At 27.9% G+C, this 72,089-nt stretch overlaps 2 protein-coding genes across 2 annotated transcripts; both read left to right on the forward strand.

The window, feature by feature from the left end:
• The first annotated feature begins 20,879 nt into the window (after positions 1 to 20,879).
• Positions 20,880 to 25,321, forward strand: LOC137829971 (protein CUP-SHAPED COTYLEDON 3-like). The gene is made up of 3 exons (XM_068637026.1): positions 20,880 to 21,318; positions 24,000 to 24,265; positions 24,601 to 25,321. The coding sequence occupies exons 1-3, from the start codon at positions 21,150 to 21,152 to the stop codon at positions 24,991 to 24,993; spliced, it is 828 nt and encodes a 275-aa protein (XP_068493127.1). The 5' UTR covers positions 20,880 to 21,149; the 3' UTR covers positions 24,994 to 25,321.
• A 23,834-nt stretch (positions 25,322 to 49,155) lies between these two features.
• LOC137829972 (protein LIGHT-DEPENDENT SHORT HYPOCOTYLS 4-like) lies at positions 49,156 to 51,127 on the forward strand. Its single transcript, XM_068637027.1, has 2 exons — positions 49,156 to 49,897; positions 50,188 to 51,127. The coding sequence occupies exons 1-2, from the start codon at positions 49,650 to 49,652 to the stop codon at positions 50,567 to 50,569; spliced, it is 630 nt and encodes a 209-aa protein (XP_068493128.1). The 5' UTR covers positions 49,156 to 49,649; the 3' UTR covers positions 50,570 to 51,127.
• The last annotated feature ends 20,962 nt before the right edge of the window (positions 51,128 to 72,089 follow it).

A 72,089-nucleotide genomic window follows, 5' to 3' on the forward strand; every position in this document is an offset into this window, starting at 1 on the left:
CTCAAACCAACTGTCCTCCCAGAAAGAATCTCCTTACCATCTCCCACTTTCCACTGAAACCCATCTTCAAAACTTCTACCCCAACCCTCTGAATCCCACACCTCCTTCAAATCTTTCCACCAGAGAGAGCCCCTTCTAGACTTACCGCCTTCTCTCAAACTTCTCCAACCACCATACTTAGAATCAAGAATCTCTTTCCACAAACCTCCTTTATTCGTACCCAGTTTCCAAATCCACTTTCCTAATAAAGCCAAGTTAAATTTCCTAAGATCAATGATTCCAAGACCTCCAAAATCCCAAGGCTCACACACCTTATCCCAAGAAGCCCAAGCGATCTTCCTTCCATCAGAGCCTCACCCCCAAAGGAAATTCCTTTGGATTTGAAGTAACTTGTCTGCCACCACAGAAGGCAGTTTAAATAAAGACATAAAAAATAACGGGATTGAAGAGAGAACAAACTTGATCAAACAAATCCTCTCTGCCATTGACAGACACCTGCCTTTCCACCTAGACAGTTTATTCTGAACTTTCTCTAACACCTCGTTCCAACAAGCACTGCGCTTATGATACCTTCCTACCGATAGCCCCAAGTAAACAAATGGAGTTACCATCGCATTACAATTGAGAATAACCGCAAAACGTTGAAGCGAACTCGAATCCATCCCCAACCCGCCCAATTTGCTTTTTAAGAAATTCAACTTAAGCCCAGAAGCAAGCTCAAAACAAAGCAAAATCGCCTTAGTATTGAAGATACTTTTGGTATTAGCTTCACAGAAGAATAAAGTATCATCAGCATATTGCAACATATTCACCTTTACTTTAGCTCTTCCAACCTCCAAACTATCAAATTCTTCTCTTCTGCCATCCTAGAAACACCAGCCAACCCTTCTGCAACTAAGAGGAAGAGAAATGGAGCTAGTGGATCACCTTGGTGAAGACCCTTCCTAGGAGTAAATTCCCTAGTAGGACTACCATTCACCAACACAGAAACTGAAGCAGATTCTAAGCAACATTTTATCCACTGAATCCATTTAGCACAGAAACCCAACCGATCAAGCATATAATAAATGAATTCCCAACTAACCGAGTCATACGCTTTCTCATAGTCGACTTTGAAAAACACACAACTCTTCCTCTTTCTTTTATATTCCTCCAGCACCTCATTAGCTACTAACACACTATCCAGCAAACCCCTACCTTCAAGAAAAACTGACTGTCTCAAATCAATAACTTCACTAATTACCTTTTTCAAGCGTAGAGACAACACTTTTGAAATAATTTTATACAAGCATCCAACTAACAAAATAGGTCTGAACTCGTCGAGTTGCTGGGGGTTTTCTACTTTCGGGACGAGATAGAGGAATGAAGCATTTGAACCTCTAGGCCAATGACTTTTAGATGCAAAATCCTTCACTGCTGACACCACATCCAACTTTACAATATCCCAGCAGAACTTTAAGAAACCAAAGTTAAATCCGTCAGGACCTGGACTCTTTGAACTTTCACAATTCCAAACTGCATCCCTTATTTCTTCTTCAGAGAAGTCACCGAACTTCTGAAACCATGACCTGGGAGTTTGCTTAAGGCCATAAATGGCTTTGTGTAGCTTACAAACAAGATTGGAATTTTCATATTCAAAACCAGGGGGTGAAGAATGAAAACATTTTATTGCAAATCACCATAAAGAAAAGTATTAATGTCAATTTGATTAATATGTCAATTATATGATAAAGTCAGGGTGAGGATAAGGCGTATCCTTATGGATTTGATGACAAAACTAAAGGTTTCAAAGTAATCCAAACCTTCAAGTTGATGAAAACCTTTGGCAATCAGCCTCGCTTTGTGTCTTTGTAACGAGCCTTCAAGATTGTATTTATTTTTAAAGACCCATTTGCAACCAATAGGTTGAAGGCCAGGAGGTAAAGGAGTCAAAGACCATGTTTGGTTTGTATAGAGAGCTTTGTATTCGTCGTGCATGGCAGCATACCAGTGAGGTTGCTGAAGAGCATCGTTAACAGTTGCGGGAACAAAAAACAATTAGGCAGAAGTTGTGTAGGTTTGAGGTTTGTATATACTAGATTTCCCACGAGTAATCATTGGATGGATGTTTTGAATGATAAAGGAAGATGGTGTATTTGCACAAGAAGATGAATATAGAGACACAGACATGGTAGGTGTAAGATTAGTAGGAACATCAGAAGAAGAAAAGGGAGTAGAAGGTGGTATTAAAGCAAGAGTTGATGGAGTATTAGAAAGCATATAAGTTTTAGCCAAAGGATATATAGTAGTGAAATGTGAGGGAAAAGGAAAAACAGTTTCATAAAAAAAACATGACGACTAATGTAAGTTTTACCAGTTGGTGATAAGCATAGGTAACCTTTATGTCCAAGGCTATAACCAATAAACATGGATAGTGAAGAAAGAAAATCAAGCTTATGTGTGTTGTATGGTCTAAGCAAAGGATAACATGCACAACAAAAAAATTTAAAGAAATTATAATTAGGTTGTTTGTTAAAAAGCATATGATATGGGTTGTCATAGTTGAGGGTAAAAGAACGTAAAACATTTATTATGGAGGCAGTTGTGGTGAATGCTTCACCCCAAAACGTCATTGAAAGAGAAGTTGTAGCAAGACCCATATCAGTGAGATGACAGTGTTTTTGTTCAATAGAGTTGTTTCACTCATGTGTGTGAGGACATGCAAGAAGATGATTAATGTCATGAGTAGTAAGATAAGGTTTAAAGCACAAAAACTCTTTTCCATTATCAGTTTGTATACATTTTAGAGGAAAACCAGTTTGTTTTTCAACAAATTTGTGAAAATATTGAAAAACGGTATATGCTTGAGATTTATGATGAAGAAGATAGAACCATACATAAAAGAGAATATGCATCTAAAAAGGCAAGATAATAAAAAGAACCATTAGAAATAGGCACAGGCGGGACCCAAATATCAAGAAAAACAAGTTGAAGAGGGGCAGTGAAAACAGTAGTAGAAGTAGAAAAAGGAAGTTGATGCATTTTGCCAACCACGCAGGAGGCACAAAAATTGTGATTAATGCTATGAGGAACATTACAATAGTTCAATATTTTATGAATGATATTAGCATGAGCATGACCAAAACGATGGTGCTCGAGTTTAAAAGTGTTTGGCAAAGAAATAACAGAGAAAGAATTAGCAGAACATTTTGAGAGAGGAACAAAATCATCAAACACATAAAGCCCATCTTTAAGTCTTCTTTAAAGTAATATTTCCTTCGTTTCCTGCTTTTTGACATAGCACATGTTTGAGTGAAATTCAATAAAAACATTATTATCACGACCAAATTGAAAAACGCTTAAAAGATTTTATGTAATGTGAGAAACATGTAAAAGTTGATTTGGAGAAAACAGATTTGTCGAAGAAGAATCGGTGTAAGTAGCGAAGCCAATATGTTTAATAGACACGCCAAAACCATTACCTATGGTTACAAAGTCATAACTTGTGTCACTACAACAAAAATTTGAATTACATACATCCAAAATTCGCATGTAAAACAGTTTTACATATGGATTACATACATATTATGTACGGACAAAAATTTGTATACATACAAATATTATTAATATTATATTCATATTAATAATATTATTCATATTATTAATATTATTATTAATATTATTATTCATATTATTAATATTATTATTAATATTATTATTAATATTAATATTATTAATATTATTACTAATATTATTATTAATATTACTAATATTATTAATATTACTAATATTATTATTAATATTACTAATATTATTATTAATATTATTAATATTACTAATATTATTAATATTACTAATATTATTATTAATATTACTAATATTATTATTAATATTATTAATATTACTAATATTATTATTAATATTATTAATATTATTAATATTACTAATATTATTATTAATATTATTCATATTATTAATAATAATAAGTATAATAAAAATCATAATAATACTAAAGAATTTGTCTGGGTAGGAGTTAAAGTTTCTTTGGTCACTGAAGGAACCTGGTTTCGAATCTCATCCACTGCAAATTCGTATGTAATAATCTGTATATAATTCGCTTTTGTGAAAGAATTAGAAGAAGACGAGAATACATTATGGGAATGATATTGCAGAGGATAATAGTGTTGGGACGATTTGGAAAATGAAGAACGAGACTGGTCACAACAAAGTGTAGCAAGAGTATCCACAATCTTTTTGAAATCAAGAAGATACGCCGACACCGATTTATCACGCTTGAGTGTTTGTTGATGACCGACGAGAGAAGAGGATGGTGCGTTCGTTGATGCATAACTAATGGGTGATTCCAAGAAAAATGCAAGATTTAGATTATGAATGGTAGCTAACACCTGCTCTTTCCAGATAAGGTAATTATCATGATCAAGTTTGAAATGAATAATGTGACAAAGATATGGGGAGTGACAACATGTGATGAAGTGGTTGTGGTGGAAGAGGTAAGGCAAAGATAAAATGTAAAGTGTATTTAGAAAAAAAAAATTACAAAGTTTTATAGAATACAAAATAACAGAATGTATGATGATATTGTACATAATGGAGGGGGTGTTGTTATTAACTAATATGGATGTACATGAAAAATGCTTCTAGAATGTCTTGAGTTTTTTTTATTAAAAAAAAATATAAAATATTTTAAAAATGCTTCAATCTTGTTACACTAGATAAGTTATGAAATTTGTCTAACCTTCTAATAAATCAAACATTTAACAAAAGAAAGTGTTTAGCACCCAAACACCTAACAAGTCAACTCAGCTAAAACAACCTGCTATAGCCCAAAAAAAACATGTAAAAAAGGCTACAAAGTAAAAAGCCAAGCATTCAAAAAATTCGAAAGCATATCTTAAGCAGCCGTGGGTACAACAATGGTTAAAAGCCACAAAACAAATTGGAAACGCTAAAAGCCACACAACAATGGCTTTTTTTTAATCGGCAACAAATTAAAAAAACACAACAATGGCTATAACAGTGGCTGGCGCTTGTGAGAGAAAAAACGCAAAAGATGAGCTGAAGAAGTTGGAAAAAAAGAAAATTATCCTTGTTTTGTTACACTATACATAATAGAGATTCCTCTGTGCATGCAGAAATTCCCAGATGTAGACAAAGATGCTTTTATAGAAATGCTTTCATGATACTGTATTAGGAAACATGTCTGCTGGAATTCTTTTACAATTAAATATGTAAATTCCGATCACTAAAACATGTAAAAAGAAAATAATTTACGAAATTTAGACAAAGAATCATGCAATCAATTATATAAAAAAATAATCAAATATCAATTACGTTAGGCATATAATATAATTCATTATCGATTATATTATATATATATATATATATATATATAATATAATATAATATAATATAATTAATATCGATTATGTTAACGGTAATGTTAATAAATAATAATCAAAAGCAATAATAATAAAATAAATATAAAAAATAATGAATAATAATCCAATTACAATAATACTAATAAGTTAAATATTAATAAAAGCATTAAAAATAATTATAATAATAAATAAATAAAAATTATCATATTATTATTGATATTAATAATAAATTTATAAAGTTAATCATATTTAAAAATAATGATAATAAAATAATAAAATATTCATAATATTAATGTTAAAAATCATAATTATAAAGTAGTAATAATAATAATAAAATTAAGAATAATATTAATAATAATAATAATAATAATAATAAATTTTTAAAATAATATTAATAATAAAAATATGTTTATAAAATAATAATAAATTTATAATTTAATATTTAATATTTAAATAAAATTAATTTATAATATTAAATATAATTTAGTCAGGAAATGTATGTTATTTTGGTTGTTTTTAGTTTTTCTAAAATCATAATTTAATTATATTTTTCTGTTTATTTTGTTTTACCGTTGAGGTGCTTAAGTTTTATACTAATTTTGATATATTATTTGAAATTATGTAGTTTAAAATCTTGTTTAAATGTTGCATAATTATTTTTATTTTATTTTATAAAAATATTTTTTTTTCTATATTTTTACATGTATATATAAACAATCTCAGATAATTCGCATTTCTTTTCTAACCGAGTTGATGAATGGTAGTAAGGAGAATGTTTTAACCAGACTAATGTTTTAACCAAATGCACTTACTAGATATAATAACTTATCATTGTTCATCCTAAATTCATTTTAAATAGAAGAGCAAAATAATAATTTTAAAAATTCATGAATTAAAAATTTATTTTTTATTATTACAAAAAATCATTAAATAACAATTAAATTTAAAGATAAAAATAATTAATTATTATAATGACTAAATTAGTTACTAGAAACTAACAAATTATGTGTATATGTGGTGTTATGGGCTACCATGGACAAATCCAATGTGATATAGTGTTTAATAATGATTTAGTCGATGTGGGATCTCCAACGCCTCTCTCACGTTAAGAGTGATAACTCGTGCGTGAAACTATATATTTATGGATAGTCCGATAGTGGGTTAGATAAGCTCAACAAACTATCACTAGGATAGACTTTAAATGACTTCAATACCATATTAATAATTGAATTTTCAGCCTAACTTAACTCCGATAAGAGCCCAATAGCGGGTGATTTGATAAGTCCAACAAACAATCACTAGGATAGTCTCGAAATGACTTTGATATCATATTAAGAGGTAGACTTTAAGCATAATTCAACCTCATAAAATTATATTATAAGGTGAGATTTGCACCTACTTATATATTTTAAAATGTCATAATCTCGGGTCGATATGTGATCTCCAACATACATGGTGAAAAAAGGAGAGGATTTTAGCATATAATAAGAAATGTATGAGAAGGATAGACACATAACACAATAGCTAAGAATCCTTACATTTCCAGCCACTTTGAATGCTTCAAGTTGAAATCGCTTCTATTATTGATTGAACCATTATCTAAAGTGATTTATATTATTAATAAAAATTTATAAATTAGTTTCTAAATAGAAATCTTGGTAGTTAATAATTAGATATTAATTTAGAAACTATCTTATAAATTTTTATTAATAATAAAATTTATTTTAAATATCAATAATTTTTTTAATTTATAAAATTATCTCTAATTTAATCAAATAATAATTAATTATTTGAAAAATTAATTTTATTTTATATTTATTTTAGTATATTTATAACATTAATCAAATCACTCATAATTTTTCTCTTCATTTTCTTTTCTTAATCCACATCTTTATATTTTCACTATTTTTTTTTTTTACTTTCATTTTCGTATTTTTTTCTCCTCTCTCAAATTCAGTGCTGGAAACAAATGAAGGCTCAAATTACTGAATAAAAAATAAATATTTTAATGACACGAATGTAATGTAATGATTATTAAGTAAAAGAAACATTAAGAAGATGGCTAATCAAATAATATAAAATAATTTGTTTGTATTATGTAGTGGTGTTGCATTATTAGGTAGGTGAGGCCAAGCTCAAATCTCCACACCCTAGAAGCTCTATATTTTTGTTTGTACCTACAGTAGGGACAACGATTTGAAAGCTAAACCTCAGCTATATATTTCTCCATCCATACTTGTTATTTTCACAACGTGTGTACAATTTCCCCCACATCTTCATTGCTATTTCAAGATATAACTTCGCAGTGTACTCCAACTTACTTTTACAACTTTGGAAAGTTTTTATAAACATTTAACAAAAATATTTTATAAAAAATTTATATAATAAAATTTCTACAAAATTAGTATATATATATAAGTTAATTTTATCTTATAAAGAAGTTTATTTATTTATTTACTCTTCTTCTAAAATGCTAGAATTTTATCCAAGATCTTTGATAGTATTTTGAATGTTTTTTTTAATTTTTAAACACTCGTAATTAATATGATATTCTTTTTTTTTATCTTTAATTAAATAATTACATTAAATTAAATAGAACAATTAAGGATATCACAACCCGTATATACAAAAGAGACTAGATGCTTTCAAGTTAAAATTCATTACAACCCAACAACATAACATCTCAAAAAACCTATATACATCTTATGCAATCTCTGAATGAAATGACTTGAACATAGAAACCTAACTAGAAAATAATAATGCAACAAACAACAAAAGAGATCAAAACTACATGCTACCTAAAGTACTTTATTTCTTTGGTATCTTGCATTTGTGACAACCAAAACTCAGGAAGCCTACGCTTCAATCTGTTATGTGTTATTGATGCACCTCAGCTTGTACATCCTTTGTTGTTGTAGTTCTTAGTTGCAATAGTGCAACAACTCAAGACCCAGTGTGCATACAACATCAATCCCATGATCTCACCAACAAAATCCAAAAGCATATTTGTGTTGAAAACCAGTATGCACTATTGTTCTCTAGAAAACAAATTCCATATCAAATACAAATTTTCATGTGTGAATTGCTCTATAAAATCTTTGTAACTAATCAGATATCAATTTAAAAACTAATTTATAAATTTTATTAATAATAAAAATTAATTTAGATATCAATTTTTTTAATCCTTAAAATAATATCTAATTTAGTCAATATAATGATTAATTATTTCTTATTTTTAAAATTGATTTTTATTTAATATTTTTTTAGTGTTTTATCAAATAAAAGAACTATATTGTTATATTTTAAAGAATTGAGAGATTTAATGGAAGTTTAAAGAGTGATATGCAAGGTTGTATGTTAAAAAATAAAGTAATTGAGTAAATATCTTTTATTAATAGAAGAAACAAATAAAACAAAATAAATAAGTAATATGATAAAAAAGACAAATTGAGCTTGAATATTAACTTTGCTATTTTAAATTTAGAAATATTTTATCCAAAAAATATGAAAATAAAATAAAAGTGAAAAGTAGTACTGTAGAACAGTAAAAGGTTTTCCATTTTAGACTAGTCAATTCAATATGCAGGAATTGACCTGGTGACCTATTCCTTAATTCTATAAAATCATACCTTTTTACACCTACTGACAAACCAACCAGAAACCAGATGTTGAAAACTACTTTGGCATTCTTTGAAAAAATAAATTTTAAAATTTAATCCAACATATTTTTTTAAGACAGAGGAATTTAATAAGGATTATAAACATGTATAAATTTATTTTATTAGTTAGTATTAATTTTCTTTTAAACATATAATTTAGCCATTTATAAATTTTTATACATTGATTTTATAATTTCGTATTATATTAATTTGTTTAAATATAAGTTTGTTACTGTTAACTGACACTATTATATTTTTTTAATATTTAAATCTAAGTACGGTGATATATTTAATTTAGCCTTTATACATATTAAAGGTTAACAGTCTATAAAAGGATGTTTTATTTTATTTTTTGTATTATAAATTACGGTACTACGTCTATTTAATATTATTATATTTGTTGTTTAATTATTAGTATTATTATGCGTTTGACCACCATCTAATTAAATATTTTCTTGACTTGTTGAATAGTAGGTCTGATTTTTTAAAAGATTGAAGTTTCACGTCAATAATCTATACCTTAAATACAAAAGTTTATAATGTGAACTACTTAGATGTAACTCTTGTTCTAATTAGAAAATAAAACTAAAAATACTTTTAAAATTTGCATCTAATTATTTTTTTTTCTAATGACTCTCAGTGTCGTGATAATGCTATGCCATAAAGAAATACAAAAGTCTGAATTTTTGTTAATTTTTTATAATTATTTACAACCAAAAGAGAGTTAAGAAGGAAATGAGAAAAAAATAGGAAACATATTTGATAAATATAGTTTTTTTTTTTATTAACAAAGATACTCCAACACTTTTACAATTATTATATACAAATATTTGGACTTCCAAAATATGAAACCAAGCCTTGCGTAACAGGTCTATTCACAGCCTACATACACAAAACTTCAACAATATATGCTTTAATATTTGCATCTGCATCATACCATTCAAGTTTCACTAATTACAACATCTTCGGTACATTTCCACTTTACTATACTATTCCAACAGATGGTTATAGTTTATATTCACAAATTAATAAACAATTTTCCGTAACACCAAATTTATATATAAAAAAATCAAATTTATTCACAGATTCATAGATAAAGTCAATAATACACATGGATATTAACTAGGGTGGCAAAGAGGGTCAGCCCGCCTCGCATAGGCCCGCCCCGCATAGGCCCGTAAAATGCGGGTCGGGTTGGCCTGCCCCGCATACAAAATGCAGGTTGGTTTTCATGACCCGCGGGCCGGCCCGCTTTTTTTTTTTAACATAGAAGAACAAACAATTGAGTGTTGCAGAAACATCTAAAAGAAAAAAAAAGATTGCAAAATTAATAATTTATTATATTCTTTTTAGAAGTTTATTGTTTAATCCTACTGAGAGGTTGGAAACCAATGTTCATGAAACCAAGCTTAGAACAAACGCAACAAAGGATTCAGGATATAAAATTTATGTATATGTTTATACCAGTTACTTAATAGAGAATTTTTTTTTTAACGAGATTGATTCCCGTGTTTAGGATTAATATTGATATTAAAATTATTAATATTTCTTAGAATATAGATCCAAGTATTATCAAGGGATCCATAAGATAATATTAATAATAATAACAATAAAAATAATTTTTTTAATTATAATAATAATAATAATATTAATATTATTTATATTATTGTTAATATCATTAAAATTATTACTAATATTATTAATATTACTTATAGATAAAGATATGTAGCTAAATATATTTATAAATATAAAATTTGTAGGCAAGACTTGAATTGAAAGATAATATTAATAATAATATTATTATTAATATTATGATTGTTAATATTATTATTATTATTATTAATATTAATCATATTATTAATATTCCTATTTATATTAATAATATTGTTAAAATAATAATTCTTCTTATTATTAAAATTAGTAATAATATTAATATTATATTTTTATAATAATAATATTATGAAATTTTGTAATATTTGTGTTATTATTATTGTTAATGTTATTTATATTATTATTATTATTATTATTAATATTATTATTATTAACATTATTACTAACTAGCGGAAAACAGACACTGACGTGCCTGTGTATCCGCATTTTTTATTTTTGCGTATCCGCATTTTTTATTTAGAGTATACAGTTAAAGAGTAGTGTGTATCCACATTTTTTATTTCTCTTTTTTTAGTATTTTTTTATTCTTCAAAAACAATTTCTCTTAATAACATTAAAATGAGAAGTTAAAGAGTAGGTTAATAAAATAGTGGAAAATGGTAATTAAAAGTTACATATGGTAAAGAGAATGAATGAATTTTCAAAATTTAAAATTTAAAATTACTATTTGAATTTCTCTCAAGATAGAAAATAATTTAATAGAATTTGAGTTTCATATTTTTTTATAATTTTTAATATTTTATTAATTATGGGTAAAAATATATGTATTTGGTAGTAGTTAAAATTTATTTAAAACTACAAACTCAACCAAAAAAAATAATTAAATAGAATTTGAGTTTCATATTTTTGTTAATAATTTTTAATATTTTATCAATTATAGGAATTAAACCAATATTTTTCATTAGGTCTATAAACAACCAATAATATATGACAATCATTACAATACACATGACACCATTAAACAATAAACCAAAATATCATCCTCAATTGTTTGAAAAATATTATATACAAAAGAAGAAAATGCAATGAAATATGCTCCTCTTTTCTTCACATTGGACCTTTGGACCTGTATAGAGACTCGTTTAAATTGTTCCCATCGTTTGCACCAAAATCTAATATTCCTTTGTGTTAGAACCTTACGATTGGGGAGTGAGCACGACAATTAACAAATGAAAAACAAACAAAATATTAACTATCTGATCCCTCTATTTTGCTATGAATATTAACTCTCTACAATTAACAAATAAAAAACAAACAAAATATTAGTATAACATGTAAAACACAGATTTAAGAACACGATGACATACCTTCTCTACATAATGCTCTCTGGTGAGAGAACCTATTTTGAAGGTGGTTTCTAAAATCATAACTTTATGAAAAGTTAAGATGATTTCAAAAATCAAAACCTAAAAGAAGAAAATATAGAGGAAGAGCAAAGATAAACAAATGGTGATGACAGAAAGCTTAAAAATCAAATTGGAAGTAATTTTTCCGTAAGATATGAGGAAATGAGAATATAGTTTAGTTAATGTTCTGTATGATTTCATTTAAATCCATAAAATTGTTACCAAAAAGGGTCTTATGATGACTTTCATCATCTACCTCTGTCTCCTCTTGTTGAGTCTTTCTTATCCCTCTAATCACATGTTTCAATCACAATTTCAGAAGACAAATTAGTGTTTTACAAATTGAAATGCATATAAAGAGAATTACCTATTGTTGTGATGAAGTGCGCAACTTTTTTTGAGTCTTTTCGTTCCCTCTAGTCACAAACTTCAATTACAATTTCATGAAACAAATGTCAAATTAGGGTTTTAGAAAGATTAATCAAAGAAATGAAAGTATGATTTTACATGAAAGTGAGAAGGAAAAATAAAAGAAAGTAAGAAGTATGGTAAAAAAAGAATGTGTTATGTGTAGTGGAGAGAGAAAGTGGGAAGTAGGTACCTATATAGGAGAGAGAAAGTAGAAAGTAAGATACGTTGGTTATGTGTAGTGGAGAATCATAAAATTTGTTTCTTAAATCAATTTTAAAATTCTACAATTTTAATAAAAAAGAATATCAGTTTAAATCAGAAAAGTAACGTGCCAAATCCTCACTCTGGTCCACAAAATATTACAAATATCTTTAATTTTTTATTTAATAGAAAAGAAGATCTTTAAAACATAAAAGTAACTAATCAATCTCTCCACTCTCCAGTTAAATAATAACAAATAAAATAAATTAAAAAATTATTTTATTAATTTTTGAAATTATAAAATGTCGAAATAACCAAAATAAATTAATACAATAAATTATTAAATAAAGATAAAATGGAAAAAGAAAATTAAAGAGGAGAATAAGAAATGACACAATGACCATAATAAAATAATAAAATTAAATATTAATATAAGGATAAAATAGGAAAAAAAATCAAGAGCAGTTAAGAGGGAATTCCCTTTATATATAGGTATAGATATTATAATTAACTTTGTTAGTATATTAAAATTACTAGTAATATTATTGATATGATTAATATTATTAATATTTAAGTATTGTTAATATTATTATTATTAACATTAATAAAATCATTAAAATTATAAAATAAATAAATAAAAAGTTAGAATGTATTTACAAATATATAAGGCACACATTTACCATTTATTTTTTATTTACAAATATTAAATTTTAATCTATTATTTCTTTTAAAAAGAGACTCAAACATGTTTCATTCTTTTTTATTATCCGATACATCAACTACATTTGTTATTTTACATTAATTATAATATTATTTTATATTATATAAAAATAAGTAAACAAAATAACGAGATAAGGTAACATTCACGTTACACACGTTTTATTTTGTTGAGTACTAAAAAAATAATAAAAACTCAATTTTATATATAATTTAATTTTTTATGTTATATTATGATAGCTTTTAAGTAAAGTTTAAATTTAAATTTATACATTTATGTGTATAATTTTTTTTTCAATGTTAAATCTATATTTTTACCGGTTCGTTTATGACAACAGTGATTTAGATATAAATGATTTATTTAAAATAAAATAAAAGGTTAGAACTATAATTAAGCATATTTTTAGATTTTATAAGTAAGTTAAATTGATTTTTAGAAATACTTATATTAATTATTTGTAGGGTTAGTTAGTTGAGTATAGTACGAGAGTTTGGTCACTTGACGAGTCGTAAGTTCAAGTTTCTATTTTTTAAAAGTAATTAATATAAGTATTTCTATTAGTAGTTTTTATATTGTTGTAACTTACACCTTTTATTATACTATTATTAATTTATATAAAATATAAATTTTATTGATTCAATTCGATAAATTATTAATTTCATATTACATTAAGTAATATGTGTTGATTATTATGAATTTGAACAAAAAATATTATGTTATTTATTTTTTTGTATGTATTTTAACACGGTATATTAATTACATCGAAACTAGTTTATGAAAATAAGATTTTAAATTAATATATTTTTTTGTGAGATTTTTTTTTAATTGAGTTTTTCAATGGTAAATTTTGAGAAAAATAATCTTCTTAGAAGATATTAAATTGTATAATAAATATTATAAATTAAATGTAATTTAAAATTTTTGTCTGTATAAAGAAATCCAGTCACACTTTGTTCTCATCAATCAACAATCATGTTTTTAAAATATAGTTATTAATACTAATTACTCAATAAAATCATTAGCTTTCAAAGAAAATCACAGAATTATAAATCTAACTTAACTCTTTTTTTTTATCAGCAACGAACTTAACTCTTATAATAGAGAAAATGTTGACATGACATAAAATTTACAATATAATTCATAAAAATTAAATTAAAATATCATAATACAGTTCTTACAATGGAGAAAGAGAAAAGTTTTAAAAAAATCATTACTCCCTCAACTATTTTTAATAATTATTTTTTAGATTTTTCATTAAAAGAATTAATTTTTTAATATAATTTTAAGTGAGTTATATATAATGTTTTTTTTATTTTATTTCAATATACATTGTTGCTTTCTCTCTTTATATTTGATTCCTTTCTTTTCATATTAATTAAATTAAGAATATTATTGAAAAAAATGACGCTATGCCTTAAAATTTTTAAAATAATAAATAAAATGAAACTTACTCTTATTAAGACAATTAAAAAAAAGGGAGGAAGTAGAAAATAGAGAATCATTATACAATGTTAAACCGATTTAAGATTATTGATCTCAAACAAAGAAAAGTATCTAAATTCGGGAATGTACTACAATAAACACAATGATCAAGTTTGTGTATTAGTTTTGTGGAATCAATAATTATAAATCTTTCTACACTATTATTATATCTATAATTTTTTTTAATGATATAAATGAATGATTGGGTGGTAGAATTTTCCAAATTGACTATTCAAAGTTTAAAAATGAAATGCTCACTCTATGCACTAATAATGATTTGCTAGGCCATGAGTGTGTGTGTGTGTGTGTGTGTTGGTAGTGATAAGACGCACGTCTTAAATAATTGGCACTATAATTTCCTCGTGTGATAGATAGATATGCGTGGAGTGAGTTGATGTTAAGCATGCTTAGTTTATTGCTTAATTGTAGGCATCACTCTATATTTTGAGGAGCACACCGAATAGAAATGAAAAAAATTAAATAATATACAAAATATTTATAAATTTATTATTTTAAACTTTTAAAATTAAAATTACTGTCATAATATTTTATACAAATTATCTCATAAGTAATTGATATTAAATTTTATTAATATATTTCCGTGGCAAAATTTAAGAAGCTGCCACGAAACGTAACTGCAAGTACTCCTAATTAGTGCAGAATCACTCAACCCTACTACACCACCACCTTCACCATTCAATTTTGAATACACAAATTGCATCCACTTGTCACCTTAATATGCATGCAACGTCACCTACCTCTCTTTTTCATTTTCTGCATTTCTGCTATTCAATCATCCAAACAACCCATCACATGTATAAAATGAAAACTCATTCACACATTTTCTTTTACGTATCTCTACTTTCCTATATGTCTACTGTTTTCTTCATCATAATAATGATTACTTTATTTTACCTACAGGAAACTATTCTGAAAAATTGTATAAGTTAGTTTATCATATATACAATACTTTTAGTGTATTTATATTAATTTTCTTTATCAACAACAATAATAAATAGATAAATAGATTAATTATAATAGAAAAAAATGACAGTACACACTTTTTAATATAATATGAATTATTGTAAAAATCTGTATATTAACTCTTTGAATTGTTTACCAGCTCCACATGCATGCAACTATTTCTATTTGTATATGATGACAATGAAATGGTTGGTGCTTGTTTATTTTTTACAAATTTTAATTAGGATGTATAATTTCTATTAAGGTTGAGAATCTAGGCGGCGATATAGTGTTGTGGGTGCGTGGAATAGTCAAAACTAGCTACCTAGCCTGTTTGATTAAATTAACCACTACCACTACATGATTGTATCATTAATTTCAACACACAAAAATATCAGTAGCACATTATGTCAAGTTATAAGATTATACGAATCACCCTTTTCTTTAATAAATCGTACTATTTATTTTATAAATTTTAATCAATAAGAGAGAGAGAGAGAGTATGTTGTTATAACTCTTCTTTAGTCTTTTACTTAATTAACTTAATCTCACATTTTTATTATATTTAATAAATAATATATAAATGATTGACAAGTTTCATTATTAAATATGATCTGCGTGTTATTTCTTAATGATACCCAATCATATTTGAGGTCTGTATACGTGACTGATGATGCTTATACTTGTAGAAATCAATTTCCTGCATTTTCAAGTTATCAGAAGCATCTTTGGATCTTGTTTCGTTGTGTGTATGTCCATAAATATATAAATATAAATATATATGTATATGTATATGTATATGTATATGTATATGTATATGTATATGTATATGTATATGTATATGTGTGTTAACCAATATATTAAAATTGAAAAAGACATAAAGTTGTAAATCGTGGGTCTGACGAATCGTTTATCTATTTAAGAGAGGCATCGATCTCATTCACAAATATAAGTTTTTTTTTGCTCTGTAAAAAATTGCTTATGATGGTGGATTTCCTTGCAATGTTGCTAAACTAATAAAAGGCATGCTACAATAGCTTTTGACAAAGGGCTATGGCTAAAGATTCTAAATCTAGCATTATCATAGATGATGGTAATTGTGAAAGGATTTAATGAGATACGTACGTAAAATTAATTGAAGTTGATAAAACTGGATTAACTTTGTTTCTTGTTATTTACCTCATAATTTGTGGAAATTTTTGAGTGGGGCAATCGATTTGGAAAAAGGAATGTTGATTCGTATTTTTCAATTTAGGGTAAATACACAAACATCAGCTTGCACTTTTAAAGCATTTTTTGTTTTGTTTTTGTTTTTGTTTTGATAGATGGATTTGGTTGTGGAGAAATAAGATGGTTGATAAACTGTGGAGCTTTTATGGAAGTACACACAATAGAAACGAGACAAAGCAAAAGACAATGTAAAAGGAAGAAATGGTAGAGATGAGAGAAAGAAGTAACTGTGTTGAATCCGAAGTAGGATTTTGGCTTGATTCTTATAAAAGAAAGCAAGCTACTTTGATGACGATGATGTTGGGTAAAAGTAATGGCCAGTTATGCACTCACGATCTAATCAAGAAAACAGCTAAATTTTCAAAAAAGCGCGTTATGTAAAGTGAATAGATACTCATCTTTCCAAAAGAGCCCTGTGCAATAGAACTGCTAAAGATGCCCATATTTATGCTTAAACTTCTCCAAGAAACGTTATCTTAATAATAAATTTATTATTCATTCTGCTTCACCACAATCTTGAATCCGATTAATTGCTATCAATCGCTCTTTTCTACTGTCAAATAACTTATTCTATATAAGTTAAAACTCGATAATCTGGGAAATTTCAGATCCAGGATCCACTTCTCACTCAAGCTGCCTAAATTTCTCTGTTAGAGATTACACCCCAATTTCGAATCCTTCCAATTTTACTTCATTTTTTTTTTAAATATCATCAAACTTTACGTATATGTGGAATCATCTAAATTAATCCAAAACGAAGTCTTATATAATTTTCATTGAAAAAAATTATCAAAACTGCTTTGGAATCAATAAAAGCAGGAGACACCCGCACTTACATTCCAGGAAGTATCAATATCTTTCTACATGACTTTTCAATATGGAAGGGTATCGATACCTTTATATTTTGATCCAATAAAATAATTATTCATACTTTATAATTTAATTTCATGATATTTCAAATTCCATGATTGCAAAAGTTGACGAGTATTTTATTTTCAGAGAATTTAACAGGAAACAAAAAATGTAAATGAAATAGCCAAAAATTAAAAAACAATGTAAAGATCTTAAACAAAATATCCGTCATTGTCATCTCTATATTATTTATAAAATGAATATTAGAAGCTCGGGTGTTTATAAACTTTAAAATGTGGAGGTGGGGTAGAATTTGTTAAAACAATATATCATAATTTGTTATAGAAGGAAGGATCCATGAGAGAAAATGTTATGATACATAATGATGAAACATGTTGTTAATTAATTAAGTACTAACTGAATTTTAATAAAGTAATAACGAGCAGAAAACAGTAAAATGGTTTTCTTGTGGAGCAATTCTTTGGATAATCATTGAAATAAGTTTTTCAAAATGGTAAAGTACAATAATATTTGTGAGGTGTAGAGTATATATGACGACGAAATAAAATAGTTAGGCGAATGAAAATCTGAGTGACTGAAAAAAGAAGGTTGAGAGAGGGAATTTGATTAATAAATTAGAGTAATTAAGGATGGTTAAGGGATATAAGAATAAAAAGAGAAATTGAAGATTGGAATGAAAAATAATATATATAATAATTAATTAATGAATAAAGTATAAGAGAAAAGAAGAGAGAGTTAAAAGAGAGAGATTGGAAAGAAGCAGGGAAGAAATAATTGGCCCTGAAAGAGAGGAGAGGAATATGAAGCCGTCACTCATTCTCCAACATCGATCTTCCTCTCTTTCACCTAACAACCTTCCATCCTTAACCTTCACAATCATTTATATCCTTCTCTAGGGACACTCTTAAAATAATAATAATAATAATAATAACACTAAACTATTACCTATTTAATAATCAACATTTTCTACCCATTCCTTCTTCATTTAATTTATACACTTATCTGGTTAATCATTAATCTAACGTTGTTACTTGTCAATAAATATCCAGAACTGTTTAATCTTAAATTAAATTACATGGCACTGTTCCTCCGACAGGATCATATATATTTCATGATTAATGGCCTTAGTTCCCCTTTCAATAACCGTCTCTGTTTTGTCCCCACCAAACTTCATCTTTGGGACCACTCACTTCCCATTTCTTGCAATGGCAAAAAAGGTTCATATATATCATCTCATAATAAAATTTCAAAAGTGACCAATTTTACAAGTAATCCTGCTCTATCATGCTTCTTATATTCTCCCTCGTTTTAATTAATACGTACATCATCATACTATGTTTTTTTCTCCTTTTCTCACATTCCTGCACACACTGCTTCTCATACCTCTATTATTTCCCTCCAAACCTTAATTAATTAACACAACTTAAATCATCAAAAACTAATTATATATGCATAATTGTACGTAAGTAGTGGAAGGTATCTTTAAGTATGTGTATGATGAAATAGTTGAAGAAAAGATGGTGCGGGACCCAAGTTGAGTCATCATCTGTCATTTATACTCCCTTCGTTATCATAATTTATTTAGATGATACAGGCTGTGACAAATACCATTTTTGTCCGCATCTATATTATTATTGCTCCTGCTACCATTGCACCCCCATCACTCAGAAACAAATAAAAAAAATAAAAAATAAAAATAGAGAAGAAATATAGATATTGGAAATTAAAATTGAGATAAACTAGAAAAGGAACATGGCCTTATAATTAGGTTGTGAGCGGACCCCAGATGAAAGACAAATCCGGTGCCCCACAGCACGCACATCGTTCCAAACTGTTATTCAGTGATCCAAAATGGAACATATGGGACTTCCAAGTTCATGATTGGCATTAAATTCTAATTCCAGCTATCCATACATGAATTATTTGATGTGTTTTTTTCTCGGAGCTGTCCATGTTCTTCTATCTACACTGTTCAAGCGCCTGATCAAATGCTTCCACTGTTGTCGATCTTGATTCATAGCATGCTGTGTGATTTTTTATGTCTTTCTTAACCTAAATAGATAGAGCCACCTTGTCCTTTGCCAAGTGGAGCAGAGATTTTTTTAATGGGCGCCGTGGAGAAAGATTCTACATGCAAAAAGAGTGCCACGCAAAAGTACTGGAAGCAAAAAAACGAAAAACGTGATTTTGGGATGATCCACAAGTAATTTCCCTGGTTCAATGCACTCTAATAAAATATATTTAGTACACCATTGGTTAATCAATTCAAGATACACAAAACAGGAAAAGTGTTGGACTTATTACCAATCAGATCTCCTTGCTTCACATTTCTGGCCCAAACTTCTTTAACGATATGCAACCAAAGTTGATCCATGAACGTCATTAAGGAAAAGTAATTGAAAATGATTATCAGAATAGCCATGTCATGGGATGGATAGATACAAAAATACGGTAGAACAACAAATTCATTCTCGTCGTTAAAGTTAAACATGAAAGTAGATTAATTATTGATCCGACTTTATGTAAATTTTAAGCTAATTAAAAAAAACAAAATAAATGTATTGGTTTATTTTCTTGAAAGTACATAAAAACACGTTTTCTTCTTTCTTCTCGCGGAAGATATAGAATGGGAAAAAAAATCAAATAAAAAGGTTAATAATGCAAACAAAAGGGGTACTTTGGAAGGTTTCTCTAATAATTTTACATAGGGTCTTTCTCTTTTCTTTTCTTTTTTTCCGCATTTGTTGCAGAAAATAAATCAATCATTCCACTCTTATTAGTTATTAGATGCTTTCTTGTAACTTTGGTATTTCTTGAAACTTCTTACTATATTTCCCACCAGTTACACAAGCATGTTCGTGCCTGAATAGTGTAGTAAAGAAATTTTATATGGCAAAGTCTCTTATCATCCTAACTATATATATATATACGCCATACCAACCTTTCTGCCATAATACCTTAATATTTCAAATATCCAAAGGGAGTAACCTCTCGATTTAAGCTTCAATTATTTTCATGATTTTTCACATTTCTATATCCACCTCTACCATATATATCCACAAACCCCTTTTCATCTAAATTTCAAAAATATCTATATTAGATTTCCCTCTTTCTTCCTGATAAAAAAAAAACGATTTCCCTCTTTCTCTCTCTCTCTGGCTTTTGCACACTTTGCTCTGTCTTCATCATTCACTTAAAAAAAAAAACTACCAAATTCATGGGTCTTAGAGACATTGGTGCTTCACTTCCCCCAGGTTTTCGCTTCTATCCGAGTGATGAGGAGTTGGTCCTTCATTACCTTTACAAAAAGGTCACAAATGAGGAAGTTCTGAAGGGTACCTTGATGGAAATTGACCTGCACATATGCGAGCCATGGCAACTTCCAGGTATATATGATCTTGTTAATTTACATATTGAGAAATCATGGTTTTCTTCTACATGCATGGCTTCTTTCATTTTACAATATCTTTCTTAATTAATTTCCTCGTCTTTTGTGATTGTATTAGTAGAATCATCACTATGTTTACTTCACATTCACTTACGAGAGGCTATAGTTCACCTTGCTCATAAACATGGTGTTTCTAGCTTCAGTTCTGACTTAAAAAAATCCGTTCAAAGCTTCTTTTTTTTTTGTTAACAACTACATATATGATATCAAAACAATTCAAGAAATTAACATAATTGATAGAGGAGCGTGTCTGGAGTATATAGTAATAACAAAGCAGCAGATCTTTGCCTCGAGAAGAGGGAAAACTGAGAATACCAGAAAACTGAATGGATAAGAGTTTGAGGAGGATGTGTTACAGTTATGTTATTCGAGTAATAGTTTATTCAGTTCTTCAATGATTAAGGCAGCGACAACTCGATAAATATTTGTCTCTGTCAATATATATATAAATCATAACTTCTGTTCTTTATATTTCTGTATTAAAATGCATCATGAACTTGATTTTCACAATTTTTTAAAATTATTACTTTTCTTTTCGCATCACTTGGTTGCTATGAACTGTATATACCCAAGGGGAGGTGTGAAATCATCTTTTTCTTGACAAACATATGACTATGTGTGCCTTTATAATTGCTTTTGTCCTTTTGAAGTTTGTACATAGTTGTTTTTTGCTGTAAGCGCGTCACAAACACGTTCAATTTTTATATCGCAAATAAATCTATATGAAGATCATAACAAAGACTTTTGTCAGCCTGCTGTGCAGATTCTATATTCCTTTTTCTTTAATCCTATTTATTCCCTTACAAGCCATTTCCTATCATTTTCTTTCTTCATCAGTCAAAACATTTTCACCAAAAAAATTCTCTTTCCACGGTTAATTCATTCTTCCAAAGTACAATAAGTGCTGTTTTTCATCACTCAGTTAACTATTATTATTGTCTTTTTTATACTTTTTACACGAAGGTGAATGAATATACCTTTTTGAAGTATAAGTACAATTAGTACTCTACCTTTTTTTTTGTCCATCGATTATATTGGGAAATCTGTTTTTGGTATCAAAACAAATGTGATTTACTTGCATGGCCTATATCTATACATGAGGGTTCTTCTCATGTGCAAATATCGTCTCTATTGCATGGTTAGTTACACCACCAGTAGCAAAACCGTTGAGACCAAACATTGTTCGCTGCTCTGCATGAATGTCTATAAATACACAAATGCACATGCACCACACCAGTATTATTTGTTTCATATGCAGATGTTTTGGCTTCTTGCTCATCATGAGTCCGTCGATTAGATAAACATAACTACTAATATTCATTCAGTACTTCTTTTATGTTATAGTAATTAAAGCACACTATGATTCTTGAATAAGCACAATAATCCACCGTTTTTATAACATAAAAAGTTGCACTTACAATTAAGGAAATCATATTATTTATCAATCACGTACTATTTTACTATTGATGTTTGGTTCTATATATCTATTTAACATATTGTGTGTTTGGTTCTCTCTTCTTTCACCCGATCATGTGTTCCAATCTCATGTTTCTTAAGAAATAAGAAAATATTAGTCATTATAAACCTCTGCTTGCAGCCAATTAATGCAACTAACTGATGCCCTCTACATGGATCCATTGGTCTAATTCATGCATGTTCTTGAATTATACATATATATAATGTTTGGAATATCTTTTTTTGAGAAAAATAATTGTTTACCTCCTAAAATCTCTTCTTGCTGTTAATAAAAAATAAATTGTTTGTATTTCATAATAAAAGCAAACGAAGCTTTCTATATATTCGTTAAATTAATTCAATTATTGAATTAAAAAAAATTATTTATTTTTATTTTTTTAAAAAAGTTAAACAAAAAGAGTTAGATTCTAAACATTTTAAGTGATATATTAGTGGTTTATGAGGGAGGAAACATTTTGAGTGTACAGATTGACAAACTAATTGATTTAATAAGAAAATTCTAAAACATTGAATTCATATATCTGATCACTTCACTTCACTTCACTTTTCTTGGAGATGATTACTTACTATTCAAGCGATCTTGTCTCTTGTGAAGACTCTTATGAATATACATATATATAATTATAAAATAAAATAAGTGGTATGATGAATAGTAGATAATATATGTTGAGTGAATAAATTAAAAGGAAAGAAGAGGAGTGGTGGTTGTTGTTTTGACGTAATCACATAGTCCACAAATTCATATGTGAAGTAAAAAGGGGGTAAAAAGAAGGTAAAAAGTAGTGTGAGAAAGCTCATAGGCTACGCAATTACATATACATGGTAATTAAACAAACAAAAACTACGTGTTTAGGTAATGTTTATCTGATTGGATTGAACATTGTATGTCATTTATGCTGGGTGACATGTGATGGTGATTACACACAAGACCTAATTATTATGGTGATAATAATAATCATATTTCTTGAAGATAATCAATTGTACAATATCTATCTATGAACCTATGCATTTTGATCCTATTATATATATATATATATATATATATATATATATATATATATATATATACCTACCTTAGTCATGCTTTGTCCATTTGCTACCAAAAACTGACCCATCATGTGTTCATGCATGCGTGCTCTACAGAGGTGGCTAAGCTTAACGCAAACGAATGGTACTTCTTCAGCTTTCGTGACCGCAAATACGCAACCGGCTACCGGACCAATCGCGCAACAACATCTGGGTATTGGAAAGCCACGGGAAAGGATCGGACGGTGTTTGACCCCTCCACGCGTGAGGTTGTAGGGATGAGGAAGACTTTGGTGTTCTACAGGAACAGGGCCCCAAATGGCATCAAAACGGGTTGGATCATGCACGAGTTTCGTTTGGAGACGCCACATATGCCCCCTAAGGTTTATTTTCATTTCACCTCTCCAATGAATGTTAATTAATATAAAATGACAGTTTTGATTGAGATTATGGCACATAAAGCTAAGAATATGGTTGTAGTATAGTTTGATTTAGCAGGCTAAGATGAATTAAGAGTTAAAAAGGTGTGATTAGGTGTGTTTAGGGAGAGATGTGATTGAATTAGATTGGAATGGATAGGATAGAATAGAGAATATATTCGTTAATAGATGGTTATCTTTGGCGCGTAATTTTGGTGTGATGATAAAGGTTCTTTAAGCGTGTGTTTTGGGTTGACATGTGTATTTGGTAATTAGGTCAAAATTGTTGTTGATTGCAGGAGGACTGGGTTTTGTGTAGAGTGTTTCACAAAGGCAAAGCAGACAACAGTGCCAAACTCAACTCACAACTCATGTATGAGAGCACAGTTCCATCCCTAACTTTGGCTTCGTCATCTCCAACAAACCAAACCATTGGGTACAACCAACTTCCCCATTTCTCTTCCTCAATCACAACCCAAAACAACAACTCTTTCATGGGTCTCCTTCACTTTTCAAGGGAAACAAATGCAAACTCTAGCAGCATTACTCAAATAAGTCCCAAATGTGATGATGGGTACGGGTTTCTATGGGACATGGAGATGGAAGAAAATAGCTTCCATGATGGGGTGGCCTCGAATATGGTGGACGGAATGAGATTCGAGGTTGATAATAATAGTGTGGTGTTGTTATGAAAATGAAGAAAAGAACAAGTGAATGTGTACATATTATATACTTATACTGTGCTTCATATATAGATATATCGTAAGTTACGGAGAATTGTTGGTGTGATGTGATAATGGTGTTTAGCTTCAGGGGGCAAGTCACGTGATTGGATTCGGATCGGTTCTTCCATGGTTGGGCTACTGTTCAAGTGCTATCAGTGTTCTTAATTAGGTTTTTTTCTTATTAATATTATTATTTTTTGGGTGGGAAAGGATATTTAGCATTAGTACATACTGATCCTTTAATATATGTACAATTTGTTAATTTATAATTCATATATATTATTACTATTCACTATATTTATGCTATTGCTCTAATTCTAAAACATTTCTTGTGTGTGTGTGTTTTTCTTTTTCTTAACAAAGGATAGCTTTCGTTCATAAGTGCAATTTTATATGTAAATGGTTGAAATGGGTAGACTTTGGAAAGATTAATTATATAGATAGTTCGGTTGAATTTAATTTATTTTATTTCAATTTTGTTTATAACTTTCGAATAAATTATGTTGGCAAATATAAAGTTTGGTTTTTTTAAACTAAAATTATGCTTTCATATCATATCCCATTTTTAGTTTTTAATTTTTCTTTCGCATAAGTCTTCCTAAAGGTGGCAACTTTTATTTTAATTTTTTTGTACTCACTGACACAACTGGCATACAAGTTGTTGAAAATTTACTTTCTCTCACAAAATAATATTATGTCAAATTAAGTAAAAGTTTAATTTCGTAAACTATTAAACTTGAAGTGGCAAATATTCTTGACACATAAATAAATTCATATATCATAATAATAATAACACCAAAATATTAAAAAGAAAAAAAAGTGTAACCAGATAAAGTTGATAAAATATAACTTTATCAATCCTTTATAAACGGATTACTTTACATAAAAGATAAATTTTCATAATTGTCATTTTTTTTTATGAAAAGTTTTCATGTTAGGTATTACTATGCACTTGACATCTCAGTTAGGCTGACACCTCAAGTAACAACAATCATCTGCCATCACATGAAAAAAAATATTATTAAAAAAAAAGAAAAAAAGAAAGAAAATACAAAAATATGGGGGACTAGACCAAAACTCATATGTTAACAAAAACGATACATAGATAGATTATACTTATTCATAAAGAATTCTAAGAACAGACTAGCTGGGAGTCTATTATACCAATGAAATGATTCTGTGTGAATAAATCCTAAATTAGCCAACTTATCAGTACACACATTCCCTTCACGAAAAATATGAGTAACCCTAAACCTGATTGTCCCACAAAAATTAAGACAAGAATTCCATCGATTCCGAAACATCCACGGAACATTAGTCCTAGCAGTAAACGCAGCACAAACCAAGGCAGAATCACATTCAAGCCATACATTAGTAAGTCCCATTTTTTGAGCTTCCTCCATAGCATGTATAACTCCATAAAACTCAGCAACCAAAGCAGTCTGAACTTCAAGAAACGCTGAAAAAACACCAATAAATTCTCCCATACTCCCACGAAAAATACCTCCACAAGTAGCAAGACCAGGATACCCCTAGCAGCCCCAGCAGTATTAATTTTAACCCAGCCTGGTGAAGGAAATTCCCATATAATAGGAAGAAGACGAAGAACTTTACCACTACGAGTCTTAATACCGAAAAACTTAATCACGTTAAAGTCTAACATATCATTCTTCATTGAAACTTTTCATAATTGTCATTTAGATTAATACTTTTAATTATTTTCACAATACTCTATTGAAAAATACCATTTAACAAGAATATAATCTTAATGCTCTAAGAAATATTTAAGCTAAAAATTCAACTTTCAAAGTGATCTTATAATAAAATTTAATGGTATGTAAAAAAAATAGATAATTATTTTAATAAATATACGAATAACAATGTTATTGATTTTGTTATTTTAAAATATTTTGATATTCGAATAACATCAAAAAAAAGATATGAGAATATTTTAAATTAATTGGTTAGTGACATACATTTTATATAAGTGATGTTGTTCGAGGTTGTTCAGAGCATGGAGATATATTGTGAAGTAGTCATTGAGAGTACAATGGGGATTTTTGTGCCTACTTTGGGACATAAACTCTTTGAATGCCGAGTTTCTATCCATTGAACACACAAACATCCTTGATTTTAAAAGTTAGTGGAATGAATGCATTTTTATGATATTAGGGTGTCTTTTAGTTTACTTGTTCCTTGGAATTAATTAATAGATGATTGAAGTGCACTTAGGTTGTTTTTGAATTGGGGCGAAGATGAAGTAGATTTGTGAGATTGCTTGGATTGAGAGATTTTAGAGTTAATTTATGAAGATAATTTATTGAAATTTGTGAATAATATGATAGTTAAGAAGAAATTTATAAATTATTTTAGATTTTGTCGATCTACTTTGGGATCATAAACTCTTTCTATGTGGAGCTTCTAGCTATTATAGATGCAAATATCCTTAATTTTAAAAGGTTGTGGTTTGAATGTAATAAATAATTAGTTATTATATTAATTAAATTAGATATTATTTTAAAGACTAAAAAAAATTATTAATATTTTTTTTATTATTGATAAATAATTTTTAAATTGATATCTAATTAACAATCAATTATTTAAATTTAATTTTTATTTGACGATTCTTTTAGTGAATTTTATTACGATAATTCAGGCTTCTTCCTTTTTCTTCTTCTTAAAGTCCACCTCTTCCTTAGAGTTAATGAATAGATGGTTGAAGTGCACTTAAAAGAAATTATTTTTTGAAGCACACTAGAAAATGCAATAGATGTGATTGTAAATAAGTAGGATTTTACTTATGTTTTACCTCCTCTAATTAGTTTAGATTTTTGTTTTTAAAATAGGTTTAGCCTCTCGAAATTTAGATTTGATTTTTTTAAGAGGGTTGTTTGTTTCTGCATGGATATGGATTTGGTTTTGATTTGTAATTTTCTTTTCATGTTATACGATTTGACAGGATGACATGATTGATGATTTTGATGTATTCGTCCAAGTGAGATGACAAAACTTTATAATAATGTTAAAATTAATGGAAGTTAATAAAACTATCTTAATGATTATTACCAAGGTTATGGTAATTGTACTTAAGTAATAATGATAACTTCGTGAAATGAGGAAATAAGGAAACTAATAAAGTTATAAAGTTTATAGAGTGAAAGTGAATTTTCGTTGAAAATAATTTGGAAAGCGTAACTACTTTAAAATTTGCGTGGATATAAACGGTTGGTTTGGCAGCTACGATAGTAGTCATTTATATCTGTCCCTGTAAAACAATTTGTTTCATTATCCATTTTCTTACTTATCATATATTTTCAAAAAGAAATATATCAATAGATTAATTTATATTTGCAGATATTTTTTAAATTTTTAATTTGAAATAAATAATTTAATTTTTTTTAAATATAAATTCAGATAAAAATTAATTTTAAAATATAATCCAAATTAAAGTGTATAATAAAATAGTAAATAATTTTTTTTTTTAAACAAATAAATCTAAGTAAACGGTACAGCAAAGTATAAGTTTAAAAAAATTAAAGTCATTTTAGTTTTATAAGTTTAAATAATATATATGTGTATATATATATATGTAAAATAAATTTTTAAATAATTAATATTTTGTCTAAATAACTTTGTTTTAATCACTTATTTTGTTTTTAAAGCATCCAAGAAAAAATAATTAATAATGGATTGCGAGTATTGCAGGTTAGGTATTATGATATTCATATCCGTTTCATTAATAAACAGATATTAAAATACCTAATTAATCATTACTCTTTTTTTTATTAAAAATATTTATTTAATATTAATTATAGATCAACAAATATTGAATTTTTTTCTCAATCCTAACTTTGTCATATAAAAATGGAGGTTGTGAGACATGGATTGTCACGTGATGATGAAATAAACATATTCCTTTAAGTGAGAAAGAATCAACTTGAATTATTGTGTGTCTTCACCAACATGACACGTTAATAGATTTTAAGATTAGTTTTTTATTAATTATATTTAAGAGACAAACATTCTTTAGTATGCAAAATTACTTTACATTTGTTACGGCTCTGATAATTATTTATTTATGACAACACAAGAAAATATATATATATATATATATATATATATTGCTTTTAAAAATAACTAGTGAATGTATTTTTTTATATATGAATATTGTGCTTTCTTACACAATCTTTTATTTTTAACTTTAAGGAGACATAATATAATTTTTCTAAAGTTTTTTATTTTATTTATTTCAACAGCTTCGGTTCCTTATTTTCAACGGGAATCTTCCGTCTATTCATGCATCTTAAGAAACATTAACGATATATCTTATTCCTTTACAAAAATAAATCTCTATAAAATTTCATATTATTCGTATCACTTCAAACCTTCATTAATGGCATGCCTCATTATTAGAATTGAAAGAAAATAAAGCACCCCTAAGATACGTTAAAATGGAAAAAAAATTAATTGAAAAATAGGTTTACCTATCTTTTTAAATATATTCCTTATTTATTTTGTTTAGTTTCAATTTTAAATGTACACAAATGTAATTCTTTTAATCAATATAATTATTTTAAGATTCAATCAAAGTCCCTTAACTTTTAAAAGTATAACCATATGACTCTTTTCCTTATTGAAATTGATCTTATTAATTTTACAATTTATCATTAAGCATTGGATATAAAACCAAGAGTTCCAAAAACTACACTAATAGAATATTCAACATCACAAAAAATCAACTACATCACATTGTCTCATTATCCCAACAGGTTTGAAATAACTGTTTAATTATCAATTACTTTTGTATGCTTATAGTGCAGGACTGAGATATATACATCACACAGAGTATGAAAAGTTTGCAATTTAGAATTATTTTTAATCAATACCCAAATCTTTAATTGAATGTTTGCAAATATTTTAATATTGTGTGATATACAAAATAAATGTCAAATTAATTTATTTATTATATAATTTCAAGATCAAGTTAGACACCTTATAATTTAAGAATAGATGTTGGATTGATTCTTCCTGAGTTTTACCTAAGACGTATAACCTGTTTTGTACTTCTATTCTCCTATGTGTTGCAATACTATTTAGGTTCAATCTCCACATGAGATTTTTTGCATTAGAGATTGCATAAGTTCATCATACTAATTTTCACTCAAATCATTCTTTTCTCCACTCAAAACTCCATTCCTATACCTTATTATTCCATTTTCCCATTTTTGAAATTTTTTCCATCGAGAGGTTAGTATTATTATATATCCATAGGATATTTTTTAGTCATAGTTTTTTCATCATTCCATTTATCACGTCAGAGCTTTATTGTTGTTTCCTTTTATATAACCACAAAATAATTATTATCAAACCATTTTTGCTCATATCCAATTTCACATATTTTCTTCAGGTCCTTCCACCATCCCCAATTCATGTTTAAAATTGACATTTTTGTTTATCTCTCTCCAATCACCATATTTAGATCCTAAAATACTCTTCCAAAGACAATTATTTTCACTTGCATACCTCCATTTCAATTTTGCAATTAATGTCTCATTATTATTTATTTTTTTGTCTTTTATGTCTAATCCACCAAATTCCTTATGCATACAAATTATTGTCCATTTCACCCAAACTATTTTTTCCTATATTTCTCATCCCCATAAGAATTATCTTTGAATTTTTGTAATTTCTTTCACGACCATTTTTTGTGCTTTGAAGAAAGATAGGAAAAATAGTGGAAGATTGGTGATTATTGACTTAATTAGACAAACCCTACCCTACAAAGGTTAGATTAACTTTCCAACATGTTAATTTGTTTTCTATTTTTTGTCTAATTGTATCATAAAATCTATTTTTTTGTTATATTTCTCCCGATTGGAATGCATAGACATGTGAAAGGAATTGACATTATTGCACAATTCAAAATGGGAGCTTAATTATCTAATCAAGAACTATTCACCACAATTCCCCCCAATTTATTCAAAAAAGAAATTTGTTGGGTTTAATAGTGCCAAAGTTCAAGAGGGGGGGTGAATTGACCTTTTAAAACTTTCTCGCAGAAACAGTGTTTAACACAGTTTTACAGAAAATAAATCGATTTATGTAAAAATGAACAGATTTATTTCAGCACTGTTTTTGTTTGAAAAGCTTTTAATACAGCAAGGTTAATCACAAGATTATGCAGATAGATTTTCCAGATGCACACACACAGATATCATATTGAAAAACAGTGAAACACAGAAAACAGCAAACCTTACTTCCACTTAATGTGATTTAGGTTCAGTTAAGGGCTTGACAATTTGTGAGACAATCTATCACATACAACCTGTTTTATTAGCCTTTAACAGATTATCAGTGTTCTTATTGAAACCAGACAGTTTTTCCAGAAATTAAGAACAATGTGCACAGTGCCCAGAAAGAACAGATTTATTTTCAATTGAACAGATTTATTTCTTTGCTGTTTTATCAATTATGCAGAAACGAAATTGCAGTGAGTGAGAGAGAATGAACACAAGCAGTTATACTGGTTCACTCAACTGAGCTACATCCAGTCTTCACCAACAACAGGTGGAAATCACTAAAACACAGTACAATCAAGTACAATTCCCACTGTTCTTGAAACCTACAAGAACTTAGGTACTCTTGCTGAAAAAACCTATTTCAGCACTCACACACCCACTCTTCAAGAACACCTATCAAGAAGAGTGTTCAACCAATCCTATTACAAGAAATAAGAAGTGAAACGACTACACCTGATTGAGGATACACAGATCTGCCTTAAACCAGTAGGCAAGATTGCTAGAACAGTAGCTGCACCTCACACCAAGCTTTTGGAACCAAACCAAGAACAAGCACTTTGTGATTTTTGAAATCTTTGAAGAACAAATGCTAATCCTTTGTAAACTTTTGATTCTCTGCTGTAAAACTCGTTTTTGCAAATGTATGAACTGTTGAATTGATATTAAACTCAGAAACAAGTTTGCATTTTATAGAAAACCAACTTATAACAGATTTTTGAAAAATAGTTAAAGCTGTTATAAAATGAACCGATTGAAAATAAAATGAACAGATTTATTTTCAAAAAGCAGTTAGAGAATTTGTTAAGAGAGGTGACTTAGTCAACCATTCTGGTGCAGAGATAAAACTGAAAATGTTTAAGCTTGTCATGACACCAGAGACAAAAAGAATCTATTCATTTACAGATGAACAGATTTATTTTTCAAAACGAAAACAGAGAAAGTTTAACTATTTAAAACACAGTCGTTTTGAAAAGAAGAAGACTTAGTCAAAATACCTGATGCACAAAACCTAATTTTCACAAGACTTAGCCAAGGCATCAGTGTAAAAATGAATCTGTTTATTTAGGAAAGAACAGATTTATTTTTATGCAGTAAACGTGTTTTTTGTAGAACATGTGAAAAACAGTTTAAGAAAACTTATGCTTGTTCTTATCACATGGCCAGTGGTTATAAGGTGAGTTACTCAGCAAAAAGCCCACTCTTAGACAACCTCTAAGCACTACCTAAGACACACTTAAAGCAAAGCAAAATACAAATGAAATGTACATATAAGTCTTCATCAAACACAATCTTGAAGGGGCAGCAACCATCTTCAACAATTAACTTTGAGATCGAATGAAATTTCAAAACACCTTAAGACTGCTTTCAACTATAATATTTTTACATCTTTTCTTCGTAAATGAATAAAGTGTCATCAACATATTGAATCATATTTATTTCTAGGTCTCTTTTCCTTATTGGCTGCAATATTAGAATCACTTGGTATCTCCTTTTGTACTTGATGTATTTCATAATACTTATATTAAGCATGTTCTAGTACAAACTAACACTTGACTCGTTCTAAACATTTTGCATACACATAAAGACTTCCATTTCATGAGTTTATTGCATTAATAACTTTAACCTAAAATGACTTACAATGATGTGAGAACGCTCCCTCAACTTTTCATCACTAGACATCTTAAGCTACAATAAGTGAAACATGTCTCATTGTTGCATTTGTAGGTTTATTAATATTTCCAACCATAAATTTGATCAATATATATCATCCCTTGTTTTTTTTTATCAGCAAGAAAAAATAAATAAATGTGGATCACTTAAGGGGTGAATCAACCCTTATACAAAACAAAAAAATATAAAGAATTAAAACCTCACACCCCTACCTGCTCCAAGCACCCAATAAAAAGAACTTGCTATAGTCGAAGAGTATTATACCAAAAACCCAAGACAACCAAATAAATTCACGCTTGACATAAGCCAAGGGGGATATAATATACATAACTCACATAAAAAAAACATAAACAACCACCAGGATAACAAGGCTTTTAAAAAGCACTTTACAAATAACACCACAAACTCACAAAAGCATAAAAACTCCTTTATAGATTATCTCTATCCTCTTGACTCTCGCTAACAAATAGTCGTTACTCCTCCTTAGGTTCACTTTAAGTGAACGTCTCCTCAAACCGGCAAAACACACAACTTCTTCCTCTATCAAGCAAGGGATTAACTATTCAAAATCACTAAAACTGAAACACTACTTCTTAACATATTTCATGCATATCCATGCACAATTTAGAATAAAATAAATGAACACTACAAATTTTTCTTTCAATTAAAATTACCATATAAAGTCAAAATATTGATGTGGATAACACATACCTTAACAACTATAATTTTTTCAACTTATATAACTAAATTTAAGAATATTAATTAGAATATATTATATTCAATAAGCACAATAAAATCCTTTTAGAAAAATTTCTCTAATTGCTCTTGGGTTGAAATCCAATGACTAAATTTATCCAATCCGTAATTGCATCGGAATTTTCTTGACTGGAACAAAAGTTTAAAAGGAATCATGGTTCTCTGGATAAAATCAATTGAGTGGAATCTCACTCGCGTAATCTTTTCATAATTAATTTCAATTATAAACTACCCAATTCAATTATTCCATCAAATTTAAAATGCATCAAATAACAAATATGAAGTTCAATTTACATGGTAACACTAATATTATTTAATTTAATAATGCCAAACTCAAGTTCTAAGTGTAAAACCAATAACAATACCAACTTCACCAAAAATGTTCTATACACTGTACCTCTTAATTAATAGAATTTGGTTTTTATAAAATTGAGAATTTTACATCCGAAATTTAGAGAAAAATTAAGATTACAAATAAGTGGAGAAGCTTGAGGAAAAAGAAATCAACAAAAAAAATAGAAAAAGAAAAGCAAGACTCATAAGATGTGTATGTAAGTTTAGCTCATAAAATCATATGGTTTATTTTCCTCATGCACAATGAAGCATATATCACATGGTGTTGTGATCTTCAAATCCAACAGAATGTATGTGCACACGAATATGTTTAAAATGATAATAAAAAGTCTATTTAGCTCCTAAAGATTAAGAGTCAATAAGAATGCAAACTCCTTTCTCTCTTGTATTTTTTTCTAACACTCTTATTTTGACTGAAATTTATTAGAAATTATATATTTTGCAGGGTGTGAACTGTAGTTTAAGAGAGTGAATTCATTAAATGAAAGTAAGACCCATTCAAATTTATAGTTCATTAATTGGTAGAAAATGTTGAAACAAGAATTTTAGAAGAAAAGTTATTTTCAAACCTAATATTTCACAAAGACACAAATTCAAGTTCTACTTCTAACATGAAAACATCGTTTACGTATTCATGGAACTTCCCCTAAATCATTATAAGTGAATTGTGATTCACCTAAACTTTTTATTATCCATTCTTAATCATTTTGCTTTCATATTTGTCCGCCAATATGAACACTTAGTAGAGAGATTCTTTCAATATTCTCCAACAGGGATTGAATTTCGTTTTTATGTAAGTACGTGTATATATTAAAAATCTTTTCATTCCTACTTAAAAAAAATGAATGATTGAAGTGAATTTGTCTTTCTTAACAAAACCATTCCCTATAGTGTGATTGGAAAAAAAAAATCATAATGAGCATGTTTTTTTTTTCTTTTCTATTTTCTATTGGCAATATAATTATTTGCAAACATCTTCATTATTGATATTCACTGCTTCATCCTTGTTATCATACCTGGTTTTCAGTTGATAAAGACACTCGACAACATAGGGGGCATACATAATTGAGGGGCGATGATTAAGGGATGGTAATTGATGAGATTTAAGATCAAGAAATCACCATTATTGTTTACATTTCATCAATATCTTGTGATAATTGCGTACACCAAATGTATTAATCTTATTAAGTTCCTAATAATATACACACATGCCCACATCTGTATTATACAAGTATTTTTAAATTTAAACAAAAATATATTATTGAAACATTCTTAAAATATTTGTTAGAAGAGATCAATTTCTTAAATAAATTTGGATGCCTTAAAACATCTGTTTCAATAAAAAATAAAAAATAAAAGTACTTGTCTCCCCAAAATAATTTACACATAAGTTTGTTATTTTAATTAAGCAATAAGGAACTCATACCCAATTGTGTCACCTTATTGTAGGGTACACAGCATTTCGTTCTTGAAGGTTGGGGCTTGACCTTTTTAAGGTTCTTTTTGCTGTTTTTTTATTGAAAAAAAAAGGCGAAAAGAATCAAATAAAAGTGAGGTAGTGTGGACTTGGTGTTTTTCCTTTGAAGCCCAAAGCCTATGGGCCCGGTAAAAAGTAGAAGATCACGTGCTACACTAAACAAATACCCAATTTCGGTATCTTGGGAACTTCGTAACGTACGCGCAAAGTCGTAATCACTTGAATACATCATTCTTATTCTTTCACAGTGGATTACACCTGTTGCCAATCCTCACTTTTTTCTTTCTCTCTCTCTCAACTATACATTACTTTAATTAATTATATATATATACATAATATTATGTATAATTATTATTATTATTTGAGCACATTGCTAATCAACCCTTTTACAAGTTAGAAAAAAGAAATTCATGAATTTTCCATTTCAAATATATAAATAATATAAATTTATTACAAGTAAATTTTAAATCTAATTTAATCTATCTTTATCTCTAAGTAGAATTTATAATACATCTATTCGATACTTATATATGTTTATTATGGTGGAATATTAAAAAATTATTAAATTTAACTAAATCTTATAAAATCGACTTATATAATATATTATTAAATATCGTTGATCTGTGTTATTCAATATAATTAATTAAAATTTGAACTCAAATAAAATAGTATAAAATTGCCAGACTTATTTGGAAAAACTTTATTTTACAAAACAAATATATATTTTTTATAAATTAAAATTAGTTAATACACAAGTTAAAAAATTAAATATGTTATATGACATAACTATTGCAAATTAGTTTACGTATAAGCTAATTTAAATTAATTTTAGTTTATGGAGAAATTAATTTATGTTTTTTTCTTATTTTTCTTTCATACAGATAGTTGTGGAGAAATTGGTTGAAACATATAGTGGAATAGAAAATGTTTTTATAAGTGGAGATTGGTTGGAAAATAAGAAGATAAGGAATTGTTTTGCTGGAAAGAAAAGGAAGTTGCAGAAGTGTTTATTCTGTGGGAAAAGATGGAAGCCAAATATAATATCTGGGAATAGGGTAGTGTAGTTCCTTTGCAAGAATGAAAAGAGGAGGGTAAAATTCGGTATCTAGGGTTCACTTAGGTCACAATTTTGGTAATATGAAAGCAACGATGCAGAGAAAAACACTACGTAGTTGGGTACAAAGGAGAACCTCGGAATTGGCAAAGACTTGCACATACAGGGCGTGCAATTATCAAATATTTTTAGGGATTGTTCATCTATCTCATGGAACCAAAAATAGGCAAATTCTTCTTGCACCATATGAATTTTAACCTATACCCAATTTTCCAATGAAATGACGAAAATATCCCTAAGAAATCACGAAAATAATCTTTAATGAAAGGAGGGTGCAGATAGGAGCTTTTTTGGATCGCATTTTAGAAACGCAAACACATTCTAAACCTAGTTTTCTTTTCTTTCTTTGTAATTCTTTTATTTTGCCTCTAGAAAGCTAAACCTTTTTTGTTAAAAAAAAAGGGTGCAGATAAAATAAAAATGCTTCGAGAGCCTTTTTTTCTTCTGTAATAGATTTCTGGATTTGTATTTCTGGAACACATTTTTAAATTTTGGAACTTTTTTCCAAAATGTATTTCCAAATTTTGTGTTTTGGATTTTTTTTTCTGAAATATATTTTTATATTTCAGATTTATTTTTCCACAATAAGATATTGATTTTTGAATTATATTTTATAAATTCCAAATTTTTAAATTAGGAATGGAAGGTAATTTTAAAAAATTTAAAAGATAATAGAGTACATGTTCAAATTGGTATGGTGTTGGAAGAATCTTCCTAAAAAATAACCCTATAATTGGCCATTGCCCAATATGGTATGAGTCCTTCGGTTGCTACACAAAGTGAAAACACAGGCCTTCAAGAGGATTTATTCTTGCACCCCTATGATTTCTTTCTGCACCCCATACTTTTGAAAATATCAAAATTATCTATTTTGGATTTTATAATTCAGAATGCAAATTTGTATTTTGGATTGTATAATAAGAATAAAAAAATATCAAATTTTAAATTTCAGGTTTTATTATCTAGGAGTCTCTATATCCTACATTCAAAAATTAAAAAAAAATTATTTAATAATAAATGTCAAAAGATAATTAGAAATTTTTAGAGGTACGAGAGTGTAGGAAGAAACCCTTATAAGTGTAGAAAAACAATGTGAAAGAGACTATGATGAAGAAGGTGTGCTTGACCATTAAGGGGAATAAAGATGGTGGTATAAAATGAGACGAAAGAAGATTTTAAATCACATGCATAACTAATAATTTAAGGAGAGGTAATAATGATTTAAGGGCTTAAACATGATGATTTAACAAAATAAGCAACATATCACAGGGGCTACCATGATTTAACTAATATTATGATTTGTTAAGGACTACCATGAATTTGGGTAAGGAATTAGTCACTTTAGAGAAAACTTTTGACAACGAAAGAGGTTTGAAGGAACTTAATGAGAGATCAATAAGAAGATAGTTATCTTAACATCTATGTTTTACATGACATAGACATAAAAGGAAAAAAAATATATATGGGATGGTCTAAAGGACATAAGAAATAATTCCAACACTAGAATATGGTGTTTAGTTGGTGACTTTAAGTGTGTTAGATGGTGAATGAAAGACAAGGAGAGAGTAGAGGGACCAACATAATATGAATACAATGATCTTTAAAAGGTTTATTAAAGTCATGGAGCTAACAAACTCTACTTTTAGTTTAGAAGAAAACCCACTTGGTTTAAGCCCAATTGGAAAACAATATTAAGTTAACAACTATTTGAAGAATGGATTAAATTAGTTTATTTTAATATAATAAAGATACAATAATGTATTAGAAATAGGAACACACAATACATCCTTTAGACTAATAATTATGAAAGATTTTTTTTTTATAATTATTTTTATACGTCAATTTTTTTTATATTGTATTATTTAATAATGAAGTTAGATTAAATGGAAAAAATGGCTTATTTTTATAAATCTTCATTTCGCAACAACGTTTTAGAAATAAATAAAAAAAATCTAATTTTGGATTTTAAAATTTTAAAAACTAAAACCCACTCAGAGACTAATTATGTATAACTTTTTATCATTTATCAGTCCTTTAGTCCTTTGTCTAATTCTAATTAGTTGTAATGTTACAACTTATTTTGATATACATTTTAACTTTGAAAATTTGAAATATAAATGTCATTTAAATATTATAAAATAAATGTATAATATGATTTATAAATATTATCAAATTTAAATAAATGAATAATCAAAATGTGAAATTATAAATTTGGTCTAAATGTGTTACATTTTAAATTAGTTTAAAATTATTGCCTAAAAATATAGACAACATGTAAATAAATGTTGTCTAAAAAGATAGACAACATATAATTAAACATTGTGTAACATTACGAAAAAAAAATTGTCTATTCTACCAATATGCAACATTGGAAATGTATTGTCTATTCTATCAATATGCAACACTGAAAATGCGTTACCTAAAAAACAAATAACATGTAAGTATGCGTGCTAAAAAGGACAGAGAACATGTAAATAATTGTTGCTTTTACCAATAATAACATTTTACAAACAATGTTGCCTAAACAATAGACAACACTGAAAATGCATTGCCTAAATTTTTTTCAAAAAAAACGTTGCCTATCCTACCTATATAAGACAAGTACAAAAAAAAGTTGTCCAAACCTAAGTTTACGTCTGCATATTACACGCTTGAAAAAGCGTTGTCAAAGTGTTGTCTAAAGCTAAGACAACACTTTTCCTACTTCAAAAAACATTTTTTAGTCATTGTCTAAGGTACAACATGGTGTAGTGATAGTTTAATCTTTATTCATATTCAAGTAATATATATTAAAAAAAATCTTTAATTATTTAGTTTTTATTTAAATTGAGATCATTGTTAAATGAAAAACTCTATTGCTATAAAGAAAATGATAAAACAAAGTTTTACACTCACACAATGGATAAAAAAATTAGGGTATATTCCTAGTGTATGTTCTTGTTTACTAGTTTCAAACACATTATTAATAACATTATTTATAATTACTAACTTCTCTTAAGCTTATCCATAAAAATTGATAATACATTCCTATTTTTCTTGAATTATTATTTCAAAATTTGAATTCTAAATTTTATGAAATAAATTGCATCTGGATATGAATAAAGAGAAGAATAATTGGCATACAATCAATGAACTATTACTGCTACTAGATTACAGAAACATTATAACAACAACAACATAATTACTAATCTTCCTAAACAAAAAGATATACTCCATCAGAGTATTTAGTGTATCCAAACTTTCATATAGAGAACACAATTTTTTTATATAAAAAAAATAATTATATATAAATGAAAAGTATTTTGGGTACTAGTACAAAATGATTGTATATATGGTTAAGGTATCTATCTATTCTATTTAATCATCCAACACTTTTATATTTAATAGCATGTTTTATCTAAAAAATATCCAGATTATTACAACAACAACCTTCCAGAATTGGTCAAGAAGAAAATAAGAGAAGTTTCTTAACTTAAGAAAAAATCCCCTTTGTAAGGTCTGTTTGAGAAGACAAAAGTGTTCCTTTAAATCTTAAATCATAAACATATTCTTAACTTTGAATCTCTTTGAACTTAATCAACTAGATAAGAAAGACAACCAAGTTTAGCAAGGGATTACTTAGGTGGGAACAGTGTGGACTTTATGGGAACAACAAATCAGGTCGTATTCAATAATGTTAGGCCTGATGCTATTTTTTGTTCAGCCCACAAAAGGGTGTGGGTTTGGATTAGGAACTATTATCCCAAATCAAATTTTACTTACTCCAATCCCATTCTACGTGTTAAAATGTTGAAATATGAAATCTGCAAGCAAAGAAATAAACATATTTTTAAGATGGAGTGATCGACCATTTAAAAATGTTCACTTTGACTTAATTAAAAGTTTGATAATCGGTAATTTCTAAATCTGATTCTGTTTGTTTTACTTATTCTGAATGGTACATTGATTTCTAAATCTGATTCTGTTTGTTTTACTTATTCTGAATGGTACATTGATTTTGTGGCTTATATGTCTTCAATTAAGTGAGTTTTTTTTCCTAAAGTGTTTGTTATTTTAAGTTTATAAGAATTAAATTGATTAGAAAGAATTCTGAATCTATTGTGTTATGGTTATGTATAAGGGTTGAATCATTAGGAGTGGTTCATATTTATTTATTTTTTCTTGTCCATAAAAAAAAACTGAATTACCCTTTGCTATGTGTGTGTGTTTTTATTCTTTTTTGCATTGCACCTGGGATTAGCTCTGCAATGAAGCTGTTACATGCATGTACTTTTAGTAGCAGGAATCAGGAATCAGGGAGCAGGGAGAAGTCGGAGGCTCAAGTGTTTTCAAAAATCATGTTGGAAGATTGGTACTGCCATAATGGTAACTTTTGAATCTGCTACTGTGTTTTTATTAGTATATAATATATAACGGAAATTTCCTAATTTGTATATATTTTATATTCTTATTTTACTTTAAATTATATTTTAAATTAAAGAAAAGAATGAATATAATACAATTGCATTTTTTCCTCCATACAAATTTGTAATTTATACTATTTCTCCCGTATTATTTTTATTCCAATTATAAATTAAGTATATCAATATATAAAAAATAATAATAAAAATATTATATTTAAGTAAATTTATTAAATATGAGTTAATAGAAATATTAATTTTAAACATTATTTCAGAATATAGTATAACCTATATATGCATAATGTACAACTCTTCCAGGAATACAGTAAAATAAAGTCCATCATACTACTCTTGTTCAGTTATTTCTCGTCAACCTGTATCCATATGTCTACTTATCATAATACAATTACAATGGATTATCATAAACTAACAAAAAAAAAATAAGTTATTCGAAATTATAAACAAAATAATTTTATACATTTTCATTATTATTACAAAGTGGACTTTAAGTCTAACCCAACCCCATAAAATTGGCTCATAAGGTTGAGGTTTGCACCCACTTATATACAATGAAAGGCTCTAAACTCTAGTCGATGTGGGATCTCCAACAATTATAACAATCCATTTACATTTAGTACAATTTTGTGAATTATTCTTTAAGACACGTATATAATAACTTATTTCACATTTTTTATCAAAATAAAATAAATAAATAAAAAACATATTTTAGTGATGTTCCAATCTATATACATAAAAAGTATAATAATTATGAGTTATAGCCCACCTCATCCAAATAACACCCACCTAAATTAGTCAATTAGCTTCCACATTTGAGTTGAAATAACTTATTTTGTCTTTTCGTGCAAAAAAATAGAACTTGTTAATCCAACCTTTTTTTTTATCAGCAATAAAAAATAAATAAATGGGAACCACTTCTGGGGTGGTCCAACCCTTATACATAAATAGCTATCGCCTTACCAACCTCCAACCAATGAACACCTTCCAACTAAATAAGGAACAACCAAAGCAACACAAGAAATCATTAAACAACCAGCCTCATACAATCCACTGGGTTCAAAACCCAGTTGGGATACGTAAAGGAATTACAACAGGACTTTGCAAAAATCCAAAACCAAACATTTACCTGAACTAGTGCAAATACCTCGAGCGCATCTACCACACCCCTATCGAAGGTCACCGAGTTCCTATGTCTCCAAATTCCACTCACAACACCAACCCAAATCGCCCCCCAAACGTCATTAACCACATCAGAAGCCGAACACAACCTGAATTGTTGGAAGTTTACCAAAGGGTCCTTGTGAATAACAAACGACACTCCAAGCCACTCAAAACAAAGACGCCACACCCGCCAGGTAAACTCGCAGACGGAAAACAGATGACAGGATGACTCTTCCAACCTTCACCAACCTATTAACACTAACAACGACTTTTATAAATACATATACAACCAACTAGAAAACCATAAACGTGGAAGAGTTGAATAATGGTAAAAAGATAAACTCAACCAAAGAGACTAACAAAGACAAAGGTCGCAGCCTAACTTTCAAACATATATTGTTAAACATATCCTAGATTTATCTTAGAATTCTCAAGCACTATAAAGGGCATAGTACCCAATCCAAATATGAAAATCTAACAACATGTATTTTGCTCCTCATCCATGTCCATACTTTCAGCTGAGCCAAGCGGAATATCTCACTAGAATCTATACTCTCATTCTTGAAAACAATTATATTCCTATGGTGAGAAAGACTTCAAATGATCGTTATCCACAAATTCTTCCACTCCTTATTTTCCTATGAGGTTATATGAAAAAGTAAAATAGGAAATAACATTTTTTACTATTATGTTGTTCCAATTAGACTCCCACCCAGCTATAACAACTATTCCAGACAATACAACTATTCCAGACAATAGAGGCAATATTACACACAAAAAAGGTGTTGGAGAGTTTCCTCACTAACATTGCGAAGAGGATAGATTGTGAAATTAAGATTAACACCATTTCCTAGCTAAACATGATCTTGTTGGTACTATCACCACTAGGATTTTCTAAAATAGCATATGTTGACTTAAGTGAATACTTTTCATCATCCTCCCCTAATAATTGTCAGCTGTCTTGATTATCTCTTTGTAAATGTACAATTTTAATTTTATTTTATTTTACATAAATTTATCATACAGACTTTTAAAAAAAATAAATATTCATGATTAACACCTTTTAGAAAATTCATATAAAGTAAGTTTTATCATATCGACACTTTAATTATTTAAGTATACTTGAGTCTCACAAAATAAACATAAATTTAAAAGATTTAATATAAAAAATCTTAGCATTTCATGCATAACCAACTTTTTCTTTAGCTTCTCACAACATAAAATTTTAATTAATATGAACTAAACATTCCAGTGAGATAAAATATTTTTTTTTTATTTCATTACTTAATCCACACATTCAAATAGTGATTTTCAATTGCTGTTAAAAAAAACATTATTTACCTCAATTTTATACCTAAACATTGACGTACTAATCTATCTTTTATATTTATGATAAAATACATTCACAAACATTTTTCCAAATATTTTCAATCAAATACAACATTGTGAGAAATAGAATATGCTAAACGGAATTTGAAAATTCTTACTAAAAAAATCATTAAATAAAAAAAAATTAAAGACAAAAATATAATTAGTTACTATATTGACTAAATTAATATCTAGATACAAAAGTTTTAACTACCAACCTTATAATCTAAATAAGTGATAATTAAAATCTAGAAAGATAATTAGATACCAATTTTAAAATTATTTTTTATTAGTTAAAATTAAATTAGATATCAATAATTTATTTAATATCTAAAATAGCATATAATTTAATTAATATAATAATTAATTATTATTTTTTTAAAATTAATTTTTCTTTAATGATATGTATTGAACACATTAAAATACGTTGAGTAGATTCAAACCCAAAATTAGTGCTAACCTATGTAGTACAGACACTGACACGGACACGAAGATACGTATAATTTCTAAAATGTAGGACACGGGAATACGGATCTATATATTATATAATTATGAATATATATGTTGGAGATCCCACATCGACTAGAGATGAGAACATTTCATTGTATATAAGTAGGTACAAACCTCAACCTCATGAGCTGATTTCATGGGGTTAAGTTAGACTTAAAGTCCACTTAATAGGGTATCAGAGTCATTTCAATCAGTGGAATAAATAAAATAGCGCTATAATTATATTTTGCTTTGTTAACCCTAAATAGTAAACAGAATAAACTAATCTCTCCAAGTTAAGAGAGTAAAGCCAAACTTGTTTATTTATTTATATACGGAGGTTAAAAAAGGTAATTATTATTTAAATATTCTTAAATTTTGTGAACGGTAAAAAACACTATAAATATGTAATAAAATGTTTTTGACCAAACACTGTTATACTGTCTAAATAAATTATAAACTAATCAAAGTAATTAACTATAAAAAAATAGAAAACTCTTTAAAATGGGTGAGAAACAGAAGCAAAGTGATAACAGTAAAACTTTGATTGCGTGTGGGCTAAAAAATTGGAATAGTTACTGAAGAATAAACACGTCTGCATGAGTTGTTTTTGATGGAATTGATTATCTATTTTATGATGTGAAAGGTATTTCATGCATTGTCAAGTGTGCTTGAAAGTTACATTTACTTTGAAATTAAGACATTAAAAAAATGTGATATACTCTCATATTCGTAGATCAAGTAGCTAGAATGGTCCACCCAGCAATTCAAGTTTTTCTGCTATGTTTATTTTTCTACCTTGAGACCTAAAAAATATTCAAAAACACTTTGAGTCACCACATATAATTTTGAAATAACGTCTTGCTTGTGTTTCTCATTTTGCGGGTGTACATTTTTTATTTGATGAATAAGAAGATAAAATAATGTGGGTACTGTTGTGACTGAAACTAATTAGGGAAAGAGTAACGAATATAAGAGTGTTAGATTGAAATTTATAGCATAGAAAAATAGTTAAAAGGCAAAAACAGTCAAAGAGCATAGTTCGAAAAATTTCATGACAGCCAAGCAAGAATTAAAAAATAATGAGACAAAAATTTCTGTGTCGATGAGAGAATCATTGAATGTACCAAAATTAAAAATGGTGCTCTCTCAAGCAACCAGATTCCTCTGCCATTTCTCTTTTTCCTTTTAGGTGAACTTCATTAATAATGTGTTAATATGTACTCTTCAAATCTTCTATCCATAACATGCACATCTATATGAATTCAACTCACAATTTCTTTCATTGCCAAAACAACAAAGTCTCAATTTTCACTTTAACTACAGTTTCAATTAATTGCAAGATAATATATTCAACATTATCCATCACAAATATTTCATAAAAATAGTTAGATTTATAAGACTAGATTTATAAGGTTGGTTAAATTTAAAATTCAATTTATAATAATAAAGGTCATTAAAGACCACTACAATAAAATCATGAAATAGAAACTAATTCTAGAGATAAAAAATAATTAGTTGCTATAATGATTAAATTATAAATATTTTAGAAACTAAAAAAAAAATTGGTTTCTAAATTAGTTTTTATTATTGTTAAATGGTTTTTAAATTGGTAACAAATTAACTACCAAGGTTTTTCTACCAAATTTAAAATCTAAATAATTGGTTGTTAAAATCTGATAGCTAATTAGATATCAATTTAGAAATTATTTAACAATAATAGAAACTAATTTAGAATCCAAAAAATTTTTAGTCTCTAAAACAATTTCTAATTTAGTTGTTATAGTGGATAAAGAAAAAGTTTAATTAAAATGATGAAATGAATAAATAAGTGGGTTGAAAATACTAATTTGATACGGTTTTTTTGTCTATGATTTTATTCTTTTTATTTTATTTTAAAAAAACAAATTAATTGTGTAAACATTTTTTAATCTTTAATTGGTTAATTAGTGTTTTTTAAAAATAAATTAAAAGAATTATTAGTTTTATTTATTAAATCACTCCATTATATATTAATAATTTAATTTACAGTATGATCACATAGTTCTATTATTAAAATAATAGAATGCCAAATTTAATTTTTTTCAAATTAATTTTTATTTTAATCTTTGATTTAAAATAATTGACAGAACTGTCCATCTTCTTCTGTCTTTGTCCTCTCAAATAGATGGGTTAAGTCAACTGAATCAAAATGAGTTAACGGAACAAGTCAGTGACACACTAATTCACTTTATTATTCCTAACTTTTATATGCATTGCTACAACCATATTTTTTAAGACTTTATAGTTACGAAAAACAAAATATACGTAACAATTAATGTAGACACGACGAAATGGATAGGAAGTTTATAAGAGAAAGAAATATAAGCTAGTGGTGAGTAATACTAGGTCGTTAAATAAACTAATAATTATAGTTATATATTTTATTAAATTATTAATAATTAAACTCATTATAAGAAAACTAATTTTAAAAAAAAATAATAATTAGTTACTATAGACTAAATTAGAAACTATTTTAGAAATTAAAAAAAAATTCTAAATTAGTTTCTATTATTGTTAAATGGTTTCTAAATTGGTAACTAATTAGATATTAATTTAGAAACCAAAAATTTTTTAGCCTCTAAAATAATTTTTAATTTAGTTACTATAATAACTAATTATTTTTATTTATAAAATTAATTTCTATTTCATTATTTTCTGATAGTGATTATAAAAAAAAATTGTTTGCACAATTTTTTACTAGTTCCATTTTTATTCTAATAATGTATACAATAAAGAAAATCATGAAATAAAAACCAAATTTTAGATACCAAAATAATTAATTGCAATAGTAACTAAATTGGAGACCATTTTAGAAACTAAAAAAAAAATTGATTTTTAAATTAGTTTCTGTGGTTAAATAGTTTATAAATTGATATCTAATTAGCAACCAATGTTTTAGAGACCAAATTTAGAAACTAAATAATTGGTAGTTAAAACTTGGTTGCTAATTAGATACCAATTTATAAACTATTAGAAACTAATTTAGAAACCAAATTTTTTTAGTTTCTAAAATAGTCTCTAATTTAATTACTATTGTAAATAATTATTTTGATCTCTAAAAATTGATTTTTATTTCATAACTTCCTTGTAGTGATAGTTCAAATAACGTGTGTTTAATCCTATCTTTAATACTTGAAATGACTTCCCTCTAACCATTCATTGATTCATGACTTAATTTCCTCAATAGAAGCTACTCCAGCATATTGTACAGTATAATGTTAAAATACATTTTCGCAATTATTATTAGTCGCATGTTATATTTATAAGAGTTTAAATATATAACAAACATGCAATAAAGAATGAATTTTCAAATTCTTCATAACTTCAATATAACATTCTTTATTAAATATTTTAAAAAAATTTAAAAATCTCTTTAGTACACCATTTAAAACTAAAAATAAATAAATTTGATATTTGGTTGAAAATTGGTTGCTCTTCCAAAAATTCAAACCTTTAGTTGTAATTTATTAAATAAATATAGTTCGATTTACTTCACTATCAAAAAAATGGTTTATTTTAGTTTGAATATACTATTTTTCTGACATGAACAATTTATTATAAACAAACTTAATATTTCTTATTTATGTTATTTAGTATATATGACCATGTGTATTAAATTCATTAATTGAATGATACATACCAATATCAACAATTTCATTTATGAATTATACAAACCTTTTGCTTTATATAATCTTCATTTATAACATCATTATCCATGAACAAGTTAATCGTAATTATAAAAAAATATAAGGTTTTAGATTTCTAAATGGAATAAAATTTTAGAAATGAGTATTTGAGTAAGAAATTAGTGTGAGTATTATGTTAGAAGATTTCATGAAATAAAATTTCTATTTATTATTAAATTATATAAATGAAAATATTATATATGATAAGAATGGTTACAAATTTTCTGTTATCAAGTCGAGGAAAAAAGATTATTAATACTTAATAAGATATGTAAAACAATTACTTTTTGTTGACCTACATTCAGTAATTAGGAAAAGAATATGATTGAATTGTAGTTATTAATTGAAATATATAAAAATTTATATTAGTTTATCCTGTTTATAACATGCTACATAGATAAAAACAAACGTTAGATAAAAAAAATGTTTGATAATCTTCCAAGTGGATTAAAAGATGTAATGTATATATTTGCTTTATTATGGGATCCCTAAATAAAGAGAATTATGTAAATTATTATATTTTAACTTGTGAAAATTTAATAGTCTAATATAAATATACGGTTTTACGATTGTTTACTTGCATCTAAAATAATAAAACAACCATTGAAGCAACTAATTCATGGTAAATACAATATCAATAAATTTGATATCATCATAAAACGTTCCCTCCCTAGGGAAAAGGCATAGCATAGTCTAAATTTGATTGAAAATATTAAGCAGTGGCAAGTGAAAAGTTTGACATAGAGAAGATTATGATAATTTGATTTGTTTATATTGAAGAAGAAAGAGGGAGACAATTAAAGTTTTTGTGTTGTTTAGGAATGGAAAGGTGAAAAGGGGGACATTAATAGGGGCATTGTAGTCAATGAGTAAGGAACTGTCATTCAAAGTGGAGGGTATAGTGTGGAGAAAGAGAATCATGTTATTACCTCATTTTTTACCCTTCAAACTTTTTTCTGTCTCCATCCATCTCTTAACCTATTCTACAACTCTCCTATTTTTTTCAAAAGCCCTAGCAATCCCACATATCCCTTTTCTCTCTCTCTCTCTCTATATATATATATATATCTATCTACTTCCAACACAAACAAGAATATTAATGTAAGCATTAATATAAGTGATGAAACACTGAATTTGCACCACCCTTTTAAGGAAAAATAAAACCAAAATGTTATCAATCCCTGAATTCAAAAACTGCTAAAAAAAACCAACATTGCCCCGGGTAGCCTTAGTATTACTCAATATATAAAAACTGCAACTGCAAATAGTAGAGAGGAACAGTCCACTCACACTCCCATCAATCTTATCACATCCTCAGACATAAAAAAAGATAAATCTTCCTTTGCTTCACCACTTGGAGCTTCACATCTTCTCTCTCTCCAAAAGAAAAATTAGAAATCTGTAATATCAATCGTGATTCAGACTTTGTTTCCTTCCCTCTTTCCTTTTCATTTTCTTTCAAGGTAGTTGTATTCCTTAACACAAACCTCAAAAACGCAAAGACATTACAAAAAAGAATATTTTTTTAGAGAACAGCGTTGCTCCACCACTGTTTCCCAGATTATAAGTATAGTAATCCTTTATCCCGTCTAATCTCCATCCATCCATCTATCTATCCATTCATCCCTCACTCTCATTCTCTTCCTCCTTCCCCTTACTCACTCCCTCACTCACTCTGGTCACTGTCTTAGGAACCCTAGAACAAGAAACCCTGGTGGCAAAGAGACAAAAACAACCTTGGATCTGCAAACCACAAGGCTCAACTTCTTGTCTAGCTAGCTTCTCTCCATGGATTCAATTCAAGAATTTATGGACTCGTGTAACTCTCACATCACCACCACCACAACCGCCATCACCACCACCAGCAACAGCTTAGTTGGTAGCTCCAATTCCCCTTCTGTTTCCCCCAACACCAGCAGCCGCTACGAGAACCAAAAGCGCCGTGACTGGAACACCTTTGGCCAGTACCTCAAGAATCACCGACCCCCTCTCTCCCTCTCCAGGTGCAGCGGTGCACACGTCCTTGAATTTCTCAGGTACAAACATTTCTTATACATGCCATGCCATTCCAACATCACGGTACTTTGAAGATACTCTTCTTTCTTAAGCTTGTAGTCTGAAATTCGATCTTCAGATTCATGAGTATGGAAAACGAACGATCTTGTTTTCTAAACATATAGTTTAGAATTCGATCTTTGTGAGAAAAAAAAATATTTTTTACCTCCAGGGTTGAGAATACCTGGGTATACAACTAAACATACCATGACATGCACTTTTTCTTAATCTCTCTTTTCTTTTTCTTGTTGAATTGTTATTGTGATGTTAGGTACTTGGACCAATTTGGCAAGACCAAAGTGCACACTCCGATCTGTCCCTTTTACGGGCACCCAAACCCTCCAGCACCATGTCCATGTCCTCTAAGACAAGCCTGGGGAAGCCTTGATGCCCTCATAGGTCGTCTCAGGGCAGCTTACGAGGAAAACGGAGGGAAGCCTGAAATCAACCCATTTGGAGCAAGAGCTGTGAGACTCTACCTCCGTGAGGTTCGTGAACTTCAGTCCAAAGCAAGAGGCATCAGCTATGAGAAGAAGAAACGAAAACGTCCACCACCACCACCACTTCCACAACAACAACAACCATCATCATTGACTCTTCCTCGTCACCACCACCACCACCACCACCTCCCTCCCCCAGGTGCAACTCAATAAGATTGTGAATAGCTACTCAGCTATTCCCATTCCGTGGAAAATTCCACTCATCTGGCTCTCAACGCTTTTCCAGTCATTATTTATGGTCTCTATGTTAAGTAGTATATTTAATTTAATTAGGGTTTTCATGATTTTTCAGCTGAAAGTTTTCTAGCAGTAGTCCATGTAGACTGCTGCTTGTAGTTTTATCCTGTTTGCTCTGGCAGGAACAAAAAAAGGTTAAAGATGAGGGATATATCATGAACCTGCTTTTAAAGAATACAGTGTGGTACTGGGAGTAGACAGCTAGTGGGGGTACCTAAAAAGTGTTAGTGGGAGCGAAAGAACGAAGGAATGAATATACAAGGAAGCCATTATCCTTACTGTGAGGAACCAAAAGCAACGCATTATTCATAGTTTTCTTTATGTATGTATGTATGTACCTTTTTATATCCTCCATATATGTCAAGCTTATTAGACTTTTGCAGACTATATATACATCTCTCTCATATCATTCTCAGTTCTCACCTTTTGGGTTTTCTTCTTAAGTTGCTACTTTCAATGGTTCAATTATATGTACTCTTTGGCCGCTCTAGAAATTCAATGTTGTTTGAAGGCATATAGAATAGGTAGTGAGTCACTTCCGTATATCTTCTGTGACACCTTACACATTATTTTGGTCTTCTACATGTGTCTCATATTGACGCTCATTAATGGTTTCGTAGACACAGTTTCAATTAATATTTTGACACTTTTTACTGCTTTATACTGTCTCCTTCTATGGTGTGGATGGAGAACAATGATATGGCCCTTCAGGCTTCATCATATCAGCTGTGCGCTTCGGATCACTGACAAGTTTTCTTGGGATTTTTCCCATCACGACTATAGCTAACTGCTGACCGTTACCTTGCCCAATTTCATTCATGATATTTGTTTTTATATATATATATATACATATATATATATATATATATGCAGTAGTGCTGTCTTTTCAACTGAAGGGAAATGTCGAAAAAAAGGGAAATTAATGGCAGACAATGTAATTAATTCCTCCATGACTAAGCTCTATTATTATTTGTGACCTCTGCACATGATCCTATTTAATCTCACCAGTTACCAAGACTTTAATGAATCAAATTTTCTTTCTTCTTCATAATATGTCTTCAATTCTGTTGTTTCCCTTTTAGTTAGGTTCCGTCATCCAAATTGTGAAGCCTACACCATACCCTCTTTCAAATGTGCATTCTATTGAACTAACAACAATTGGGTGTGCTTAATTAAACTTTAAGCAAGTAGCTGGAAGCTACTGCATCCACGAATCAAGTACTTAGCTTAATTAGGCAAACTTGTTGGTAAGAGAATACAAAAAGCTCAGCAAGGGTTGAAGGGAAAATTAAAGTGAGAGGTATATAGAGAGAATGTACATTGCAAGATCCTCAAAATGTATAGAAAATATTCTTAATCTATTCATGGAGCGGACAAATTTGTCTGTCTAATAAAACTATAGTTTGTGTCATCTCATCTTCCTCCTTTTTGGGTTTTCTCATTATTTTGGTAATAAAAAGAATTTTTGACAATCCCTCTGTTCATGAAGAGGCACCTATTGTACCTCAACATGACCAAGGCTAGGAGAATTGTGTCCAATAGGACACAGTGTGATTCTAGTGGGGTATATGAGATGCTATCACTTTGAGACACACAGGATCTATTCCTTCCTTCACTAATATTTTGGTATATATTATTTGGTTAATTTTAGACTTTAGGGCTGTATAAAAAGTGTTTGTCATTGGAGGTTCCCTTAAAATATAGAGTGAAATAAGGACTTTAGGCTTTGTTGTGTCATCGTTGATTTGTTTATTAAGCGGTAGGTGGATGCTGTTAACATCGTACTATGTTTACGAGGACAACTTCTTTAATCAGTGTTCTATTACTGTTTGATTCTCGTATCATTATTCTAAAAAACATATCTAGCAATACTTTTACAAATGCTGCTTCATTCTTCTAACTTATATTTTTAAATTGTGAATCCCATTTCGGTAGTTTTATGATCTCCGCTTCTGTTTTTTAATATATATGATTTTGGTTGATTAAAGTTTATTTCATTGTAAATAATTACATAAACGAATTAAACGACATCCAAATGCATGCTTCTCCTTAGTTTTGGGTGACTCCTGAAGTGTTTGCTTTTAATGCACAATAACTATCATCACCATAAAAAACTTGGACTGAAATTTCAACCCTTTCCATAACTCCTAAGTCATAGTTTTTGTTTTTGTTTTTATTACAACAAGAATGAAATTAGGATTTCAAATCTCAAGTAACCCAACACTAACTCAACCTAACTAGTTACAAGTAAATCATAATTATATTATATATAATTAAAGTTTATGGTTGTTAGATTAATTAGGAAATTGTTTTACATATGCACGTATAAAATAACTTTGTAATTAATGAAGTCATAACTTCTTATACATAGCAACGAATGCTGATCGTATAAGAAATAGGACCCTATATACTAAGGGATTGTCTAGCCAACATATGTAAAAAAATGGGATTAAGCAATCCTATGATGGATTATTGATGAATATTTAGGGTAAAAATTTAAATAGGTATGAGTGCAATACATATTCTAAGCATAAATTTTTCATTCATTAAATGATAAAAACGAGATAAATATATACTTTTACTTGAAAAAATGGATATGGTGAAACCGAAGTAACTTATGTAGATTATTTTATAGATTTTATTCCTTGACAAAACTTTTTGTGCAATAATTATGCACTTAGCACAATATCTATTAATAGCACACTTAACTATATATTATCGAAATTTGGTTTTTTAGAACTGAATCTTGATTATGATTTTTACTTTCTCCTACTAAAAAACCAATAAGAATTTAGTTTTCTGGGAACTAAATTCTAAACAGAATTTATTTTTATAAAATTATTACTACAATATAAAATAATAAATAAATATAATAATTATTTAAAAAATAATTGGAATATACGTATCTTGATATAATAAACATTAAAATTAAAATATAAATAAATAAAATAATTATTTAAAACTAATTGAAATATATTTATTTAAATATAATAAATATTAAAATTAAAATATAAATAAATTTAATAATTATTTAGTAAAGAAATGGAGTTTATTTATTTCAATGAAATAAATATTAAAATTAAAATTAAAATAAATATAATTATTATTTAAAAATAATTGAAATGTATTTATCTAAATATGATAAATATTAATATTAAAATATAAAAATTTAATAACTAACTAAGAAATAATTAAAATATATCTATTTAAAATATAATAAATGTAATAATTATTTAAAAATAATTAAAATATATTTACTTAAATATAATAAAAATTAAAATATAAATAAAAGTAATATTTATTTAAAAACATTTAAGTATATTTATTTAAATATAATAAATATTAAAATTGATATATAATAAGAATGTAATAATTATTTAGTTATGTGATGGATTAAAATATATCATATTAACACTATTTAATTATAATAAAAAATTAAAAATGAAAATGATATTTTTTTTAAGATATTGAGTTTTTGGAGGTCTACTCGAGATTTAATTAAATACAAAATAAATTCAAGAGGCAAAGAAAATACTACATTCATAACTAATGATATTAACTATTTTTACAAGGTCATGTCATTTGGTCTCCAGAGCGTCAATGTCATGTACCAAAGATTGATGCATAAGGTATCCAAAGGCCTTATAGGACGCAACTTGTTGATGGTGGTAATCATGCCAAAAACACATTGACGATCTCAATGAAATCTTTGTCGTGCTGAGGAAGCATAACATGGTTGAACTTTGATAAATGTGTGTTTGAGGGCATAAAGTTTATTGGCTTCATGTTCAGGCACCAAGGCATTGAGGCCAACCTAGATCAATGTCGGGCTACAGTGAAAATGCGTAGCCCAAAGAACTTGAAAGAAGTACAAAAACTTGTAGGGAGGCTCACATCATTATCTCGAGTCATGTTAAGACTAGCCAAAAAGACTAAACCAATAGTCCAGCTTCTGAAAAAAGTGTCAAAGTTCAATTGAGATCAAAAGTGTTAAGAGATATTATTAAAAATAAATAAAAAGTTGTCATTCCCATCTATAATTCAAAAACCATCCTTAAAAGGACCTATCATTGTGTACCTATCAGTCTCGACTTAAGCTATTAGTGTGGCATTGATGCAGGAAATAAATAAGAAATAAAGGTCGCATACTTCATCACTCAAACTTTGCTTCGGTAAAAACGACTCGAAGGATGAGACCCTACTTTTAAAATCATCATCAGAACTAATTACCTTATTAGCATGTTCTACCTATGGAAGTGAATTATATACTTGAGGTGATGCAGATAATTGGATGAGTTAAGAGGTTTCAGTTTGAAAAAAGTGGTGAAGATGTGACATTGGGTACTATATGATGTGATTCCACTAGCACAATTAGAATGATTCTTGACATTCTTAGGAATCATCTTGAGTTGGTTAAGAGCTAGGCACTTTATCATAGAAATGGATCAAGGTTCTATGAACAAGAACTCACCAAAACTAGTGTCAAAACACAAACTCATATAGAAGTTCCAATTATTGTCAAATTGAACCAACAAAAAGAGGTAAAAACCAAAGGCACCGAATGGAATTGAATAAGAACAACTTTGAGCCGAACAAAAAGAAATATAAGATAAGAAAACTGAAAAGGAAAGCTAGAAACAGAAAAGTACCGAACTAAACACAAAGAAGAAATAAGAACAGTTGCTGGAAAACTTAAAGCCGAACCAAAATTCTCAAGAACACCAACTCAAAACATGAACAACAAAAGAGAAGAAAGGAAGGAGAAGAGAGTGCTCATGAAGATGGATGTATGGTTGGATGATCACGCCACTAGAAGGATGGTTGCTCCTAGATGAGTGTGATGCCGCCACTTGAGGACACCATGGATCCTTCAAGATGAGACTAGAGAAGAAGGCTCAAAAGCTCTCCAATGATCACTCAAAATTTGAGTATAGTTTCTTTTCTCTAAAATTCAAATATGAAAAATACAAAGAAAGCACCTATATTTATAGCCTAAGGTGCTGAAATGCAAGCTACACAAATTCAAAAACTCCCTCCTAAAAACTTCTAGAATTGGCGCCTAAAACAATGCATGAGGAAGGTGTGATCCCTTCTCTCACTTTGGCACCTCCTTATTTACTCCTACACCTATCTACTAACACACACCCCCTAAGACTCCTAACTAAAGACTAAAAGATGCTTTAACAATAGAGGTTTCTAATGTTTCCCTCTAAGAACCTTTCTAAACAATACTCTTTATTATTTAATACTTGGCCTTGCCCTTCATAGGATGGACTTGGTCTTGAGCTTGGGCTTTGGCCTTGGGCCTCTCTTTATTTTATGTCTTCTTTTAATTTTGAGAAGACTAGAAGGAAGAACTTCAAGTGTGATGGTGAATTGCCTCTTCCTTCATTAATAAAAACCTCCTTTACTTGACTCTCATCACTATAACTAATTTTAAGGAAGTTTTTACTCTAAAGTTCTTTTATTATCTATTTTTCCTTAGAATTTATAGTGGTTCCCCTGCTTGAACAAGAATTTTCTTAGGATAAGAAATTACAGGTAAGCGAAGCTATCTATATTTTTTTAATAGAACCTTAATTGTATGCATGTTAGGCAATAAAGTTAGTTAAACTGAATTTGATTATGAGTTTATATGAGTATCAATTTTAGATATATATGTAATTGATTTGAGAAATCTTGAAATATGTATGAGTGATTTATATGTATTGTATGTGAATGATATATGTTGTATCTGATTGATGAAAGCTTGCATGAACTTTATGTCATACATTCGGGGTAATGTATGAGATATTATGTTTTGGTACATTAAGTATGAAAAGCCTACGAGCAGAGATCATTTTGGCTTCATTGATCATCTAAGTCACATAGATTAAGGTATCAGTGGTTGAGAAGTTGAAGAAAGAGTTCATACACACAATGATTACTTGTAGTCACATGATATTGATGTTTGGACTTACCACGATCTGATTGGAGTGGATTAGATGTTAGGGACATACTTAATGAGTCTTCCAAAAGAGAATACACTAGTGCAAAAAAGATGAAAAACGGTGGTTATTTTAGCCTTAAAACAACGAGTTTCTCACCGTTATTTTTCAGCGTGTAGTCTATTCTCATCAAGCAAAGAAGACGTTTATTTAGCTGTCATGTTACATCCAGTCTAAAACGGTGGCTATGGTAAAAGCAACCGTTGTATTCCCTTCAATTAGGAACCTTTAAAAAAATTACAGTTATTCATTTTATTATGAGAAAAAACATGGTGCCCTAATCTCAGTACACATAGTGTCCTAATCTCAGCAATGGTGGTGTTGAAGAGCAGCGGCAACAAACGACAACGGCGGGCTCATGGCAGCGGTGGCGGCGGCTGGCAGCGGCAAAGAACCAATGGAGGCATAAAAAACAACCATTGAAGACAACAGTGGTGGAAGGAATAAAAACTTTCACCAACAATGGAGGACAGAAACGAATAAGAGAAACAAAAAAATAAACAAATAAGCAATGGTGAGTGAATGAAAGAAACTTACACAATGGCAAATAGCTCGAAGACGAAGAAGAAGCAGAGCACGAAGCAAAGAAGGAAGACAAAGCGCAAGAATACAAAGAAAATATGAAAGCGTAAGTGGCGCGCTACGAATTAGAGTAATAAAATGAGTGTAAAACGACATCTCTAAGGTAAATTCGTCATCTTTGACCAAATGGCGCTTTAACTCATAGCCGTCGTTTTAGACTCGCTTTAATTTCGAAAAGGCCACCACGTTTTGATGGACAACATTTGGCAGTAGAAGCGTTGTGAATGTATTGTCGTAAATTGACCTTTTTGCACTAATGATAAATCCGTACGTCATCACTGATTGAAATGAACTCAAAAGGGTACAATGGATTGAAAGGAAATCAAAGTACTCTGAGACAAATGAATTTATGTGGCAACAATATGATTAATGAGTCTTTCGGAAGACGATAAATTCATATGCAATCATAGGTATCAAGGGTTGAAAGGAAATCAAGATATTGTGAGCCAAATGAGTATATGTCAAGTTAGTATGATTGAAATGAAACAAAAGTACTATGGATTGAAATGAAATCAAATTATAGTGATTGATATTTGGATTTTGTATGATTGTGTTTGAGTAAAAAAAAATTGAATTAGTTATGAATTACTAATGAAATTAGTTCTTTTACTTATATTTTTGTATATCAGAACTATTTTGATAGCTTACCCTTGCATATGTTTATTTGTGTATGAACTATGATGACTATACTATGCATATGAGCAGATATTTGTACAGTACATGAGCGAGATTTGGAGAAAAATATAGGATGGTGATTTTTTTTATTTTCTTCTTTTGTCAATAGGTGAGTTTATACATATATTAAGTGAATTAATAAAATTTATATTTATTTTTATATTCATTTTTTGGTGTTACACTCGTTGGATAAGTACTCTAAAAGTATTATTTATGTGGAAGTGATGAAATTGAGATTTGTGAAAGAGATTCTAATAGATGAGTTTTGAAGTGTCATAATTTTTAAGTTTTGTGTCTGCCCACATTTTTACATGCTACATGAATTTTTGGTAGGGGTGACAATGTGGGGTGGGCCCGCGGTCCGCTACCAAAAAGTGTGGGTCGGATTCACTAATCTAGTCCACTAACCCGCTTTGGTCTACCTCACATAACCCACAGTCTGTGCGGGCCAACAGTGGGATGGGTGGGTTGGCCCGCTGGTTCGTATAAATAAAAAAATAATTATTTAATTTTTTTGTAAAAGAAAAATCACACCCATTCATCCATTATTGCAGTGTGACCTTTATTTTATTTTATTTAAAAAAAATTGAATTTAATGTACTAAAAAAATGAATGTTTTATTTTAATCATATAAAGGATTTAGTATTAAGAGTGACATTGGATTTAGTTTTAAGTAAAGTCTTATATTTAAAATTTGTTAATAAAAAAATAATATAAATAAGAGATTTTAATAGGATAGTTAAAAAAATTAGTCCTCTTCATTAAAATATTTTGTAGCAAAATGTTGATAATATACTCTTATACATTTACATACATACATAGGAAAAAATAGATGCAAAGCAAAACTTTAATTATTTTTAATCAAGCCTTCTAACAACCCTCATACTTGAATTTATATTTTTATTTTAATTAAATAAATTGAAACACGGACAAAATTTTAATTTTTAAATGATAGGAATAAGTTTTTTTTTATAATTAATAAAATTTTAATTTAAAAAAAAAGGGACGGACCTGTAAGCCCACGGATTACTTCTTATGCGAGGCGGGTAAGTGAAATGAACGCGCATTCCTAACGCAGAATGGACTATACAAGACAGGTCAACCCGCAATCAACTCTAATTTTTTAATTTTAAAAAATATTTTATTATTCATTGTAACGAAAACTATGAAAAATAGTTTTGGTCAAAGACATATATCTATGTGAACGCACAATCAAGAGTGACAAAATCACTTAATTTATATGATTTTGCATTAAAACAACACTACATGAATTTTTGGGTTTTGAAAGTTATTTTGTTATTCATTACAATAAAAACTGTGAAAAATAATTTTGGTTAAGACATATATCCCTATATGTGAATGCATGATTAGAGTCACAAAATCACTCTATTTATATGATTTTGCATTAAAAAAATGATATTTTCGTCTTTACCAATTATTTTTACATGCTACAAAGATTTTTTTTTATTAATTTTTAAATAATTATTACATTTAATTAAATTTTAACTGTAATGTTTATTATATTATTATATTTAAATTGATTTATATTTTAATTAATATTTATTATAGCTAGATAAATATATTTCAATTATTTTTTAGATAATTATTATATTTTTTAATTATAATAATTATATTGAAATAAATATAATTCAATTATTTTTAAAATAATTATTGTATTTTTATTTTTTTATTATATTTATATTAATGATTTAAAAAATAAAATTCAAATTCAAAATTCGATTTATATTAAACTGAAATTTGACTGATTTTATAATACGGAAGAGTAAAAATTATGGTCAAAATTCGATTCTCATGCACAGTACAGTGTGTTAGATCGGTAATTGCGGTAAATATTGTGCATAATATGCTAGACACGTAATTAATTACAAAAAAGATACTATGTCAGTTAAAAAAATCGTAAATTATATCTATTTTGTTAATGCTTTCACCCTTCTTTTTATAACACAAATTTTATATTTGTGTGAATCTAGTATAACAATTATCTTAAAATAACATAACGATGTATTATTTATATAGTACTTTATATCTCTTTTGTTCTCTGTTTTTTTTTAGGATTTAGTCATCAATCTTGGTGGGGTCAGTTGAGAAGTTTAATCCTCTCAACTTATTCTATTATATACTGAAATTTTGTTCTGTTTGGATAATTTGCATTAGGCCCGTAAATCTTGAAGCTTATCCAAACGGTGGGGAATACAATTCTAAAAGTTGCTTGGAAAGCAAGCAATTGAGGTAAGGGAAGCTAAATTTAATTTTTAATAGCACCCTAGGATAGAAGATCTGAATGCGGAAGGGACGTGGTCCCAATATTCAATTTTTCTTGCAGGGATGTTGTGTGTTTATATATATTGGGTTGTTTGTTTATATATTATTTAAATTTGTGGAAATATTCGGTTTTGATGATTTAATATTAAAGTGTTATTTTTTTTTACGTCAAATAGACTTTTGAATATTTTGGATCACTTTTTGAATTATATTGTATGACGAAATGGTATGGAATTGAATTCATACATTTGGGATAATGTATGGACTGATGTTTGTTGTGTATTAAGTATTGATGCCTATGTGGTAACAGAGATCTCCAAGCTTCACTGATGATCTAAGTCACATAGACTAAGATATCAGGTGGTGAGAAGCTGATGGGGGAGTTCATGCACACCGTGACATATGAGATGCACGGCTTGGGTTGTATTGAACTTACCCTGATCCTTTCTGTTGGATTCACTGGTAATCTTTGGATCAGGTGTTAGTCTCTGGTAGGACTTACTTAATACGGGTCTTCCGGAAGACGTTGTTTGTTGAATATCTTGGATGTGTAGATCCTGTGAGATCTATGTGATTGTTTTAATGTTGGGATTTGAATAAGATTGTATAATTTGAGAAATTGATCATGTAACTTGGTTTTCTCTTTTGATTTAATTGCGTATTATAAAATTCTATTTTCACTAGCTTACCCTTGCTTTTCTTGTTGTGTTTGAACTGCGATGACTGTACTACGTACACGAGCAGATGATCTTACAGGTGTCTGAGGATCAGAAGAGTTTTAAGGCGTTGATTTTGAAACTTATATTGTAAATATTTGTATTTCTATATTAGGAATGTTTTGAAAAACTGTAAGTTTGTATAGAAATATGTAGAACCGGTATTGTAATAGTTATATGTAAATTATGGGGTGTTACACTTAACATCACATCACCACTTTATTTCACTGAAAACCCAACATCAATATTTCTTTTACAATTCACTGTCACTTAAAATAAATTATTAAGTAAAAATTCATTTTAAAGATAAAATATAATTAATTACTATAATAATTAAGTTATATATTATTTTATAAACTAAAAAATTATTATTTAAAATAGTTTTTATTATTAATAAAAAAATATAAAATAATTTTGAAATTGATATTTAATTAACTATTAAGATTTTAGTTACTAATTACTTTATATTCTAAAGTATAAGAATGGATGTATCTTTAAAAAGGTAGAGTCAATCATGTGAAAGTTTTTACTATTTAAAGGTTTGGTCATGGATAATGGCAAAGGAACCTGTAACTTATTTTTCTTATTTAGACTAGTGCATGAAATATTTGCAATGTATGAAATATATTAGAAAAGGTAATTGAGTTTTTAGGAATTCTTTTCCTATGTCATAAGAAATGGTATTTTCTGATTTGTCATTGACAAAATCGTTGTTTGCTTATTTTTCTCTTCTTGTAGGTTGTTGAAATGCATAAGGAATCTGATTTTATGTTTTGTTGATTAAAGAGAGTTCATTTCTTTTGTTTTATAATCTTCAAAATATTGTCAAATGTTTTGGAGTGGAAAGGTTGTGCAGTGTATATGCAAGGTCAAAGAGTATAAAATAGTCTACTAAGAGAGAAGAGTTACCGTGAAGGAAAGGTGTCTTGATGAAATTCAAAGGTGGAATGTTGAAGAAAATGTAAAGTGCAGGTTATGGCTTTTAGTGGTTGTGGTTTGAGCCGGAGAATATTTTGGTTTTGGTTTAAAACTTTTGAATTGGAAAGCATAGTAATGTAATGAATGTCATGTGGTGTTTTTATGAAATATTATATTTGCAGATTGTGTTAGAGTGTTACCTACTTATGGAGATATTAATATGATGAACAAGTAGAAGTAGATAGTAACTATTAGAATGGGGTGTATAAGGGTTGGAGAATACTTAAAATAACTCCTATTATGTTTTTGCTCATAAAAAAAAGTAGTGAGAAGATAAAAAAAACACGATTTAATTAAGTTTATGTTTTTAATAAATGATTATTTTTAATTAAATTTTTATTGAATTGTTTTGGTTTATTTTATGTGTTTAATTTAAAAAAAAAATAATTGAGTATTTTTTATTTAATTTTTTCTTTAAATGAATATTGTGATGGTTAGTTTGTATCTTGCTTACTTATTTTCACGTGTTGAATGTAAGATTTATTGATTAATATAAAATAATATTGTGATTAATGTAAAAAATAAATTACTTGTCATTAAAGACTTCATGAAAGTCTCTTAATATCTATATCTATAAGTGATAACATGAAACTTATTAAGCAGCATAGCGACTTTGCAGTTAAACATATTTTGTATAAAACAATAAAAATCACTTGCAAAGTTAAATAATGAAACAAGATAACTAGTTAATGGAAAAAATAAAATGGTAGAGACCCAGTTATAAAATATAAAATTTTGAATATTTAATAAAAAATAATAGAAATATAATTACAAATACCTAAATTTGTGAGGAATTTAAAATGTAATTAAAAAATATTTTTATATACAATATATATTTATAACTCTTTTAATAGAAAATAAAAAAAAATGTAAAATGATCTGGTGATACGATAAAAAAATTAAAATATTAAGCAGTATTATTAAAATTATAAGTAGTAAAAAAAAAAAAAAAACTTTGGTCGAATAACATGCTAATGTTACTGCAGTGGTTGATGAGGGTGATTTATCCCTGCCACCAAATCCCACATTCCAGAGTAAACTATTTTGAGAGAATGGTATTCCTTTTAGCCGAATTCTACCTTAACGAGGGATGACAAAAAGGATTGTACCACAAATATTTCCGAATAAAATTATTATTAATACAAGATTGATATTTAAGCATAATTTAAATCAGTTTTTGTCTACTTGTTTCGAGATGGGAAGCATATATCTAATTACTCCTATCTGATGCCACTGTATGTATTCACATATTTTTTTTTGTTAATATATATAAAATTAATATTTTATTTTTTATCGTAAAGATAATGACATTTTTCAATTTTTTTAGATAAATTTATTTTCTCTTTTATATTGCAGAGATAATGTAACAACGTCAAAAATAGAAAACTCGCATACTCCCACCGCCACGCACAATTTTCTTTTCTCTCTCTTCTATTTCTTATTTTCTCTTAATTTCTTTTTTCAATTTTTATTTTTGAAATTTGATCACACCTCGTTCTAGTTGAAAAATTAAGTAACATTTCTATAATATCCGATATTTAAAGAGTTATTTTTTATCATATAAATATATTAATATAATCTTGTTGTAATATAAATCTTAGATAAATAAATTTGATGTCAAATTACACTAAAGAACTTTTGTAATTATTTTTAGTATATTGCTGTTATCAAAACATTATTTGAAAATATTTTTTCAGTTAGCGTAAATTCCATTATTTAAGAACATAAGTAATAATTAATAAAAAAATTTACTATATGAACTTTATACTATCATAAAAAAATTATTAAATAAAAACTAATTTTAAATATAAAACATAAATAATTATTATATTAATTAAATTGTATATTATTTTATAAATTAAATTTTTTTATCTAAATTAATTTATATTATTAATAAAGTTTATAAATTGATATCTAATTAGTTATTAAGATTTTAACTATCAATTATTTTATATTTTAAAATTAACAGTTAAAACATTAATAACTAATTAAATATCAGTTTAAAAACTATCTAATATCAATAAATCAAAACACATAAGGAAAAGTGAAACATGTATTAAGAAGTATGAAGATTTTTAATTTTTACTTCTCAGGATAAATTTAAAATTATTTAATTTTAAGTAATCAAATTACTCTTATAAAATTCTATAATTATAATTTCTTTTGAAAATTCTTAACCAAACAACATATTTTGTCAAAAAAAGAACAATTAAGTTTTTTTTTATGAAACTAACTTACCTTCTTAAAATTCTCCATCCAAATACTATTATGCTATATGCATTTGTTTTTTTTAACACCCTATCTTTATTTATTTGGATTGTTTTCGTATTTATTTTACATTTTATGCAAGATGTTTAGACTATAATGTCAAAATCATAATCCCATAGTTACGTTTGTCTCAGGGAGTCAAAATTTAAATTTTTTTCGTAGGCTGAAACATTTGAAAAAGTACTAACTAGTTCAACTTTTGAATAAGGTTTTGATTGTTTACATAGAGTTTCCTTTAATTTTTGGAGGCTTTAATGCATTTTTAACTCTTTTTCTACTTTAGGATTTTGCTTACTGAAGAGGCAATTCTTATATAAGGGTAACTAAGTTGGTTTGTGAGATTAGATAGTTTTGATAATATTGATAATTATAAATTATAGAAAAGTATAAACTTGAAAGTTGTAGTTTTGTTTAGGAAATTGCTTGAATAATTCAATCTTGCATTTTTTTAATACAAATTTTGAGTAGGCAAATTGAAAATGAATAACTAAATAAAGAAATTATTTGAAGAAAAGAGTATAAAGATGCAATTGAAACTTATTAGAATTGGATGTAAAGAGTTTAGGACTTATTTAAAAGTTTTTAACTATTTAAAATGAATTGAGTTAAACAAATGTAGTGTTACTTTGACTTGTTTTCCGCATGTAATTTTTTCATATTTTTAAAATTTCTTAAAATAAAATAAAAAAAGTTATTTTAAAATTAGAGAAGTCATATGTAACATCTCTATATTTTCCCATATCTATAACCATAATATGTATGAAATATTAAAATAAATATATAAAGATAATACAAATATATCTAAAATTTCATTATTATAATGTTTCAAATTATCTCTCTCTTTATAAGACTTGAAACATTTACCTAAAATTTAAAACAAATTTCAAAAAGAAAAATAAACATTTTCCATTATCCATCTTCTCACCGAAAAACTTTATCACGTGTAACATCATCTGCTCCCGTGTAAAATACACGATCATCACTGATCAAAGAAAAACAACCACAAAACAAAACAAAGGGTAAGCTAGGTATTTTTAAAACTTACAACACAAATATGACTTTAAACATCCACATAAATTCATCATTTCTCATGCATTTCACATAACCATTAAGTGTCTATCAACAATTTCAATATTCATCTTTCTCATATCAGACTTCTACTGACTCATAACACATAGACACTTGACTCTATCTCCGGAAGACTCGTGCGTTGACTTAGACTCAGAGATCTGCACATGTCATACTACATCACTGTGAAATCCACACAGCTATGCACATAATTAATCTCAATATCATCTCTCTCCTAGTATGACAGGGTTAATTCATATAACAGGTCAAGTTAATTATCTTTCAAACAACTTACCCATTCATATGAACCTCCTTCGACTCTCACCACCTGAATAACTTCATCTATATGATTCCATTATCTCAGGAGAGTCAGGATATCTCCTTCTAGACGAATCCCTAGTCAATGCACATCCTAAACAATCTTAACACGGTATTTTCTTTCCTGAAAATACTATGTCTTGATTAGAATTCATATTTTGAACCTCAAAATATCCACCATCAAATAATCAAATCATACCAATGTTTAAAATTTCCAAAATACACAACAATTCATTGACTAATCATATAAATGTCTAATTAAAGAGATTTTCAATTAACTATACATGAAATAAAAGTTTACATACTTTAAAACAAAAACTATATAGAAATAAATAAATCAATCTTTTAAAAGCAAATAAAATTAGTTTAATATTTTTTTATTTTTTTATTTATTATTATTTTATTTTATTTTTTTAGACTTTAGCTTGAGCTAGAATTCGCTAGCCTGAGCTAAAATTCACTAGAGAGCACCCAGAATTTTAGCTTGAGCTAAAATTCGCTAGCTTGGGCTAAAATCCTCCAGAGAGCACCCAGAATTTTAGCTTGAGCTAGAATTCGCTAGCTTGGGCTAAAATCCTCCAGAGAGCACCCAAAATTTTAGCTTGAGCTAGAATTCGCTAGCTTGAGCTAAAATCCTCCAAAGAGCACCCAGAAGCTAAAATCCTCCAAAGAGCACCCATAATTTTTTTAGCTTGAGCTAGAACTTGCTAGCTTGGGCGAAATATGCAGAAAAATTCTGCATAACTTAATATACCTATCAGATTATAAATCAACATCTCATTCGATTCATAAATTATAAATCTACACGTTACATTGGTAGTTCCTGTTCAGCATGATACAATCACTCTCATTGAATCATTGAGCTATTATGTCCATCTATAAATATATATGATTTCTAATTCTAAAACCATTCAAATCAAACAACCAATTCTCAATCACAACACTTTCAATTTCAATCAAACTACAATCTACTCAAAACAAGATTTCCAAATCCACCAAAAGCTTAAGGATACCCTAACCTGCACCACAGAGTCCTGATCACAAATCTAACTACATCACTAGGATCATGAGCTAACAGAGACTAATTCTGAAGATAAAAACCTCACATGCAAACTTAAATTAAAAGGCAACCCAACCAGATCAAAACTAACTCAAAGGAAAAAGAGCCAAGAATGAACTTACTCTATCTAAGATTTTGATCGATCAATCTTGTAGAGTTCACTGCCAGGAGTCCAATGGGATCATCAAACTGATGAAAGAGGAGGTTAGAATCTAATAGAGAAGGGATAGGACAGGAAAAGGGAACAAAATTGAACATAGAAAGATTCTGATCGGTCAATCTTGTAGATCTCGCTGCCAGGAGTCCAATGGTGGACTCCGATCGTCAAACAGATGAGCGAGGAGGTTGGGATTTTAGAGAGAAGGCAGAGGAAAGGAAAAAGGAGTTTTTAGAGAGATGATAGTTCTTTTTAAAATGAAACCTGAATAACTAAATTTCTATTTATATAGCTTTTTCACTTTAATAATAAAATATTCAGGTGTCATTTTAATTGTACCATTTCTACTCTAATACTATTTTTCTCGGTCCTTACATCATACTTGTCGTATACTAATTTAAATTTTATATTAAATTAAAATCGTATTTATTATATATAACTTTAATTATATCAAATTTTATTTAAATCGTATTTCGTATATTTGACTTATCTAATTTAAGAATAATTTTTTATTTTAGAAAATATTAAATAAAATTATATTATTCAGAGAAAAAAAAAGAAGTGCAATTTGAATGGATTGTTGCGTTTTAGATTATGATAGAATTAGGAGTGAACTTATTTTAAAAAATGGTTTAATGTATATCCGATGTTAAGTTGAGATGGGAAAGTCCTAGTGTAGTTGGGTTATATTAAAAAATGATACTCTAATGCTCTGTCAGATAAAAAAAAAGATAGAAAAAATGAAGACTGATTGCTTCCATTCCATTCAGATGTGAAGATTGGAAAGCGCTTATATACGGAGTAGAATAAAATCAGCTTCCTACATAATGAAAAAAAAAATGATTTTTTTTACATAATACATATTAAAAAGTTAAAATTACCCTCAATTATTTCTCTAAATACATATAACATAATTAATTAAATAAAAATATTATATTACAACTAAAATAAAATATTTCATATTTATAATAAAAATACAAATAAAATAATTAATAGCATTTATTTTAAAAACAAAACAAAATTTCCTCCTACACGCACTTTCTTTTTCTCTTTCTTTCTTATCTCTCTAGATCTCTCCCTTCTGTTTCCAATCTTCATATATTTTATAATCTAATCATATCACGCTTCAGTTGAGGAGTTAAGAAACATTTTTACTCGATTTTTAAACAAAGTAAGTTTATTTTTGCTCTAAAGATTCTTTGTTCTCTATTTTTTCTTAGGATTTAGTCATCATCAATCTTTGTGGGATCAGTTGAGAAGTTTAATCCTCTCAACTTATTCTACTATATACTGAATTTATGTTATGTTTGGATAACTTGCATTAAGCCCTTAAATTTTGAAGATTTTTCATACTAGAAGGATAAAATTCTAGAAGTTACTTGAAAAGCAAACCATTAAAGTAAGGAAAGCTAAATTTAATTTTTAATAGCACCCTACGTGTCCCAATATTCAACTTCTCAAGGATGTTGTTTATATATATATATATTATTTTTTATTTTTTTTCTTCGTAAAAGGAAGGATACCTTTTTTTTATTATTATTATAAAAAAACATAGAAGAAAAATACTTAGCTCCAATAAAAGAACACTTGTAACTCATACAAACATTCATAAATTGTCACTACTAAAGGAAAAAAACTAAATGCATTCTTCGTTAAAAAAAAATCATTATTTTCAATATCAAAATATTGAGTTTTTTTAGCTAGGAGATCAACCAACATCACCAGTAAACAATATAAAATGACATATTAACCAAGTAACATAACTCGAGGCGATTAATATTGAATTGTTTTAAAATTACCTTCCACACTTAACCTTTTTTTATTAAGAATTCAATTTAATAAATATAAACATGTTTTAGTACGACCAAGACATATCTAAGGTTTCTATTTTACCCCAAACTTTTATTTTATTTTATTGGCAACTAATTCCCTTTCAGTGGGAGTTGGCATTTATGCATTCTCTAATGGTGTCATGGTGGTCAATTTGAAGGTTTTTATATACAGGATAGACTATTTATTTAAATATTTTAATTTATTTTATTTATTATTTTTTTCTGATAAAAAAAAATTCACATCCAACTAATTCCCTTCTACCATTTTCTTATTTTTTTTGGATAAGGTAAGATCTTCAACGGCAACTTCATAATAAAAACAAAAAATTATTATTTTTTCTTATTTGGTGATTCAAATATATAGATATAAGTAGATGTAATTTTTTTTTACAATTAGAAAGTGAGTTTAAATTTAACTTATTTTCATAAAACTAACTATAAAGTGAGATTTACCTTATTTATATATTATAAATTGGTTTTATCTCTAGTTGATATGGGATCTACAACACGCTCTTTCATATCAATGACATTGTGTGTTCAGGTCGAGGACATCAAACGTGAGATTGAGAAGGATCCAACAACGGATGATATGATAAGCTCAAATCTCAACTAGGATAGACTTTTAATGTCTCTAAATATCATTTCATGAGTGGTTCTGATATCATATCATGAGTAACTTGGTACCATATTAGGGAGTTAGTTTAATTATAACTCATCTTCACAAAACCAACTCAATAAAATGAGATTTTCTCACTTTTGTAGTGTAAATTGTGTTATTTATAGTTGATTAAAATCTTTAATATATAAATTGGATTTGTGAAGTTTAAAGTTATTCCTAATAATATGAAATCATATTTTATTATAATGAAATATCTTTGACATATTATATCTGTCTTTATCAAATCACCAACAATTATCTAAACTTGCATTCAAAATTCAATCCTTATAACAAAAAGAGAGGTGTATTGAATATGTTATATCAATTAATGATAAACAAAAATAACTAATTATTTTTTCATAAACTAAAATGAGATATTTATGATTGAAATTCTAATAATCTAGTTAGTGTAAATAGTTTATTAATAAGTAATTACTAATTTTTTCCTATATAAAAACTTGATGTAATGACTTCATATCCACCATTACTCATTCTATTTATGGCAACTTCTTTTTCTCTGAAGTCTTTTTCCTTTCTAGGTGTTAATTAGAGATAACAACAGCCAATCTTTTCTCTAATCAATGTTATGTTTTTTTACAACCTCTAACCAATCTTATGTTGTCCCTCCGGTTTTGAGTAATTGTTTTTTTTAAATTGTTCAAAGATTCAGTTAAAGTGCATTAATATTTTTATATTATTTAATTATGAACTATTATATGTGATAAAATTATTAGTTTTTGTAATAATTACTTTAAACATACTTTAAAATAACAATATAATACGATAATATTATATTAAAATGAGATTAAAAAATAAAATGATAAACATACTTTTAATATGAAAAAAGGGTAGATAGTTGTACAAGAATTAGCTACATCTACATTTTGGCCTCATTAATGTGAGCTGAAATGATTTGTCATTGTTTTAATTGTTGGCCCGACAGAAATTTATAGAGGGACCTATCCATTCAAGCAACAAATGAACCACTAAATCTTACGAATCTTTTCGATTGACTGCAAATTTGTGACTTCATATAGTTTAATAATACTGTCATTGCATCACATAAATAAATAAATAAATTAATATTTAATGCGAAATCAATGGTGAGATTGAGATTGGTATTTTAGAATTGAGATGGGACTTGTGAATGGGGAAGAGAAACTGCCATATATTAAATAATTGGGTACAAACAATCAGAACTACTAAATGTAATTTTGTAAAAAATTGGAAATGGTGCAGGTTTTGGTTGAGTAGAAGGATGTTCCTAACCTTGTTTGGTCATTTATGTGAAATGTACGAGAAGGTACTTCGACATAATTCATACCATATAAACGTGATGTTCTGAGTTCAACCAAACAACCTCGAATTATTGCAAACGTGCTACAGTGTTTGTGTATTAATTTTTTTTCCTATGTCACTCTCCAATCCAATTAATTCAAGATGGAACAGAATAAGTTGACTTGCTAATATATTTGTTTAAATGAAAACTAAAATAAAGTAATTAAAAATATTAACTATTTGCGTTATTTTTTTTAAAAAAGTATAAAAATGTATAATAATATTATAATTAATTTTTTAATATTTATGAATTTAGTTTTAATTATTAATTATAATTTAATAAGTAAAAATAATAATTCTCTCCATTTATTCAATAAGAGACATTATCCACCACTTGCAAATAAAATTTATCTATATATATAATATTTAAAAATTAAAAAAGTAACGAAATAATAATAAAAATTACATCACAGCTCTTTGACGAGACAAGCTAGAATCCACTACTCAGTACGAACGATGAACCCGTTCTGTGCCTTTTTTTCATGACAAGACAGATGAAAATAACAACATTTACATGTTTTTGACATCTCTAATTTAAATCAAACTCGTCTAAAAGATAAAAGAAAAAAATCGAAGTAAACTATTTTTTTCAGATTTTTTTTTAATATTCGTCATTGCAAAATTTAAATATTTGAACAACCATTTTTTTATATTTATATAAATTAGATTAAAATAATAAAATATATCTAAAAAGAAAAATTAATCAACTTGTAGGTAAACCATTAAAATCAAATATTATTTAAAATAAATTATTATTTTAACCTTGCATAGGTATTTTTGTTTTGTAGTATGTTAAAGATTTCACATTGACTAGAAAAAGTAACATTTCATAATCTATAAATGAGTACAAACCTCAACTTATAAGCTGATTGTGTAAGGTAGATTGAGTTAAACGTTCATATCTTAATATGGTATCAGAGTCATTTAGAGTCTATCTTATTGAGAGTTTGTTGGGCTTGTCAGGTCACCCGTTATCGGATCACCATAATATATACTATTACACATGAGTTGTTAGGTTTCAATGTGAGAGGGTGTGTAGGAGATCTCATATCGATTAGAGACTTGACTACAAACCTCAACTTATAAGCCTTTTAATTTAGGCTTAAATTTGACTTCTCAATATAATATTCATGTAAGGTGAGTTGTTAATAAGTATGTTTTTGTAAGATTGTGATTTTGAAGAAGAAAAATTACGTTAAATATATAAATATATACTACAAGAAAATTATTAAATAAAAACTAATTTTATAGACAATAAATAATTAATTACTATATTTTTCTTTCACCAGACTGGGTTAAAATTAACATTGATAGGGTTGCTAGGGGTATCCTGGTCTTGCTACTTGTGGAGATATTTTTTGTGGGAGTATGAAAGAGTTTATTGGTGTTTTCTTTACGTTTCTTGAAGTTCAGACTACTATGGTTGTTGAGTTTTATGAAGTTATACATGTTATGGAGGAAGCTCAAAAGATGGGGTTTACTAATGTCTGACTTGAATGTGATTCTGCTTTGGTTT

This window comes from Phaseolus vulgaris, chromosome 7 (genome assembly GCF_000499845.2).
Source record: "Phaseolus vulgaris cultivar G19833 chromosome 7, P. vulgaris v2.0, whole genome shotgun sequence".
Classification (NCBI taxonomy): Eukaryota; Viridiplantae; Streptophyta; class Magnoliopsida; order Fabales; family Fabaceae; genus Phaseolus; species Phaseolus vulgaris.

Coding starts and splice junctions, on each gene's coding strand:
- LOC137829971 (XM_068637026.1), top strand. CDS start 21,150: ATGGGTCTTAGAGACATTGGTGCTTCACTTCCCCCAGGTTTTCGCTTC. Junction 21,319..23,999: donor CGAGCCATGGCAACTTCCAG/GTATATATGATC, acceptor CGTGCTCTACAG/AGGTGGCTAAGCTTAACGCA. Junction 24,266..24,600: donor CGCCACATATGCCCCCTAAG/GTTTATTTTCAT, acceptor TGTTGATTGCAG/GAGGACTGGGTTTTGTGTAG.
- LOC137829972 (XM_068637027.1), top strand. CDS start 49,650: ATGGATTCAATTCAAGAATTTATGGACTCGTGTAACTCTCACATCACC. Junction 49,898..50,187: donor CACGTCCTTGAATTTCTCAG/GTACAAACATTT, acceptor TTGTGATGTTAG/GTACTTGGACCAATTTGGCA.